We start from the raw sequence: 61995 nt of genomic DNA on the forward strand, positions 1-61995 counted from the left end.
AGTCTGTATCCATTCCTTTCTGGTGGGAGGGTCAGATTGGCACCACTTCCTAGTTATTACCTTTTTGGCAGCCACCAACAGAATTTTAAACAAATAACAGTCATTATTAAGAACAACATTCTCCAAAAGGCCAAGATATAAAACCAGACCAGTCTTAGGTATTGTGTAGCCTAATATTATTACAATCTCTTTGTGTATTTCGTTCCAGAACTGTGTCATTCTAGGACAAAGCCAAATTACCTTTTAATTCTGTTGATATTCAGATTCTTAACTTTGAAGGTTTAATCTCTTAAATGTAAAATGTACATTTTATTTGTACAGTTTTGACTTACTTACTGCTCCGCGCTTGTTTTTCTTTCAGCAAATTGTAAACAATTAATCCAGTTAATGATTACTCCATTACCAAATTTGTTTTGACAATCATCTTAGTAATCACTAAATCCCAATTAATCGGCATTATCTGCAATTATTCTGGATTATTTGTAAATAATCCAATTAATTGTTTTATCCCTTTACGTTTTTTTCCACAGTTTTAACTTAATTATTGTTCTGCACATATTGTTTTAATTAGTTAGTTTGGGCAATTATATTAATAATCAATTAATCGTGATTAATCATATTAACATTGAATGTTTTTCTGCTGTCCAAAGTCGCCCTGACCTCAGCTGAACTCGGTGGCAGTTCCTGCTTCATCACCTGCAGAAGGGAGAGTTTTCCTCCAATCCATGCTAAAACTAATTAAAGTTCAGGCTGAGGAGGAGGAGGGAGGCTGAGACAACGAGGCAGAGTGAGTGATGTTGGGACGGCAGAGATTAACGAGTAAAGGCAGAGCTCTGTCTCTCAGCCGCTAATCCCTACAGTCACAGATACGCGGTACGCAGGGGTCTTTGTCGGTTAAAGACTACCTTCAGATCTACCCCGCTGTACCCCGACTCGTCTCGCTCCCCGAATCAGGGATAAACATGGGGGAGAAACTCAATTTTGCAGGCAAGATGAAAGGCGGTGGAGGGTTGAAAGCAGCAGCGATGGCTGCCGCAACGCCAGACGAATAAAAGCGAAAGCAGCGCAGCAGCCGCACGGAGAGCTGCTATTTTTGACGCTCTTTAAATGTCAGGAAGGGCCTTCCACAAAATTTGTTTTGCACCTTGTTAAAAAGTTACACTAGGAGAAGTTGGAAAATTCAAATCACTTATTCAAAGAGCAGAAATTTCTGTGACGTTCATGGTCACACTTTTTTTTCAGCTTGTTTACGAAGCTTTGTCATTTCTGTCAAAAAGGGGAAAAACATCTTTAAAATAGGGTTTAATTTAGTTTTTATTTCCATTTTTCATTCCAAGTGATAATAAGCTGCCTACCTGATGTCTACAGGAGTGTTCACACCTTTCAGAGCAGATGATCAGAGCTGCAGTTTGTAACATCTACAAAAATATTTTTATTTATATTTATTAAAACTGTCACCATGTCAGTATAACACCAGAAAGATAATCTATGAAAAAAGCTACTGGCAAACTCAAACCGCTTCTGGTCAACAACAACCAATCAGAGCCAGGAGGCGGGTCTTACTGCTGTCAATCAACCTTATGTACGCACTGCTAAATGTGCTAAAAGCAGAAAAACAACTTACAGTTCCAGCAGAGCGGCTTATCCGGTGGCTATGCTAACTGGTTGAAGCTTCAGCTGGAGCGATTCTGGGATGTTTCTGTTCTTCTCCTGTTAAAACGAGAAGAGGTTTTCAGCGCTGACAGTGACCGGCCAGTTATTTCCATCCAGACTGAATTTATTCCAGGAAGCTTCATGCAGCCTGCCAGTTTCCTGCTCAGATCCTGTCAAAGTTTGAATTGGTTCTGTTAAGTCGTATCAGGATGACGCGTCTCTCTGGTGACACAGCATTTATCTGATTGGAGTGGAAAGTTCTGCAGGCTGAGCCGCATCAGGAGCCAACAGCATCTTTTCAGCTTCACTGGGTTTCATTTTTAATTTATGTTTCACATCTGTCAGGAATCTATGCTACAAGTCTGTAGCTAAAGGCCTGCTACCTCTTCAATCTCCCATGGCAACCAATCAGAGAAGTCGTAACGATTTCTCAAACACGCCGCAAAGATGTTCAATTTTTAAAACTCACAAATTTCCAAGATATTTCTATAACATTTCTGATGTTAGTCAAAAATTTCCAAGTTTCCTCCTTTTTTCTTTACCTACAATAGAGCTAATATGGGAGCGCAGTGGTTTAATGTTTGCTAATTTAACAGTAAAATTTTAACATTTCTCAGTTTAATATGATCAACTTTTCAAAATCAGACATTTCAATTTTATTCTAGAAAATTTCTGAGATTCACCTAAAAATTTTTGTGTTTTTTGTGAAATTTTAAACTCTTGGAGCTCAGACATTTTCAGGGATTTTTTTGTTTTTTAGAAAATTTCTGAGTTTATTGGTGAAAAGTCTACCATAACTCTAATACACTGTTGTAGTCGTTTTATGTTGAAGGTAAAAATTTTTAATTTATGAGTTTAATATTTTCAACTTTTGAAACTCACAAATTTCCAAGTTTTTCTACCATATTTCTGAGATTAATCTAAAAAAATTCAGGGTTAATTTTTCTGAAAACTTTATAGTTTTCTTTATGGAAAATTTCTGAGATTAACCTAAAAATTTCAGATTTTTACTCTTGTAAATTTTCAACTTTTGGAGCTCAATTTTTTTTTTCTAGAAAATTTCTAGGATTAATCTTAAAATTTCTGAGTTTTTTAGCAGGAATTTCTCCCTCCTTTTCCTTGTTTTCTGTCTGCTATGGCCCCAAAATGGCCCAATTAATTTCCAAAATTGATTGGGAACAATCATTTTCTAGCTTTAAACAAAACTAATTGCATTTTTAAATTGACCAAATCTCTTAGTTTCAATATATTTATATTAAATTCTCAGCTCTCAGAAACAACAAATGATTGATCCGTCTTGTTTAGAAGTCCAGTACTTTTTGTTTAGTGTATTTTATGCTACATGAATAAATTCTGAGAAGTTTTTACAGGTTTTAGATTTAAAAGCTGTAAAAATGTTTGAGAGCAGCTGGTCTCAGCAGACGGCCGAGAAAACCAACAATTTGCTCAGAAATGACTGGAGAACGTTTTAATTAAAAAGTAAAAACTCTGAGCCTGTCCGGCTGAGAAGCAGAGACGTGACAGACACTCGCTCTGTTGGTCACAAACAGAGCGAGGTTATCAATATTAGAATTATTGACATGAAACTAATTGCTGTTTTACTGAAGTTAGTTTCCTCTTATTTCAAATGTCCTTAGATATTTACACTAAGATCTGGACAAAGATACTTGGCAAGACTTTGTGTTTTTGCAGTGTATGCAGTTGATGAGGCGACTGCACTGAGAATTTAAAATTCCTGGTTTTCCACTTGGAAAACATTTGTAAGGTGAAGTTTTGCATCTTTTTGAATCTTGTTTCTATGAATTCTCATTTCCAGTTGGAGGTTTGGAACATTTTCCAGCTGGGTGAAAACATTTCTCTCACTGAATGGTGCAGATGGAAAAACTCCATCAGGTTCTGGTGAAACTACAGAAACTCTGTCTGGAACAGATATAAACATCCCCTAATAGTGAGCTCAAACTGAAACACGTCGTCCTGCTCAGGGCACTGGAAAATGTCAAGAGGTCTCCAAAGCTGCATTTTTATTCAGAAACATCGATAAATTTAAATCTGGAGCAGTTTCGGTTGCAACCAGCAGGCGGACATGGCCGTCCCCAGAGCATTAAGGTAAAACTGTGTCTAAAAATCAGAATTACATTCTGGAAGTTTTTAAATGGCTCAAAACATTAATTTATTGTCAAAGTTATTGGTGATTTTTTTAAGCGCCTGGCTGGTTTTAGATGCAATAAAAACCAATAAATGGAAGCAGAAAAACTTACAAAACGTAAAACCTGAACAATAAATCCCCTTTAAAACCACAAACAAACACTGAAGTGGGATTCAACAGAGCGGGAACAGCGTGTCAAGCTTCATAACGTAATCTGTACACTAAACAAGAATCAGTCACAGAGAATGCCAGAGACGACACTGCGAATGTTCCTCCGACCGCCGCGCAGCATTTGAGGTTAGCGGCCGCTTTTTCGCTTAAAGCAGAATGTCACTTGCAGCCCTGAGGCTGAGGTGGCATTTTAAACCATGACCTTCTCCAATCTGCCGGTCAAGTGGCCAGAATCCGTCACTCTCTTTGAGCCGCCCGCCTGGCAGGAGGCACCAGGCCGCAATAGAGGAAGGTCAGCGTGAAAAACTCAGGCAAGAGAAAGGAAAATGGCTAAATGCAAATCCAAATGTCAGAACTTTTTCCTCAACATTCAACTATTTTATGTTTCAGTTACAAATTAAAACGTCTCCATGTAAACCAGTAAACATGCTAACGATTATTCAGGAGATTAATCCAATCAGTTAATCAGATGATATTTAAGCTTTTTTATTACATTATTAAAAATTCATTAAAAGTCTCTGATTTTAAAGTCTGAACAGATGAACTAATGGGATCATTTTAATGTTCAACACTTTATTTGAAGCTTTAAGACTGACATGACGCCGTCAGGAACATGAAGGAATCTTCATGAATGTTTAGTACTGTTAAATAATGACTTTTAATTTAAGTCTAAGTGAAATTTTGCATAAAAGTGTCATTATTTACCAAATGACACTTCATGACAGTAATAAACATTCATGAAGACTCGTTCATGTTACCGACGGCGACATGTCAGTCATGGCTCACCTCTTCAACTGAAGAGTTACCAAAATGTTTAGAATAAACCGAAATATTTGAATGAAAACAAATCTCTATTGCTGTTGCTCAACATCATATTAGTAGTTTTTAACGGCCGCTGATGAAAACAAAGAAACGATCTGCGATTGGTGGATTCATAGAGCGGGAGGTTTCCACAAACAGACCGAGAGGAAACAAATTCAATCGCTTCTGTTTCCCACGAAGCCTCTGCTGCTCTGCGAGCCTCGGATCAAATCCAAAGATAAACACAACAACACTTATTAGATCCCTCTTTCATTTCATGACACTCGTAGAAACCCCTGGGGTTTTTTACTCTGATCTCTCCGGTTGTGTGACAGCAGGGATTAGAGTCAGAGCAACCAGAACCGACCCGCTGCACCGTCTGCCAGGGTTGGTGCTAACGCTGCTAAACATTCACTTTAAATACAATTCATTTAAACCATTCAAACCAAACTAATCCACATCATGTGCAGAAATGTCTGCAACAATTCAATCAAATTATATCTAAAACATTTCAGTTTACAAGTCAAAAATGATCAACTTCTGAAAATTTACAGTTTGAAAAGTTAAAATTTTTAACATTTCAAACTGATTTCTAAAATTTCTGACATCAATCTCAAAATTTCTGATTTATTTTGAGCAAATTTCTGACTTGCTTCTGAAATTTCTGATTGTATTTTCTAGAATATTTCTGAAATATTTTGGCAGAAATCCACTCCTCCGTTTCATATTTCTTTCTATCTACAATGGCAGAATATTTGTTGCTGTTTACATTTTTCTCTTTAATGTCTTAAATTTTTTTATTTTTTTTAAGTTGCAGAATAACTAGATTTTGTCTTCACTTTTCCTTTAGTGTTTGCATATTATTCTGAAGGGTGGATGTTTTTATAACCCATGCATATTAAGATCTGTTCCTAATAATGAAACCAGACAAACAAGCTCATAGTGTCAAAACCACAATAGGAGACTATCGCAGACAGATTCCTGTGTTTTTATTTAAAGTGACTCCAAATGGCGTGAGTAAAAAAACAAAGAGTTCAGTCCAGTATTTGTGCATTCAAAGCTTGTTTCTGTGTATTCCCTGTTGGCTGCTTGTTAACAAAACATGGCAGACAGAATCAGTTCAGACAATCTGAAACTGAAGCATTTTTCTTCCCAAGACAACTGATCCATTATGACACTCTCGTGAAACCCTGGGGATGCTGAACGCCTGCATTCAGCGGACAGCAGGGATTAGAGTCAGGTAGCTCACCATCACTATCAACACTTAACGGTGATTAACGGCTGTAATTCCTCATTAGGGCTACGCAGGTTAAGACTGACAGCCTACTTGACAGTCTCTCTTGATACCAGCAGCCCTGTAAACGGCTGCTGGTATCAATTACCCGAGAGTTGTGGACGTGAATTCAATCAAAGGGCTTATATCTAAAACATTTCAGAGTCGGCAAGTAACGGAGGAGAATGATCAACTTTGAGAATACAGTTTCAGAAAAGTTAACATCTTTTGATGGAAACTGTGTCAAAAGAAAACTGACATCAAAATAAAATATGATTAAAAAAAATTCAGTTATAATTCACTTTCTTTTCTTTACTGTCTTTTTACTTCCACAGTCAGGAATTGCTATTTTAAGAAACTTTTCAATAAAATAAGATGATGAAAAGATAACTTTCATTAAAAAATGCCTTTAAGTACTTTGTTACAAAAATAAATTAACTACTAGCTCATATTAGCCACGTGAATCTGTTAGCTAGCTAATATGTTTTTTAAAAGCAAAATTCAACATCATTCCTAACTGTAATGGCTGCAGATGTTGTTATAGAAATGATTATAACATATTTAAAAAGATTTTGGCTTTGACACAGTTTGACAATGTTTAAATTAGCACCCTAAATTTAGCTGAATCTTTCAACAGACATTTTGTTGTTTAGCTAAGCTAATATCAGCTGGTTAGCTAGTCAGGCTAGCTGCTCTGGTAGAGCTTTCAATCAGCTGTTTAACAGATAAAACTTAAAACTCAGTAAGTTAAAACACTTAAAACTGATGGAGCCACTCTTTTATTTAGCCAAATTTATCTTTTTTGTAAGTAAAGGAAATGTGCACAGCAACAGGTGGGGGAGGTGTGGTGTGAAGTTATTTTATTCTCTGTACAAAAAATAAACTTTTAGTGGTTTTCAGTTCATTTCCACCTTAATACTGGTAAGCAGTCCTCCTGTAGAGTGGGTTTAGGATCTTCAATCTTAGTTATTTAATGGTTTTCTTGGCCTTTGTAGGTCTGGATTGTTGTTTCCTGTTCCTTGTGGCCGTTCGTTTGCTCTGTTTTGAGTCAAGTAGCATTTAGGCTAGGTATCTTAGCACATATTTTGATGTGCCCTGTGAAATTTTCCACAAACAACCTAGTGTCAGAAACATTATTTATTATTATTAAAGGAAAACTGTCATGAATATAAATATGTCTTTTTCCCTGACGTTCTGCCATAGAAACAGATCTACTTTAATAACAAACAGTGGCATGTCAGGATCCTTTAGTTATTCTGTATTTTGAGGATCTGTTAAAGTTCAACATGACAACCGTCTAATAATCAGTGGCTCTGAATGACAGATCGTTTCTATCGGGATGGTAAAAACCTACAGAAGCTACTTCACTAATGAGAGATTTGTCTTTTTAAATATTGATCATTTCCTAAAGATCTGCAAACTGTGACTGCACGTGCAAACCGTAAAGTTTGAAGTAAACCTGGTCTGAGTGCAGCTTCACAGGTGGCAGAGGAGGATTTTTCTTTCCCTGCAGCTTTAACAGCTTTCACAGATGATCTTTTATAGCTGCTACACTGTTTATGCTGTCAACGTAGCTGTCATGTTTGAGGGAAGCAGCTGCTGGCACTTCCTCCACTGTGGGGATAATGGCTGGAAGTTGAGATGACAGTAGAAAAGTTTCAGTCTACATCTTTTCTCTCACTTCCTTCTTTTTCTTTTTTTATTTGGTGCCTTTGACATTTAAGTCAACTAATTTAAGCTGGAGGTGAAATCAGATCTAATCTGTAATCATTTATATTCCTGGAGAGCTTATTAAATTCATAACTAGTGATGAGTAAAAACACTTTGTCTGTTCCGGTTTTTCAGCTCCAGTTCATTACGATTAAAGGTCACCTATTATGTACAAAACACGTTCATTAAATTTTTAACACAAACTCACTGTTAAATATTAATACCTTACCTGTTTTATGACCTTGTCACTTTAAATCCACATAAGGTGCTGCTGGCCACGCCCCCCATCTCAACATTTACACTAGAACATGAAAATGGCTACAAACTCATTTGCATTTACTTAACGGTTCATCTTTGAAAAGCAACAGTGGAGCCTCCTGTGTAACCAACAAGAAAGCAGCAAGTCGTCCTGGATGGTAAGTTAACAATAAAACACTTCCAGCAGCCATTGTACAGAGCAAACAGCAGTAAAACCAGCTGGTCGAACATACTGGAACGCAGCTTGGGTTGCTAGGTAACGGGTAGGGCTCCAATGGGGTTGCTAGGTAACAGTGGAATGTGACAATAAATTCCAAATGTTTTTGAAGCGGCTCATTTTCCACACATTAAAAGGTTTTAACCTATTACCAAAAATCAGCTGGGTGTTTTCTTATGGGCTTGATTTGTATTTAAAAGGAGTAGAAAAAAAAATGTAAGTATAAAAACCTAAAAACATGAATTTTGCATAACAGGTCCTTTAATAATCAGAGGAAAGCTCTTGTAGTCCTCAAGGCAGTGAGAGGAAACTACACTGTTCATCTATATGTCCACAGTCAGTCAGTACATTCATCCATTCAGTCAGCAAAAACAATGGGGTGAAAATAGAAACTGTTTTTAAAAAACACACAGAAAAGGCTGAAAAACATTTTTTTCCCCACATATTTTCATTTTATAGTGGATAAAGACTAAATCAGTGAAGTGTTTGTGAACTGAGGAGCTTTTTCTCAGCTAAATTAAGGTCACTGACATCACGGGACTCTGGTGCATTTAAATGTTATGTGACTCTGTCCAAATGCATAACTAATAAATGTCAAAACCTCTCTTGAAAGTCCAATTAGTGTTAGAGTGTTTCTGCAAATATCAGGTCACTGCAATTAAAGGGTAAGTTGCCACAGGGTTTTTTTTACTGCATGACAAAAGTTCATAGCATTAAAATACAACTAAAACAAATAACAACAAAAAATATCTGAGAACTGCTTATGGACCATTTAGCTGTTCATACACAGTCTGTGCAAATGTTCACTGATAGTTTAACTTTCCAAATATTGCACTAATGGAGGGCCTTTGGGCTTGGTTACTACTCTTCTAAGTTAAGCTTTAATAATAGCTATTATGAATATGTATGAAGTGAGGCTTCCCATTCCTAAATAAATCACAACAGTACTGGATTGGGTAAGCAGAATTTGTCTCTCACTCAGAGAGAACAAAAATGTTTCAGTTAAACATAAAGTTGGAATGCAGTTACTGCCACAAGTCTTCTTTAGTACACAGGACACATTCCCTAATTTGAGATTCCACATAGTAAAAAGTTATTTTATTCTCTAACTACCTCAGAAACGGAGTTGCAAAGTGAGCAGCAGCAGCAATGATGATGGCTCCACTCAATAACTAATCTAGATCATTTACAGACCAGTAAAAATGTTTGGGAAAACACAAGAGAGCAGACACGTCTGTTCAGGACAGACGGTTCTGCCTGCTGAAAAAGTCACTGAACATTTGGTCCGAACTCTGCATTAAACAGAGACACTGCAGGGCTTCTTCACAGCATCAGCATCAGGTTCATTCAGGATCTTCTGAACCAGGAAACAAAAGGTTGTCAGGCCTCCTATGGACAGCTGGTCAGCTGAGAAAATCTAAACCTGGTTTCTGTTGTTTTGGGAACCAATGTTCCCAAAACGTGATGAAGCAGCTGATGAAAGAAACATTGGTTTCATTTCCAGCTGCTGTGGTTCACTGAGTCAAACCAGTCAAACCCTTGGAGCGACCTGTTCCCCTCCTGGCCTGTGGGGGCGCTGCAACAAGAACCACTGAAGGAAATGACCAAAACTCTGAAACAGACACTGAGCGCAACTTCCTTCTTTACAATATGGAAACAAAAATGGAGGCATCTGATTTTAGTGGTTGTAGGATTTATTTTTTATCTTTAGCTAAAGACCACGAGTCATTTCTATCACTATCACTATGACTTTGGTTGTATTTACCCAGAATGCCTTGCTCTGCAGTTCACTACCTGCTTTTGGAGCGGTCTCTGGTCCACTTTACGTATATATTTGCACTAGAAACTGGACCAAAAATGCTTGGTAAGATTTTGTTTTTGTTTTTACCAAAGCAAACCGAATCTACCAGAATGACGCCCTCATGTGTTGGGTAAAAGAACTAATAACAACCCAAACCAGAACAGATAACCAAATTCAACATTTTACTACTTCACTCAGGTTTGTGCAAAACAACAACAGCCGCCAATCAGAGGAGCCTCAACACTTTTTCTCCATGTCAACACGTCTCTCCTCCTGTTCTGCAGACTCTGACACCAGCAAAGCCCTGGGTAGCCGGGTTTCTGCCAAGCATGCAACATGACTGTCACTTTCACAATGCAGCTTGACACGGTAGTCCCACCGCCGCGCTGCAATTTGTGTGATAAAAGCTGCCGGCTCAGACAGGAGAAGGGCCACACAAGCAGCAGAATAAATGATGTTTATTCCGCTTTTATTTCCTGCTCATAACTTTGGAAAATATGGCTTATAGCAGCTGATAAAGTGGGAGACCGTTTCTAGCTTCCCGTTCTGAAATGAAGGAGAACTTTTGGATCCAATGGGCCACGGTTTCAGTCCGACTCCAGCGGGGGTATTTAAAGGATGTTTTCATTGGGACTAATTCTGCTATTTTTAATTAGTTTTTAGAGTGTGTTTGCCAGTGTTTATTAGTTATAGTAGTAGTTTTAGTTCCTTTCGTTAATTTTTAGGTGCAGAATCCAAAAAAGTCTAAGTATTGTGTTGTAACTGGATAATTGATACTCAACAGAAAATAAAAAATATATAAAATTATTACTGAAAAACTGACTGGTGTTTTCTCCAAACATTTTCTGATATTCAAAAAATTAAATATTTAAAAACCAAAAATCTGATTAATCAGTAAAAATCAACTTGGTATCAATATTTCTACTGCTTGCTTTCTGCAGAGAGGCGTTGCAACGTGACATCACACACGCTAGAGGCTAAAGAACTACTGACTATCCCAGCATTGGGTTTAGCTGTCAACGTAAAGCGCTACATCTTAAATGCAAGCGTGATAAATGAAAGAAAAAAGGGACGCATCACTTTGCGATATGGTCAAAAGGTTTTATATTTCAGGTTAGTGAAAAGTTTTAATAAAAAATTGTGAGGGAGAGGGAAGTAGGTCTGTTATGCTAGCTTGACTATGACAACTTTAACATGTAGATGTGCTGCAGAATTAGGTGTGTTTCAGTTCAGTAAACATAAAAAACTGCGACCCACACACCAACTCTGATGGATCATCAGAAGAGTTTAAATTAGCTGAATTAGCTAATCAACCACCGCTGTGTTCAGAAGATTATTAATAATCACAAACTAAACATCAAGTCTGAAAACATAAAGCTGTAACTGAATGTTCTGTTCTTTGTGTGGGAAAGTTTTGAGTAGTTTTTGGTGTCGAATCCTGATACACTAGTGGAGCCGTTGTCAGTCAGTTGCTATGGCAACTGGTCTGTTTGTAGCGTAGCCGACACAGAGCATGAAAAATAAACGATACAAGAGGTTTTTTAATGGTTTTTCTGCGTTATTTTTCCATCCCCTGTGGTGCACTGTGCTAAATTAATAAAATAAATATCTCCAGATTTCATTTTGCTAACAGATGGCAAGCAAAAGAATAGTCCTTTTGCCCTCCACCAAAATTTCCAGATGTAAACAATACTATACAACACATCTACAGTTTGTCATTACGGGGACAAACATGTTAACCATGAGGGATGAAACAACAAATAAATTTACGATCCATCGGTAAATATGCGAACATGAGCCGTCTCCTGACAGAAGTTCTGACAACATGCAATTCAAGACTTTATCTCCGAAGCCATCAGTCACAGGAGAGTCACCTTCAGTCGGTCTCACACACACACACAGACACACACTCACACAGGCTGACATACATTTGATAAGATCTGATTAGCTTAAAAGAGCCACCTCTTTGCCTGTAATTAATTCATCAGAAAGAGGAGAGGAGGTTTTCACTTTAAAGCCACATCTTCTGCCCCATTTAACCGGATAATAGCAGAGATTTTATGATGTTTTCATTAAAGGGCGACCTTGCCTTTCAAGGTGTTGGCAGCGTTTTCACGGAGACAGCTACTGAGCAAATGAAGGGTGGTGTCAACTTTATTTTGATGGAGCTGCTGGCTCAGAAAATTTAGTGTCGCCTCAGTTCATGAAGCCAAAGTTGGAGCAAAAACTGAATATAACGCGGAGCGTCTTCCAGGCACCAGCCACCAACATACCAGAGGAAAAATGCAAAATGTCGCTCAGCAATCATAGGAAGGAGTCGATTGCTGTAATCTTCATGTACAGGTGTAGAGCAGGACCCAAGAAAGAGGAAAATAAACAGTTTTACTTCAAAAAATTTCACTGCAGCAGGATAAATCCAAAATAAGTCATAAAAGAGCCAAAGGGAACCAGGCTGGTGTGAACAGGATCTGACCAACTAATACTTAGAAACAGGATTGATAACTACACACGGAACCAGGAAGCAGAATATGAAACCATATGATATACCAAAATAAAGCTGCACACAAAAACAAAATCCCAATGATTACAACAGTAATACCAAGACAAATCAATTCACTGATAGATAAGAATAATATAAACAACGTCAACGTCCAAAACAAGAAGAAAAACTTGTTAATATTTGAAAGTTTCTTATTAATATGAGATGCAAAACTCATTAAAACGTGAATATTTTTTAAAACGAGAAGTTTTAACAAAAAACTTTCTTGTCATAGCGAGATGCGGAGGAGGACGTTTTTCCTTTATCCCATCTTGAGGATTTCTACAAAACAAAGAGCATAATCTCACGCAGGTAACTAACTGCCTTTAACGCCAAAAACTTCCTGAAATATCTTAGATATTTAGAGCATCTTCAGTCAGAGGCTTCTTCAGCTGTAGTGCAGTACAGACTGCTACAGAAGATCTTTCCTCACAATCTTCCAAAACTCTTTGAAGAATCTAAATTAATGAGTTACAACAACATTTAATTTCCCTTTGGGATAAATAAAGTATTTTTCAATTGAAGCTATGGATTTTAAAGTGACTTTCTAAGGTCACTTTGTTTGCACCATTTTTAACTCTTGACAAAAACAGTAAGCAGCTTGTGAAATGATCGGATCCTCTGCAGCTTGGTTTGGCTCCTCTGCTCTCCGCCGCCTCATGAAGTTAGCCGAACAGACAGCGTCTTTCCACTTGACTGGAATGTGGCCAGTTGGAGAGGGCCAAGTCATCCATGGTGAGAAAAGTCAGAAACTGACTTCAGAGCTGCCAAGTAGGTCTGTGGCTCCGGCTCCCAGCATCTCTGCGACCGTTTCTGCTGCTTTGACAGCGCCGGGAAGGCCCGTCCGAGGAAATGCGAGCGAGTGGAGCAGAACCTCTTGAGGAAACAGATGCTCAGAGTCGCGGCTAAGCTAAGTTGTTACAAAAAGCCTAAGTGGAATTAACAGCTAATTTTTTATTTATTTTTACACAAGCTGCTGCCGTTAACGCCCGACACCTTTCTGTTATTTTATTATACTTATAATAAAAAAACATGTATTTAGTGCTCAACTTCCCTGAGCCAACACATCAAACTGTCATCCCTTTAAAATATATCACCATTTAATGCATTAAAAACATTTTTTTACCATTCTTATTTTAATCACGCTTGAATAGCTGTACATTTAAACTTTATACATAAGAAGGTTTCATCATTACATTTCATTTTCTTACGTTTTTAAAACAAACAAATGCTTACTTCAACCGTTGGCTCCAGAGGAGATCCGACCTGCTAGCGTTAGCGAGCTGGTTTCCACGGCAACCGTTGGTGGGGCGCCGGCTAGCCCCCAGCTGGTCTCCCTGGCAACCGTAACCGTCGCGGAAGGAAAGTAAAGTTGAGGAGGATTATTACAAAATATGGCCGAAAAAGAAAGAAAACCTAATTTTCACGGTGAATAGGAAGATTTCTTCTCGTTATTTACCATCGTGAAAGACTCCTACGTGCTTCTCATTTGTGAGGCGACGGTACTGTGGAGAGATGTGTCACACAAGCTACTATGCTAATGTTAACAACCAGGCAGCCACTACTAACGGAATGACCCGGAAATTAAAGGCAAGTTTGCGCAAACAGCAGTCTTTCTTTTCTTTCTTTTTTTTTACAATTTCAGTCAAAGTTAAAGTAAAACGCTGAAAGTTGATTTCTTTATGTTACATTATGTATTATCTTTGCAATAGGGTTTGTATGGGTGCCTAAAATCCATGAAAATTATTACATTTTCAAAAGTCAATGTTTGGAAATGATTTCTGTATAAAGTCCTTTAAAATGCTTGATATCCAATCTGTAATAGTCCTGTAATAAAATGCAATGTAATGTTTAATTAAAATCCTAAATATGAAAAGCGTATTTCCTTTTGGAAATGAATAAAAAGATATACACATTTTTTCTCACCGTCTGGAAATCAAACCAAATTCTTCTTGTTCTTGGTCAGTTAGAATTACCAAAATTATTTCCATCTTTGGTTACTGCCAGAAAAATTAGCAAAAACATTTTTTTAGCATCTTTTTTATAACTTTCTCAGACCAGCCAAATGTATATGGTGTGTTTAAGAAAGATACTTCAAAACACATTGTTGTTATATTTTAGTTCACCTTCTACCTGCTATAAAATGTCTAAAAAACTATAACAAAAATATTAACAGTAATAAAGTATATAGAACAGTGAATTTAAACTGTCTTTTTTTGTTTATTTGATTGCTTCATGTCCAAAATGGTGTTCAGAAAATGTGAAAACTCACCTTAAAAGTGGTTGAATTTTGCTCTGGGATAAATGTACAAATGCTGTATGGAGGAACTTTTCTGCCATATTCCAACAGCACACATTTTCAGTCTGTGTGACCAGAGAGAAGTCTGAGCGCGAGGAGAAGTTTTGAGTAAAAGCATTAAAAGTTTATAGAAGAAAGACATGAAGTCCTGCTTTCAAAATAAAAATGTGCGCTCTTGGATTATGGCAGAAAAAGTTCTCCATAACGCTGTTGTAAACATGGTGCAACATAGAGCACCATCTGTTAAAAATCGTTATAGTGGAAATGTTGAGATTGATATAAAATGCTGCATATTAACAATTATGTTTCCTACTTCTTAAATCAATGAATTATTATTTATTATGATAAACCTGGTAGGTCTTTGCATTAATCGGTACCCAGGAAGTACCTCCGTGTCGACTCCTGATCCGTCCACCTCCATCAGCCACGTGTCTCCCAACGTGTCTCCAGAGTTACTCTGTCAGGCTGTTTGTCCCAGCCGTCCACCTGAATGTCACCTGGAGATCGATTGACGAACACGCTGGGCTGTGTCATGCGCGCCGACAGGAATATCGTCTAATGCTGGACTGTATATCCCAAAGACCTGTCACCATGTTGTCTGTCCACACCGTTTGGAAAAAATGGCTGACTTTGCTGAAGAGTGAGATGTGACAGGTTGAAAAACTATTATTATGTCTCCAGTGCAGTTCTGAGATATTTTGTAAAGTTATTCATATGATTTTATACCATAAGAGTTGACAGTAAAAAAGTTTAGAAATAATTTCCTCAGGAAATTGGAACCCATACATCAGGAATCAGCTAATAAGCCTTTTCCAGGATTAACTGAGCTAAATGTAATGCTAATATTTGTAGTCTGTACTTTAAGACATTTTAGGCACTTCTTCATTTTAGTGAATAAGTAGTTTGATAGCGTTTCTGTGCGTCAGTTGTGTATTAAATAACTGTGATTCTTTCTCCCGTATTTTAAGGGTGTAACAGAAACACTTTATCAAGCAGTTGTGTGTGTATTTATACAGATGAATGCAATGATTTACAGCCTGAAATGACATTTGAATTTAAAATATGGATTCATTCAAGGATGCATAAAAAGAACATATTCTAAATGCAGTGAGGAAATAAATTATGCATCTATGCAAAACACTGAACATCTTAAAGAATAAACTGCAATAAAAGACAGGGCTTAGACTCTGAGAGACTCTTACTGGAATCCTCAGCCTCAGATGTATTAAAAGAGAAAAAAATCTGTTTTGTATTTGACACATCTCCAATAGCACGCTGAGAAATGCCAAGTGCCAGAGGCAGTGGAAACTTTACCGACAAACTTTCTCCAAGTAGCAATCTCTGTCTGTTTTGACCCATTGTGTCCTCGGGGACTCGACTCCGTCTCCTGCTGTTCCTGCTCGGCCTTTCAGCTCGCAAGAATAAGCAGGCCACTGCGCTGCTGCTGCCACTTAGATCAATGCCGCCTTTGCAAGATGCTCCGCCACAGAGATCACCAAAGAGCGCTGGTGTTGTGACACAATTCGCACTCTGCAGGAAAGTGGGACGTTTTCTGCAGACCCATCACATGTAGAGCTCAATTGGTGCTTTTGTGTCCACTTTGCTGTTCTGACTGCAAAGCCTGAGTTATTTATTCTGTTGATCCTCATTTTGACGTCATTTGCGCTCCTATTGCCCGTAAAACTGCACCAATTGGAATTCCAAAAATAAATTGCTTTAATGGACATATTCCAGTTTTAAAAAATATTTTTGTGACAGGATGATATGGTTTTTCACCCGTATGAAAATTGGTGTATTGTGTGTAGCAAAAACGCGCCGTAGGTACTGACCTCCACATGTGACGTGCAACTGGCTTTCATGGCACAATTCATCAAAACTTGAGTTTGTTGGAAATCTGTAAAATCTCCCACTAGTTTCCCCATAACGGTGCATATATACACAGCCGCTCCCAAATATAAGACCCTGACAACAAGTCAATAAGACGCCTGCATCTCCTCTGACTGGCTGAATAATTCATATATCTCATGTAACTTTACATCTGGCTCTGCTGTGACTTTTGATGACTTATTTAATGGACAAACAGCATTTGCCAAATTGTTTTTTGTTTCTGATAAAATGTGCACGACGATAAAACTCTCATTCCAAAGATGGTGCCAAACTCAACAAACAAAATAAACATTAGTTTTGCTAACGGTAAAGCGCTAATGCCGACAATGGAGGAAACTGAACTTCTGTGAAGCTAAACAGACTTCGCCCCCTTCAAAATAAGAGCTTGAATATAAAGGTCAAGCTATGCGAATAATTCTTAAGTCAAAAAAAAAAAAAAAAAAAAAAAAACTTATCTGGAAAAATGTTATGTATGGGAACCTAGGATAATGCAGCTAACGCTAGCTGTGCTAAATTCAAACTTAGCTAAATAATGCCAAACAAAACATTGTCCACCACTGGAGAATTTGCAAATCATCAGAAATTAACTTCTCATGTGACGTCACATCCAAGAAATTTGTAACCGACAGCCATCTTGTTCATATCCGTCATGACAATTGCTTTGGAGTTGCCATGACAACAATCACACGTGTCAATGCCAACAGATGATATGTATTTCTGTATTGCTTTGGACACGAGTGTAAACATACTTTGTTTTTGTTGGTCTGGAGGCCATGGTTCATCGATGCTTTGTGCTGCGCTTGCCTACCAAGATGGCGGGTTCAAACGGAAACAGAGTATTTCTGAGAAAAATCATGAAACAAGTTGCAATAAACTAACTTACAGTGATTTTCTTTGCATTGTAAGTTACTTCTGAGCAGATCTTTTTCAAAGTTTACCCGAAGTGTGATTCAGCTTGAAACTCGCTACAGTATTTCATTTTCTCTCCAGCAGTTTGTTTCACTCAGATCTGTGAATCTTCTGCCCACCAGGTCATTTATCAAAGGTCAAATAGCTTTCAGACTGGAACTCTCTTGAACAATTATCTCCTCGGATTGGAGCACTCGTCCTCCCTGACATGTCGGTTTTGAGATGCAAGCGGCCGTGAAGGACATCAATTTTCCAACATGGCTTCTGGAAGGTGAGATATGCCAGATTATGTGGAGAACGATTGATTTTCTGGACAGCCGCCCAGGTGCAAATCTTTCCAGGAGACTAAGACAGTCGTGAAGTGACAGAGTGAAGTAAAAATACACGTGAATGGGGAAGTTTTAAGGTGAAGCAACACTTGCATCTCTGACTTTACACAAAGAAACTCTTTCTGCGGATCATTGATTAAGGAAAAGGTTGGCGATACAAAAATAGACAGAGGAAATATGAGAGAATATACAAACAACAAGCAATAAGTTGGGACAGATACCACACAGAAGGAAGAAAAGAGACAATAGAAAGTGTGAAAGTAGCAGAGAGGTTCTGCTGGAGCAGCTCGTTACTGCTGAGCCAACTCTTGCTCTCTTGTCATCTCCGAGAGCTAATTGGCACCTCCAGTGTGAAAACTCAAGCCTGTGTACTCATCGTCACAGTCATCCTGCAGAAAAACACACACACACATGCCTTCATACACACATAGGAAACTTTAAATGGGGAGAAAAACAGTCTTAACACTTTATAGGAGCCCTTAACAAAACAAACTTTAGCTAGCTGTGATGCCGTAAAGATGACTGCTGACACGGCGGCGGCGGCAGGATAATGCAGAGCTGCTTTAATTGTCTCAGCATTAAATGGCCACAAATACTGAACTACAGCAGGAATGACTTTTTACATTTAACAGTTTCGTTTACATTCTGCTTTTATCCACATTTTCCAACTGTTTCTTTTATCCTTCTCATTCATAAAATCAGGTTCCTTTGATCGCTCAATAAACTAGAAGAGAATCTGACCAAAAATGTTGATAATATTGATACCAAGTCGGTTTTTCACTGGAAATCTCCAAATACATTTACAGTTAACTAAATTAATAAATGGGAAACAAACTGCTGGGTTTTTTTATTCCGGTTGAAAGATTTTCTCCATTTATTCCTACTAATAAAAGGAAATAAATCATATATTCATATTTTAAGACAGGGATTAAGAAGTGAGCAGATTGATCCAAATTATTGATTCTAATACCATCAATCTGAGACCCACAGACTGACGTTTTAAGTTTCAGATTCACTCTTATCTTATTTATGTATTGTAGTTACTGAACTTTACTGCCAAATGAATTTGCTTTGATTTTTGATTTGCTCTCAAATGATATATTTTACTTTAGAAAACACAAATTTGTTTTTGTTTATCATGCAGGGTTTTTTTAAGTATTTAACAGACATCAATGAACTTTATCTTACAGTGTTAGTGCCACACTAAGAAAAATAAAACAATACAATTCTAAAAAAGTCACAAAATTACAAGAATAAAGTTGAAATAATATGAGAATATTTGTTTTACAAAAATAAAGTCAATATTTTATAGTCATAATATTACAAGCAAAAAATAATATTACGAATTTGTTCTCGTAATTTTATTTTATTTTTTTGTATTTTCTTATTGTGACCCTAAAACTCATAAAATAAATTCAGTTTAACATGAATAAGAAGCTGAATTCATGTAAAATGTGGAATGACAGCAGCAGAAAAACATTCACCGCTGAAGGCTCATCTCTGGACGCTCAGAATAATCTTCAAATGGCTGCTTCCCCGCTGAGGCCATTTCTGGAGATGAAATGTTCTGATGAAGATCTGCTTCAGCCCTTCGGTCGGCGAACAGGACGAGAAAAAGTCCAGAAGAAAATGGATCCCAGCATTTTAGGAACCAGGAGTTTTGTTCTTTTAACAGCTGCACTTACTGGTAGCGTCACCATGGATTTACCTGAAGCAAAGTCTGACTGAAAAATGAGCGCTAGCACACACACACACACACACACACACACACACGGCTGAGTTCAACATCTTTCTTATAAAATGTGGCTGTCAGCGCTGAAGCCGCAGCGCTGCCTCTGTCATGTTCCCTTACTGTCACCATTGGGCCTCCAACGCTCACTCTGCTCTGCTGGTACAGAAACTTATACATTTGTGAAAACAGCTTGTTAGTGCGATCTGTATCTGCAGGAAAAACTTTAGAAAACAAGCATTCATGCTGTTTTTAAGCATTTGTTAATTTATTTTCATAACAACATTCCCCAACAATTTCCCAACCAGGAGATCTAATTTAAAAATCTAATTTATATCCAGGGATAAATTTACTTACTTTAACTTTTCAGCAACCCTTTTTATTCGGCAAGCATGTGGTGACAGTGGACAGGAAGAACTCCCTTATAACGGGAAGGAACCTCCTCCAGAACCAAAAGATATTATGTAAAATCTATTTTTTTTAGCTTTACATCATGTTATAATTCTATACCCCCATCTAAAACACCTGGAGTGTTGCCCTGAATATTTCATGGCTGTTTGATAAATCCTTTAATCTCCATGACAACCATTCAGATGCGAGAAATGCCTACCTGCACCATATTGAGATGACCTCCAGGAGGCAGAGCTTCCAGGAAGTCATGTTTTAAAGACACGAAGGCCCAATTTCAAGACGTTAAATCGGGAAGTAAAATTTCTTTTAAGTCATATTAAATATATGTAGCATTTTATAACTACTCAAGGTAACAGTTACTTGATTGTGCTATAAAATGGTACATAATACTACCATTTTACAGGAAGGTAAAGCAGACAAAACACAAAACAAACTGCTTAGAACCTTGGTGGCATTTTGACCATGATGTGGTTATAAAACTCCTACATTAGAAGCTTTCAGGGGCTTTTTACATAATCAAGGTCTTACAAAAACATTTTATCCAGAGTGATGCACAAACACGAATCCATGAATTTGTTACTGGACGTTTGTTATTCTTACCCATGAAGAAGTTTAAAAAAGTCAGTTAAAAGCTGTAAATCAGGGGTGTCAAAGTCCAGTCCTCCAGTTGCTGTCCTGCAATTTTTAGATGAGCCTCTGCTGCACCACCTGAACAGAATAATCAGGTCATTAAGGTTCTGGAGAACTGATCCACACCAGGAGGAGGTCATTAAACCGTTTCATTCCAGTGTTTTGTACCTGTGGCTCATCTGAAACCTGCAGGACAGCGACTGGAGGACTGGAGTTTGACACCTGTGCTGTAAACGTTTCAAAAAAAGCTGCCGTCCTAATGAGACTTTAGAGGAGAGATTATAAGAAGCTGTTCACATCAGCACTTTAACGGCTTTAATCCAACTCCAGTCCGTCTGTCTGGAAAGTCTACCTTTTGGTTTATTTTTCTTGAAGAAGGAGGTTGCCCTCAGGAGAGGTTTTCATGTCGTTTCCTCACCTGCGGCGCCCCCACAGGTGAGGAGGGGAACAGGTTGCTCAAAGGGTTTGTTGGTTTGACTCAGAGCAGAGAAAATGCAACAAATGTTGCAGTTTTGATCCCAAATCTAACAGAGCCAGCTGGACTGTCGGGTGTAAAACACCCTGAATCTTTTAAAGTGTTTATAGCCAGGACTGAGATGTTATAATTGTAAAAGAATGCCTGTAGGCGCATCAATACTATGTTTTTTTGTATTTACGCCCCCAACTCTGAACATTAATACTGGTCTTAAAAGACAAATATATAATTTTGTTTTTCTCCTTTTATTGGCAATAAGCAAAGAAAATGGTTATATGAATAATTTTCAACTTGAATAAATTTCCAAGGAGAATGTGTTTGTTTATCTAACTGAAATACAAAAAGAACAATTAGAGAAAATCATTTGTTACTGAGTTTTAATGGAGCTGCACTCTTTCCTGTAAATCTGGGATCCTGATGTGAAACAACCAAAAAAAAAAAAACAATGAAAGCATCTCTTTCTGTTTGTATTTTTGAGGATTTTCTACTGAGGAGTATTTCAGACACCTGTTTATTTGCTGTCAATCATAGAAGAGGAGAAAATAGTTATAATGCGTCTCCTTTAAAGCACGCATACCTTGAACCTTTTTTATGTTTTGTTTCCATTGGAAACAAAAACCAATTGTTTTGCTTTCAATTGTTTTTTAGAAGAACTGCATGTATTGGAATATTAGTCTCTGGGGTAATAATGAGGAAATGAAAATAGCTAAATAAACACCACAAATGGTTTGGCTTCCTGCTTTTTATAACCTTCTGTTTAGTTTTATTCAAGACAAACTAATCCTATCAGTCATTTTGTAATCAGGTGAGCAATTAATCACATTTCCTTTGAGGTGAATTTTTAAGGATAGTAACATTTAAATTCAAATTCTTCCTGTTTTGTGAGTTTAAAGTGTCTTTTATTCATTTATTTTTTTGCCAGTTTCTCACAGAGTCCTTTCTCAAACTGGATTTTCGACCTTTTCATGCCGAGGACTTTCACATCGGCTGGAGTGAGACTTCCATTACCAACCGCGGCGCCACCTGCTGCTCCCACAATCTCTGTAATCCAAAGATGCCAGATGCTGACGCCTCAATCACATTCACTGGCTGCCTCAGAAAATTTACCCACCATCCAACCACAGCGCTGCTCAAAGACCCGCATTACCCCGAAGTGGTGAGGTGGACCGTTTGCTCACAGCGACGGTGACTCGCCTGTAGCTGACATGGATGATAAAAAATACATCATGTGGTTCAGGATGGATGGATGTAATGCATGTACTGCATTACATCCATCACTTCCAGGCAGTAAAGAGTTAAAGGTGTTATAGGTCAGGATCTATGGGCGATACGAAACATGTTCGCCACATTCTTAGATGAGGCAGATTAGGTCTTGTCACTTTAAATCCAAATAAGCTGCTGCTGGCCACGCCCCCCAACTCAACTTTTACACTCGGATGTGAAAATGACTGAAAACGGATACAAAAATAAACAACCCTACATCTTTGAAAGCAAAAGTTGAGCCTCCTGTGCAGCCAACAGGAACGCAGCAACTGGTTCCTGGATGGTAAAGACAACAATGAAACACTTGTCTTTTTCAGCAGCCATTGTACAGGCAGACAACGGTAAAACCAACTGACCAAATGTTCTGGAGATTAGCTTGGGTTGCTAGGTAACGGGGTAAAACTCTTTTTAAGAGTAGGTCTCAAGTATTTATGGATAAATTTCCCACAAACTAAACAGTGAATAGGTGGAGGGTGCTGGAAAAAAAGACCTGCATTAAAAACATGCATTAATTTAACCAACTACTTCCTGTAGTTCTTATCCAGATCCTGTATTAAAAGCACTTCAGTTGCTTAATAACTGCTGCCGTAAAAACATGATTGCTTTAAGCTCCACTAATTTTTAATGCGTTCTCCTAAAGGTGTGAAATCAGCAGCGCTGCATTATCTTTATAATGAATGTTTCACAGCTCTGAACTCTGATCAGACACTGAGAAATGAATCATCACTGATATTACATGTTCCTTTAGGAAACGTATTCTCAGGATCTTAATTATTCAACACCTCTAATGTAAATGGCTGATAAATTATACCATGACTAATTTATTATTATTGTACTATTAGAGTGAAATTAAATATGTGTGTATAATTTCCAAAGCAGGTTCTATTTTAAGTTCGAGCTCTAAAAAAGGTGAAATTTCACCATAAAACATGTTGAGAGGAAATGAAACCTGTCATTTTTTTTAGCCCACATGGCCATAAAAGCAGGCAGAAAAAGGATCAATGATTCTAAATTTGACACATTGGACTTTCAAAGCACCCTTGTTTACTTTGAAGCCAACTCCTTTCGTTTAACCCTCCTGTCAGTCACGTTTTCACTCCTGGACCGGCACAAAACGAAAAGAAAACCGACTCTCCCACAGGAATGAGGCCTGTAATAGCATATTGATCAAAAATGAATCCAGTGCACAAATGAGAACATGGCAAAGCACAAATATTACAAACTACCTGGGCCTGGCTAAACGAAGGCTGGGTCGATGCAGGATTAATTGTGTTCGTCTCAGATCACAGCTGAATAACAGCGGCCCCTGTGTTTGTGTTACAGCAGAACAAATCTGCTGAACAATATGATTTATTTCACTCTCTGTGAGAAAAACATTGTTGTCTCTGGAAACTTTAAATGTTGAAAAAGTTTTGTTTGGACATAAGGACGATCTAGAGCAGGGCTGTCAAACTCCAGTCCTCCAGTCGCTGTCCTGCAGGTTTTAGATGAGCCACAGGTACAAAACACTGGAATGAAACGGTTTAATTACTTCCTCCTTGTGTAGATCAGTTCTCCAGAACCTTAATGACCTGATTATTCTGTTCAGGTGGTGCAGAACCTCTCAGGTCTTCTGGTTCTGCTCTGCTTCAGAACCAGAACCAAACATGGGGAAGCATTACAGATCTGGGACTAACTTCCAGACAACTGCTAAACAGCCGAAACACTGAGTTACCCACCTGGTTAGAGTTGCTTTTGAACCATCCAAATGGAACATTAATCAATATATTTGATCATTTTGATAATGTAATGATTGTTACATTTTGTCTCAATTGGTGACTGTATGAGGTTTTTATGACTTTATTTTTGTATTTCTATGATGTAAAACACTTTGAACTGCTGCTGAAAGGTGTCATAAAGTAATTAATTGATTGATTGATTGCTAATCGATGGCAGCTCTAAACAGGTGGGTCCCAGAAAACCTCAGAACAGTCGAAACACTGCGTTACGCACTTTATTAGATCTGCTTTTGAACCATAATTAATGGAATATTAACCAATATATTTGACGTATTTTGATGATTACATTGAAAAAATTCAATGTTTGTTTCTGGTTTTCACAACTGACACCATTAAATATGACAAATTAATTTTTTTCAAAGCATTGTTTTTTAAAAAAACCTAACTTGACCGCCACTGATTATAAGTAGACAAATAAATGGCAGGTTTTTGCTAAAATTTCAGACTTTTCCATCATAAATGGTAAATCTAGGTGGTGCTGCAAACTGCTGAACATAATTATTATAATAAAACTTTAAACATTTATAATGTAAAGTACGAGTCGACAATTGGACTTAAAATATTTCAGTAGTTTGTGGTAAAATTGTGATCATGTTAAAAGTGATGTTTCGGTTCACACAGTTCTTCTTTTGTGCTGGTGTTCCTTCATCTTTACCTGTCATGGAGAAACTGTCTGATGTGGCAAAAGGAATAATTATTGTAATGCACCTTTTCTCCTGATATGAATAGTTTTTAAAAAGTTACTATTTGTACTTTTATTTATAACTTATTTTTTATGTAACTGTGGGTCAGCAATAATAATCGCACAAAAACAAATACTGCTGTTGGAAAACATTCCCATTTAAAAATTGCATACAGTAAGTGTATTTAATCATATTTTCTAATTTACTGATATCTACTGACAGAGTATAGGATAGTTAAACTAACAACATTAATCAATACGATAGTCAGTCTGTTTCATTTTACAGTTGCTGGGTTTGAGGATAAAACAGCTCTTAAAAGGAAAAACTTGTTTAAACATCTCTGTTTTTCCAGGACTTTGTCCAAATTCTGTAAAACTGAAGATACATTTCAACCCTTTTGCAAAGCTTTATTTTAGAGCGTTTTAATCTGTTTGAGTCTCGGGGGAAATTAAGCTCTCATCCCTCTCCGTCCTTCATCGTCAGAGTGATGTTTTTGTTCAGAGTGACTGGATTTTCTCACTCTTCTCCCTTTGGTGTGAACTCCATGAAACAACGGTCTGGGACTGTAGTCGGTTTTTGATCGATCACGTTTTTAAAATGATCCAACGCTGAATGTTACAGACCTGCTAGTTTGATCATCTGCTATAGCGGAAACGTCTTCAGGCACAGAATAACAGCAATCATGGCTGGGACGTTGTCTCAAACCACATTACAGAGACGGCATGTTCAATCACAGCTATGTAAACGTACAGTGACAGACATTCAGAGGATTACGTGTTCACATCTCCCCAAATGAATCAAACTTTCTAGCCCAACAACTGCAGTTTGATTAAACAGGACTGGTGTGTTAATGATGCCTCCTCAGAGTTGCTAATTTTCATGCATTTATTTCAAAAGTGGAATAAAACCTGAAGCTAATTCACATTTGCATGAACAGAACATGCTTCAGCCATTTGCCCTTTTAGCTTCCAGCAGCCGCTAACCAAACAGAAGGTATGAGTGAAGTAAACAGAATCAACACGACAACAAAAAGACCAAACCAGACCTGGAGACACAAACAGAATGTGTCAGCCATACAAATACCCCCGAAGGCAAACATCTCCCCCCAAACCACGACATGCTTACATTGGCATGGCAATTATTTAGGTGTGAGACCAAGGAGTGATTGAGGTGAATGTAAAGACGGTGGAGTGTGTTTGTTTTCGCTGCCCAGAGGCCCGTGTGCAGTCATGAGTGGCACAGATGGTTGTTTTAGCAGCAGGTGAGGGAACTTCAAACAAAGCGGGGTGAGAGCAGCTTTGGGTGTAGATGTTTAAAACATCAGCTCCTGCCAGGAGGCAACCAGGTCATTTCACATGCATTCATTATTGATTCTCTTTGCCGGCGACTTTTAAGGAGAGCGGGATCCAGAAGCGCTCAGGTCCGCACAGCGTCTCCGAGACGACACGACATAAACGCTTTAATTAAAAGACACTCTGCTGCTTCCCAGATGAACTGCTCCATGTCTGGTTCTGGTTCTGGTTCTGATGTAAAGCAGAACCAGAACCAGAACCAGAACCAGAAGACCGGAGAGGTCTGGAAGACTGATACAGTTTTATTTTTACTTGTCAAATAAACAAACCAAACACACAATGCTTTAATAAAATAAGCAAAGCATATTTCTGTAGACAAGCACATAATTATAGATTAAAAACCAAAAGTCTTGTAGGTTTATGAGATTTTTAAAAAAGAGCAAAAAAAAACACCTACAATTTTTAGATTTTGTTTTCTTGCCTTGAACATTATATATTTATTTTGACAATATTTTTTGAAGTCTGCATTTCAAATTAAAGCCATTGTTTGTGGTTCATATTGCTAAAAAATCTAATTAATTATTTTTTACATTTTCAATTGTAAGATTCTAATCGTTTGCATCTTTTAAAAGGGAAATTGCCTCCTATCATTGTTTTTGATTTAAACGTTTGTTGTTGGTTGCAGGGATACAGAACAGAGTTATTTCTTCTGCTCATATGAGTTATGATGTTATTGATGAAGCACAACACAGACAGGAAGAAAATCTCAAAATGACTTCTTGAAAATCTGAGAAAAAACATTATTAAAACATTAGTCACCTTAAATGGCTGTCAGGACTTTCTTCCTGACTTGAAAGGAGACTTTGGGAAAAGGATGGCAGAGCCGCCAGATAAATTGGGGTAAAGGTGAGCGCCCTGGGGGTCACAGAGGGCTAAAAAAAAAAAAAGAAACGAGCAGCAGCAGAATGACAATCAGTCTGTGGGAAGGAAAACTGTTCTGCACCACATTACTGCTCACCGTCTGACAAACTAACAGCTATTTAAGATGGAAAACAGATTAAATCATTAAAAGTATATATAGTATATGCAAGAAACTAGCGTCTTGTACGGAATGCCTGGAATGCCAAAACATGACCCAAAAAAATGTGGATATATCTTTAAACGAAACAGGCGTCTCAGTGTTGCCAGTGTAACAGTTATGGGCTAGGCAGCTAACTGCGGCTACCAAAGCAGCATCAGAAGAGTGTTCTTTTAGGAGCCCGAGGTGTGGAGAAAACAGGAGGCAGTGTTTTTAGTTTTGGTGAATATATATTAAGTGATTTGAATAAAACAACAATTACAACAACACAATGAGACAAGACAATTGACCCAGAAGAAATTAATTGCAAAATCATTAAGTTCAGAGTTCTTTTCCTTAGCTCGCCATCTTCAAATCCTGATGAGGATCTGATCCAACCGGAAAAAAAAAACCCGACCTAAAAGGTCAGAAAATCCATTAAGCATTTTATCAAAATAACAATTATGTACAAACATAATACAAAAAAAAATAATTAAATTTAAGCATTTAGTTTGTGCAAATTAAACGTAACAATTAGATTTCTAATAATTAGGCAAACATTTCAATAATTAGGTTAAATTAACCATAATTTAAATAAAGTAAAACAAAAAATATCAATCATAATTCAAGTTAATCAATTCAAAGTTAAAGTCAAAGTCAAAGTCAAAGTCAAAGTCAAAGTCAAAGTTAAAGTTAAAGTTAAAGTTAAAGTTAAAGTGCACTTCCAAAATATCAATCAAGGAAAATAATAAATTACTTCTCAAATACTCAAGCAGAGTGAGGGAAAGAAAAAAAAATAAGTAAATACCTAAGTTTATTGCGCAATATCATATTTAAGTGTAGCTACATTCTGTTCTGATAAATTTTATTTTAAACTTCATTGCCTCAGCATCAATATAAATGTGTCAGAACATACACAAAATTCAGCAACAGATTACCTTATCAAGAGAGTGGGCACGCCCAGCCACAATCAGCTGTGCCAGAACCCCGGTGACATCCAGGTAACAACGCCAATAATTCTAATAAAACAACGCTCCAATGAGCAATCAAACCAAAGTTTCACATGTAAAAGCAACACTGCTTTCAGATAATAAACTCACCAGGCAATCAAATCAGTGGGCTTAAAGATTTTGATGACTCCGTGAAGAAGACGCCAACAACAAGCCACAGCCACAGTGGAAACAGGTGAGGATCTTTAAACTGCGCGCTGGAGGCGTGGCTTTAAATAAGCTAGCGGAGTTTGGGGCAAACAGGAAGTGGGCCCGCAAAAATAAAAGTCCATTACTAATTGCAGGTTACAGGTTCCCCCCCTAAACTCATGTGCGGCCTCGTACATGCAACCGGCTGGTGACACACCACACTGTCACATGATGTAGAGGTCACAGAGGTCTCATCCAGTTCCAGAGCAGATGTAAAGACTGTACTGAGTCCTTGAAACAGGGTTTGGATGCTCTGCAGAAGTGGATGCCCAAGTGTTGAATACTGCAGACGAGTTGGTGGGTGACGTGTTCTGGTAGAGCGTCTGGCAGATGGTTCAGGATCTGGGCTGGAGAGTTTTACAGCAGAAGAATCACTTAACATGCTGGATTGTCCTGGATAGGATGCAGATTCTGGGTGAGGAGAGACAGGTCCTGATTGAGAGGAGGAGTTGTCCCCAAGAGGCTCTGAGTCAGCAGAATCTGTTTCATCTTCAGCCGTTCGTTCCAGGTCGAGTTCAGCAATAGGTTCAGGTCCAGACTCCACTTCCGTTTCCTCACCAACCTTCTCTTCTAAAGAGCTCTGGGGATGCTGGCCAGGCAATCCACAGGTATAGGAGCGATGGTAGATGCAGGAGCAGGTAAGTCAACCTCAGTTGTAACTCTGGTGACATAGGAGCTGGAGTAATCAGATAAATCAGGTAAGAACAGTTCTTCATTTTCAGGGTCTAAAAGATCTACATTTTCTGAAGTCACGGGTGCAATCGCTGTTTTCTTCCTCTGTTCTGGTTTAGAGGCTGGGGACAGGTAGCCACAAGGCAACAGCAGATCACGGTGGAGAGTCCTGATGGGACGATCTTTGCCTTCTGGTTTAACGGTGTATACTGGAAGAGTGCCGGCTTTCTTCTGAATAATATACACGTCTGATTCCCACCGGTCTGCGAGCTTGTGCTTGCCTCGTAGTTTGATCGCTTCTAACCAGAACTCTATCTCCAACTGAGAGTTCTGCAGCTGTGACTTGCTTGTCAAATCTGAGTTTGTTCTTCCACATGACTTTCTCAGAGTTTTCAGTTGCAATTTTATAACTTTCTTTGAGGTGTGACTTGAGCTTTTCAACATACTGTGAATGAGATGTAGATGGCTTTTCAGACACAGGCAGTCCAAAAGCTAAGTCAACAGGAAGGCGGGTTGCCGACCAAACATCAGTTCATATGGGGAGTATCCAGTGACATCATTTCGGGTACAGTTGTAAGCGTGTACCAATGGCTTCACAAAATCTTTCCAGTGAATTTTATCTTCTTCTTGCAGAGTACCCAACATGTTTAAAAGGGTTCGGTTGAATCGCTCCACAGGATTTCCACGGGGATGATAAGGTGTGGTCCTAATCTTTTTGATTCCTGTGATCTGACAGAGCTCTTTGATTGTGTGTGATTCAAAATCAGTCCCTTGGTCACTATGGAGACGCTCTGGCATTCCATAATGGACAAGAAAATTCTCCCATAACACTTTTGCTACAGTTTTAGCTCTTTGGTTTGGGGTTGGCACTGCAACAGCATATTTTGTGAAATGATCGGTTATCACTAGAATATTTTTGTGTTGCTCCGGTCTGGTTCTATTGAAAGAAAGTCCATGCAGACAAGTTCTAGTGGTCTTGAAGTTTTAATATTAACAAGTGGTGCAGCTTTCTCAGGTTGTGCTTTTCTTCGAATGCATCTTTCACAGTTCTTGAGTTTGCTACAAACATCACTTGCCATTCGTGGCCAGAAGAACCGTGATCTGATGAGGTCCAGAGTTCTTTCTGTGCCCAAATGGCCCATCTGGTCATGCAGCTGGTTGAGGACCTCAGCCCGCCATTCCTCTGGAAGTACAAGTTGGTAAGTAAGCTCACCTCCAATATTCCTTCTCCTGACGAGAACATTATTATGGAGCTCCAAGCGTGTAAGCTCGCAGAAGTAGTGGCAGATCGGGAGCTGTTCCTCAGAAATGGCGGTGGGTTTTCCCTCGCTTCCATTTGAGCGATGATGTGCTGAATGACTGGATCGGCTCTTTGTTTATCAGCAATTTCACCTTCAGAGAAAGATGGCACAACAAGTGAAGAGAACTGTACATCATTAACAAAACTGTCTGGTAAACTGTCAGTGTTAATGGAGAGGGTTTGCACAAGAGCAACAACCTGGTCCAGGTTGGGTGAGCTGTACACCAGTTGTCTGTCACATATTGCTTGGACTGAGTGCTGGTCAATGGAAATACAGGATGGATGTTCCAGATGTTGTTCAGTAAACTTCAATATTCTTTCTTTCTCCTTAACGGATAAAGGATCAGCCACCTGTTCAGCATGAGGTTGAGACAGACCATCAGCATCTGCATTTAACCTGCCAGCCCGATAAATGATCTTAAAAGTAAAAGTTGAAAGAGCAGAAAGCCATCTATAGCTTGTAGCATCCAATTTAGCAGAAGTTAGCAGATATGTCAATGGGTTGCTATCGGTAACCACAGTGAAATCAGATCCATACAGGTAGTCATAGAATTTTTCCGTCACTGCCCATTTGAGGGCTAAAAACTCAAGTTTATGGGCAGGATATCGACTTTCACTGCGGGACAGACCTCTGCTAGCATATGCAATCACCCTGTTCCGCCCATCATGTTCTTGGTACAAGACTGCACCAAGGCCAGTAGAGCTAGCATCTGTGTGTAATATGTAGGGTTTACCTGGGTCTGCAAATGCAAGAACTGGTGCTGTACTAAGCTTCTGGATTACTTCTTCAAAGGCCTGCTGGCAAGCAGTTGTCCAACGAGAAGCAAATGGTTCTTTGGGGTCAAGGTAATGTTGCGACTTCATCTGTTTTGAATTTTTCCGACAGGGTGGATATCCAGCTGTTAACTCGTTGAGAGGTTTGACCACTGATGAGAACCCTTCCACAAACCGGCGATAATACCCTGCGAAACCAAGGAATGATCTGAGCTCTTTTAAATTCTGAGGAACTGGCCAAGATGTTAATGTGGAAATCTTGTCTGGATCCGTCTCCACTCCGTCCTTGAAACTACATGTCCAAGGTAGCGAACAGATGTCTGAAAGAAAACACACTTTTCAACTGACAGCTTCAATCCAAATTCTCTCAAGCGTTGAAGAACTTTCTTCAACCGGAATTCGTGCTCCTCTAGAGTTGGTGCAAACACTATTAAATCGTCAATGAAAACAAGCACTTCTTTTAAATTCATGTCTCCCATGCACCGCTCCATGAGGCGTTGAAAGGTGCTAGGAGCATTGGTTACACCTTGAGGCATGCGGTTAAATTCATAAAATCCAAGTGGACAGACAAATGCAGTTTTATTTTTGTCTGATTCATTCATCTCAATTTGGTAGTAACCAGATTTTAAATCCAAAGTGGAGAACCATGTTGAGCCAGACAGTGCTGAAAATGTGTCCTCCAGCTTTGGCAAAGCATATGCATCCCTGATGGTCTGTGCATTCAACTTCCTGTAATCAATACAGAGCCGCACAGCACCATTTTTCTTCCGCACTACAACTATGGGGGAAGCAAAAGGTGAGTTGGATTCACGTATAACACCAGACTGCAACAGTTCTTGAATGTGTTTACGTACAGCATCCACATCTAGGGGGTGAATGGGTCTTGGTCGCTGTTTAAAAGCAGTGGGATCCGACAGCTTGATCTCATGCTTGACCTTATCTGTACGACCAAAATCAAGATCATGCTTTGAAAAAACATCTGACATACTGTCGAGCATGATTGTTATACGTTGCTTCCATTCAGTTGAGAGCGGAGAGTCTCCAAAATTGTAGTTCAACTTAGTTGGATTTAGCTCTGAACTATGGGAAGGTTGATGCACACTCTGTTCTTTATAAAGTATGGTTTGGATTGTACTGACTTCAGCGATGGCGGCTCTAGCTGGTATCACAATGTCATGGTCAGATTCATTAGTGATCACCACTGGCAGAGAAGCAGGCTGTACAGGAGGTAAATCAAAAAGGCTAGACTTTACCATTAAACCACCAGGTAGAGAAAAGGAGGTTGGATGCTGAATAATTACTTCTTTTTCACCTTGCAGTAATGGGCATATAAGAAGAGCATCCAACACAGCAGTTCTCTGAGCAGGAACAACCTGGGGGATAGATGACTGCATTTTTAGAATGCCATGATAGTCATCAGTTGTTAGTTTGTGCCTTATCTCCAAAATTTTATGCACTGCTCTATATCCAAAAGGCACAGGATGGAACTCAGACTGTGACTGACAGCACTGGTTATACACAACATCCAAAGTGTTGGTGCCAATCAGAACAGGGGGTTGAGATGATCGCAGGTCTGGAACAACCAAGGCCAAGGTGTTTATGTCCATCTCTTCTCCTGTGAACTCAGAGGGAAATGTCAAACAGAGTTCCACATATCCAATATAAGGCACCCTCTGACCATTTGCACCTTCTACCTCCAAAAGATCATTTATGGGTTTTATTTTATGATCCGATAGATGGGTGTTATAGAAGGAATGTGAAATTGTGGTGACTTGGGAACCTGTGTCTAAGAGGCAATGAAAATTGATCCCTTTAATCTTCACCTCGCCAGTACTCCTTGTGCCCACTAACCCTTTAGGTAATGGAAAATAAGAAGATGAGTCTTGAATGGGGGGACATTCATTGGTTGCAGCTCCCACTTGTCCCTCAGTAAGAACTGCTTCTAGTTTGATGATTTACTTTTCTCCCAGGACTGCTGTTTGTGTTTAAGCTGGCGACGTTTTTCTTCAACCAAGCTGGAATTTGGCTGACTGGAACAGTTGGGAGCAATGTGACCATCCTGTCCACACTTAAAGCAGAACCAGGGCTTTGGCCTACTACTAGTTTGGCCAGATTTTAGTTTCTGTTTTTTCAGCTGATTTTCTGGTTTAACAGAATTAGAGTCCTTAGACAGCAAAGCTGACATTTGACTCTGCAGCTTCAGCATTTGCTTTCTCAAGTCTTCAATAGCACCCGAGTCTGATGGATGGCCACATGAACATGCACTAGTAGTGTGAGCTTGTACATTGACACGATGCTTGACTGATGGAATATGTTTTTTCATTAGCATCTCTTTTGCCAACTGCCTATCTTCTTCTGTTCTAAGTGTTAATAAAAGCTCTGAGAAGGGAGGTGGTTGATCTTTTTTCTTTTCTAGTCGCAGTTTGTTTATCATACTATTATCCCAGCAACCTCTACAAAATTGTTTTAACAAATATTTGTCCATTTCAGTGGCTGGAATCCCACCACGCTTCACCACTGTGCTGAGAGCCAATTGGAGTCTCTGCAGATAAGAAGAAGGTCGTTCTCCATGGTCCTGAAGTGTGTTTAAAAATTTTGCAAACAATTCTTCTCCATCCTCAACAGTAGCATATGCAGAATCGAGTACCTGCAAAAATGTGGCAGGCAGGGCATCAGGCCCCAAACCCTTCACTAGGTCAGCAGCTGGAGGGAGTAAACCTTCCAAAATGCCTTGTAACATGTAAGGGTGCAAGACTTGGATCTGCATTTAAAAGTTCTATTTGAGACCTCCAGGATTCATAATCTGCCTCATGCTGAGGTTTTGGAAGTCTTCCTGAAAAGGTACGTAGTCTGAATGAAGACAGAGGTTGAAGATTTACATCATCTCTGCGCACAATGTGTTCCACAACAACCCTTTGGACCTCAGAAGGATTCAGATCATTCCCCGAAAGGAAAATTCTCGGCCCCACATTTGTAGTTGGATTTGGTTGAGTTTGTGGTCCTTGCTGGTAGGTGGTGGACTGATCTGATTGATTTGAGGGAAGAGTAGGTGGCGGAGTCTGACTAGACTCTCTTTCAGTGTTAAGTACTTCAACAATATCCTCCTCCTCATCATCCCCTTCATCATCTTTATCAGGCTTCCCTCCACTAGCTGCTATTCCTAAATGAGCACTTATTTGTTCAAAAACTCCTTTCAAAACATCATCAAATGATTGTCCACTCTGCTGGGAAATACGTTTCAGTTCATGAAGGTAATCGGGAGGTAAGGTTGTGTCCACTGTGGCTGTGGCAGGGCACTCTCTTGAAAGTAATTTAACAACAAATATAACATCTTCTGTAACCTGAGATGGATAAACGTATGGCAAAAGCGATTTTAGCTTTTCCAAATCTGCAGAATTACTGAATTCAACGGCCAGGTTTTTATAAAATGGATTCTCACGTGCAGTAACAGTAAAAACCTTAATTCCACCATAACCACGTAAATAATTGATGATCTCATCATCTGCTTGAGTGTTCGTTACACCACTAATGATGACAGAATTTGCAACATTGATACCAATTTGGTCAAAGAAATCCATATTTCAATACAAACCACAAAACACATCCACCAAAACATTCACAGTATCAGGCTCCTGGCTAGCTCGCCAACAATGTAACAGTTATGGGCTAGGCAGCTAACTGCTACCAAAGCAGCATCAGAAGAGTGTTCTTTTAGGAGCCCGAGGTGTGGAGAAAACAGGAGGCAGTGTTTTTAGTTTTGGTGAATATATATTAAGTGATTTGAATAAAACAACAATTACAACAACACAATGAGACAAGACAATTGACCCAGAATAAATTAATTGCAAAATCATTAAGTTCAGAGTTCTTTTCCTTAGCTCGCCATCTTCAAATCCTGATGAGGATCTGATCCAACCGGAAAAAAAAAACCCGACCTAAAAGGTCAGAAAATCCATTAAGCATTTTATCAAAATAACAATTATGTACAAACATAATACAAAAAAAAAAATAATTCAATTTAAACATTTAGTTTGTGCAAATTAAACGTAACAATTAGATTTCTAATAATTAGACAAACATTTCAATAATTAGGTTAAATTAACCATAATTTAAATAAAGTAAAACAAAAAATATCAATCATAATTCAAGTTAATCAATTCAAAGTTAAAGTCAAAGTCAAAGTCAAAGTCAAAGTCAAAGTCAAAGTTAAAGTCAAAGTTAAAGTTAAAGTTAAAGTGCACTTCCAAAATATCAATCAAGGAAAATAATAAATTACTTCTCAAATACTCAAGCAGAGTGAGGGAAAGAAAAAAAAATAAGTAAATACCTAAGTTTATTGCGCAATATCATATTTAAGTGTAGCTACATTCTGTTCTGATAAATTTTATTTTAAACTTCATTGCCTCAGCATCAATATAAATGTGTCAGAACATACACAAAATTCAGCAACAGATTACCTTATCAAGAGAGTGGGCACGCCCAGCCACAATCAGCTGTGCCAGAACCCCGGTGACATCCAGGTAACAACGCCAATAATTCTAATACAACAACGCTCCAATGAGCAATCAAACCAAAGTTTCACATGTAAAAGCAACACTGCTTTCAGATAATAAACTCACCAGGCAATCAAATCAGTGGGCTTAAAGATTTTGATGACTCCGTGAAGAAGACGCCAACAACAAGCCACAACCACAGTGGAAACAGGTGAGGATCTTTAAACTGCGCGCTGGAGGCGTGGCTTTAAATAAGCTAGCGGAGTTTGGGGCAAACAGGAAGTGGGCCCGCAAAAATAAAAGTCCATTACTAATTGCAGGTTACACCAGATTGGATATGTTTACCTCCAGTTGGGCTTCTTCTGAACCCGGAACGAATTTGAACTTAAAGTTTTATCACTCTTTCTTGTCTCTCTTGTAAAACTGTTACTCCCACTTTTCTGTTTGTTTTCTTGTAAAATGTGCACAATAAATGTTCTTAAAGATATGCCATAGAATGGTACATTACATGTATTACGGTAATCATTTATAGTATAATTTAATCAAAAATAGGGCTTAAAATGACTGTTTTTTATTTTTTCTAAGTATTTTCATTCAGATTTTGACTCTTGTTGACATTATTTTAATCGTTCAGATCTTCATTAACCAGTTATCTACTCTTATTGAGTTATCTCCAATAATATTGAATGAAATTATAATAAGTCCCTGCTGTTATGGAGGAGATATCTTCCATCCTGACCCGGTATCAGTGACTGGGATTAATTCCCTCATCACTTCATTAGAGAGAACTGCCACTCTGAGGAATTGGGAGAAAGTGGGTTGATTGACTGATTCTCTGGGGAAATATTCCAGAATCAGCCCAAAGCTGCAGGTACAAACCGTTTTACATAAAAACCTGGCAGAAATTAGACAAAAATAAAGTTTTCAAAGGTTGGAGCTGGAGTTAGAATATCTGGCACTAATATTTCTGGCATCAACACGAATATAACACTGGGAAGGCAGAAGCACAGAGCAGAGATTATAGATTCATAGATTATTTGACTAGATGTTGCACCAAGCAGCAGAGATTTGTCAAACGCTGGCAGGGAGAATCACTGAGGTTTAAAGTCACAATCCACATAAACTCGGCTTCATCCATTCAACGCGTCAGGAATATTGGTTTATTTTTTAAAGGAATGTTTTCCACCCCATCAGTTCAGGCCCAACATGCTTGAGCTTTGGTCTGTTCATTTCACCAGAAAAGGGTTTAATAACTGTTATTAACACCAAGTTTTGATGTCTGAAGAACGCCCAGACAATTATTCTCCTGTGAATATTCTGTCTGACCAACTGAATTAGAACAAATTCATGGAGTCATTCTACAAACTTCACCCAACTCTGTTATTTTTTACCTTTAATGAAGATTTTTACCGTCTACAAACCTCCGTCTGGGTTTGTGTCTGAAAGCAGGAAGGGGACTGTGTCCTTCGCTTTGATCGGGTCGACACTTTAAATATAATTTATTTATGTCTGTATTAGTTTTGTCCAGGTTTTTACTCCTTTGCTTTATTTGTTTTGCTTAGCTTGTTTAGTACTGAAGCAGAGAAAATACACTGTTTCACAACAGTTTTCCCAAAATAACAAGTTAATTTCCCGAGAGTTTTCTCAAAGTTAACTTTCTGATTGTTTTCTTGAGGTTAAGCTAATCTCGAGACAATAAACTATCAAAGTTTGTTTTCTCCAGATCATCTCGAGAAAACCATCAGGAGAATTACACGCTGAAAACATCCGTAGTTTTTTTTTTTTTTTTCAGCATTGTGTTTTGTTTTTTTTCTTGACTTTTGTATGGAAAGGTTAACAATAGCCATAATAAATCATCAACAAACGATCCACTGTGTGTTTGGAAACCCTGATAAAAGTCTCTCCAGCGTCCCTCAACAGGAACAAAGCCTCATGATGAATCAGATCCAGGTTTTGGATCCGAGCTCTTTCCTTTTGATAAGATCTGAACCGCCAGCAGGACAGAGGGAGCCGAACGCGAGACAGGAAGGTGACTCCAGGCATGAAGGTCTGTGGTTAATGAGGTGAAAGAACCTGTCAGGCTGGTCCATTCCTCTGTCTGCTCTACAGGACGGCTCCGCGCTCCGCCATCATCCGCGCCATCAACACGTCCAGGGAGGCGCAGGCAGGAACCCGACAGGCCGAGGAGCCCCGCCGTTTTAATGGCCATCACCTGTTCAGAGCCGACATGTCGCACCTTCCATCCTGGAACCGTCACCAGAACCGGAGGCCCGGCCGCTTTGTTGGTTTTGATAGACGGATATTTTTTGATGTCTTGTGCAATTTATGATGTAGTTCCAAATGTGTTGCTGGAAATCTCCAAACGGATTGTGAATGTGAGGTTTAAATGACGGACAGTTAGATTTAGTTATATAACAGACACTGGCATGAAAAAAACGCTTCATCTAAACGATGGGCGACTTACTGACTGTATCCTGCAGGTGTCAATGAAATTAACAATGCTTTATACAGAAAAACAGCAAGAAAAGCTCCAATTTGTTTGGTTGTTGTCAAACATTAGGACAACCTTGGTCAAAGCCACTGCTGTGACGCAACACTGCAGTTTTCTGAGAAACTATGAGCCACAGTTTTCATTACCTCTGAGCCATCAGAATTAACAGAAAGAAATGATTCAAAACATCAGTCTGAAGCAAAAACATTAAATCCTTATAATGTTTTTCACTTTAATGTGATTACTTAAATCAATCACCTGATGCATTCAGAATGTTTCTATCTCAGATTCTGAGTTTTAAATTCAGTTTTAAATTTCAGGTGATATAAGCAGTACATCGTTTAAATCTAGCCTGTCAATCTTGGTTCAGCCAGGCTAATTGACAACATCAGAGGCTGCTTCATTTGAATTAGGAAGCAAAGTTTGGGCTGATTGCTGTCTCAAGCAGACGGTGGCTGAAACCTGCGGTAGGTCAAGGGGAGGACATGTTTCCGAAAGAAAATAGAAAAACTTATTCAGCTGATAACACAAGCCAAATTTCAATTTTCAAAAGCCAACACGGCCCCCCCGTAAAGTCAATAACTTATGTCTGGTTGTTTTACATAACTAATCGAGCAGAGTTGAAGGGAGTCATTGGATGTTAAAACCTCATTATCCTGCCTGGCGACCTTGGCACCTGAGCTGAATGAGGAAGAACTGCCTCCTAAAGCCTCCGGAGACGCAGAGCTGTAGACGATGTTCAGAGGCTGTCAGAACGCCGCAACCACTGCGACCCGGCTCGACGCATCGCAGGCGGGATACAACCCGGCCCGACGCAACCCGGCCATGCGGCCCGTCTTTATCTTTGAGGGGAACGAAGCAGCTGCGTGTTCCATGAAAAGCGTCTAGATGACGACAACCATAAAACGAAAAGTTCTGCTGCAAACATTTCCTACAATTTTAGTTTGTGCTATTTATTTAAAATATTCATCGCTAATGAAAACATAGACAAGCATGCAAACATTAAACAAAACTTCCTTGATCATAAATTGCCCAATTGTGATAATTGACAATGTTGTTGTTGTTGAGTCCATCTATAATAATATACAGATAATAGTGCATTTCGCTCAAAGACCAATAAATGTTCATTTATTTTCCCCAGCAAAACGTAGAAAAATGTTCTTAGTAATTTTCCCAAGAAATACCAACTGCTGTGTTCGCAATTGTATAAAAACACCCCAAAGAATAATTGAGGTCTAATGCATGTTAGATTTCAATCTAATGAATATTTATTAAAACTGGAGTCACAAACTCACTGAGGGTTTTTCTGTTGAAGCAAACATTCAGGTATCGTTAGCTGTTAGCTGAGCTGTTAGCGTGGATTAAATAAACCCCGGAACATTTTTTCAGTGTTTTTTCATGTTGTGTAACTTGGCCCTCCTTGATTTCCACTTGGTTTGCTGTTAACATCTCAGAGACATGATGGCACATAACTCAGCAGCGATACGATCTGGTGTTGGCTGCTGTGAAGGGCAGATATGCTAATATATTGCATGATTTATTGTAGTAAAGCCGAGTTCAGACATAAAAAGGTGAGATTAGTTTTATACTCAGCACGGTGTTACCGTCATGCTTCTGGTTTTTACATCGCATGCTCAAAGCTTTGCTACATTTCCAGCCATCATTCATCTGAATTGATTTCTGGATCCTTCCTGAAGTCTAAATGACAAAGTGTCTGTTTTAGATGAAGAACTGGTGAGTAGCATGACCTAAATAAGTATGAAATAAACTCTGTTCTGGTCTTTTCAGCTGTTTGTCATCGACTTCATGAAACTAATTAGGAAAGGTAAAAACTGAGAGGGATTTTAAAATACTGCAACATAGAAACAAAATAATATTTAATAAGATTTTAACATGAATGTCTCACCAAAATCTCACAACACAATCCAACTTTTATCTCTTAAAATTTTATTCCATTTATTATGTGTCAATATTAGTGGGACCTGATAGTAAGATGAAGGAGAGGCCAGCCATAAAACGAACCAAATAAACAAAAAGATTGATTATAAATATCAACATAACGTCTCAAAATCCTGACATTATTCTCTTAATTAATTTTAAACCTTAATTATCTTCCATACTCTACTGTTTATTACATTTTGCTTTTATTTTGTTTGCTGTAAAATGTTAATAATACATACACTTCTAAAAGTAAAGCAACATGGGAATTTGACATTAATATTTTGAAATTTTATGCTTTATATACGTTTTTACGTGTGGCGCTGCTCATCCTCTTCCTCGACTCGCCGTTACGCTCTGCTACCGCTACAGCTTCTCACCATCAGCAGAATGCTAATGCTAATTAGCATAGGCACTGACGACGGCAGACAAAAAACTTTCCAGTTACAGTAAGTTGTTTCTCCGCCATTAGTACATTTAGCATCAACTACCTGAGATTGATTGACAGCGATAAGACCCGCCCCCTGGCTCTGATTGGTTGGTTTTGGTTAATTTCTCTGCACGGAAATAATAGCTCAGGGAGGAGATCGATAAACGCTCATAATAAACTGGAACAACATGGTGAGTTTTGTGGAAGAACATTCTTTAGAAAGGTTACGTATCGCAGCTTTAATGGAAACACGTCAATTTTCAAAAAACTTTTGTTTTGTTGCTCGGATGAAATGGGTTTTTTGAGCCGTGTCAAGTTTGGTTTATTTTACAACACTGCAATGAAAACCCTTTTTTGCATTACGAGTCACATGATCAATAACAGGATGTTACTACTGGCAGAAACCACAAAGAAGAAGACCACAGGAAGTGGTAGGAGGATGATGTTTTTTAATGACTGCATGAACAAACTTATTCATGTTTGATTTAATTGGATTTCTCATTTAATGGAAACACGCCACTTGCGTGTTTCCATTTATCGACATTAGAAAGCACATTTGTAGCTGGTGTGAAGGTAAACCCGGCCCAGCAGACTTGCTCTCAGCAGATCTGCCATTAAATGTTAAATGTAAACAAAGTGCGGCTCTCTGTCAGCCAGCTAGTCCGGCTCTGGGGACGTGACTCCATGTCCCTGCAGAGACTCGTTTGAGGCTCTTTCATCAAGACATCATGGAGGTTTGGATTGTAAAAAGATGAATTTGTATTTATGAAAACATTCCCTTTCAGGTCAGCAAATTAGCCGGCGCTGCTTTTGGATCAGCTCAAAGAGAATGTGTCAGTGTGCTGTGGAAACGGTTCATGGTTCCCTGGCAGAGAGCAGCAGCGGGGCGCTCTGCCCATGCTGCCCATGCTTTTGACTCTGATCGGCGCCAGGGCAGATAGTGCTGCCGAGCCCACAGGATTTGCTCTGTGTGGTTAAACCGCCAACATCCACACAGATAATTCCCAGTGACCATTCTGACATGGACGCTCCCCCACAGCCCAGCATGTGGCAGCATTCTCATCAACAGAGTGGCGTCCCGCTGCACCAACTCAGCCATTATCTCATGGGGAAATCATTAGAAATACCTTCCTCAAGGAGCAGAAAATTATTTCCTTAACAATACTGAAGAGATAAGAGCGTGAAGGGAGAAAACGCAGCCAGTACCCCGAGCTCTCCACTGGAAGATAATGACTGAGAAGCTCATCAGTTCTGCTACATCCATATCTGTCCTGCCAGACTGCCAGATAACTGTGTTTCTTAACAAATCCCCAGTGCCATGTGTTGCACTCTAAACCCTCCCTTTGCGCTGTTCGGTTTGCTCCTGCCTTGGCTAAATTTAATTCTCAAGCTGGAGTTTTGACTGGGTCTTCTCTGGCTTCATGTCGCAGCTCAGACTGTGTGACATGGAAATTAATCAAAAAATAAATAAACTAAATAACTGCAGTTCACCAGGCCAGTAACCTGTTCATTCATCCAGCCACTGGGGGCGCTGTTATAAAACTGATTTGTATTTTTAGGTCTCAATACTTGATATGTAGCAGTGACTTGTTAATTTTACTGCTATAAACTGTTTTTACGTCTCATTTTGTCTGTTGCCACTTCTGCATCAAAGCTACATAGTGAAGTTTTGTGGTTTAGATCAAGTTTATTGTTTGGGTTGTTCATTCATCAGAAGCAGGTTTACCCCACAACATCAACAGAAACAGCAAAAACCCCAAGATACTGGCAACATAACTTGTTGACTGTTTCCTAGTCTGATGCATCTTCCTGCCATTTGAAAAAATAATTAATTTAGTTTTAGAAATAATTAAAACCATTTTTAAGTCTATAAGATGTTGTTCCACATCATTAAAAATGATCTGCAGATTTTCTGCCAAGGTGGAGCCGCAACAGTAAATGACTGTATCATCAGCATAGAGATTAAATTTAGCATCAGGTTCTACCCAGTGCATCCTCATAAATACTGAACTAAATGGGCTCAAAACTGAGCCCTGAGGGACGCCAGAATACATATTTATCATTGTAGAAAATCTACCATTGAAACTGCATTCTTTGAGAAATAATTAGTAAACCAGTCAACTTCTTGGTTTGATAAACCAACATTCAACGCAGAATGATCCACAGTATCAAAGCCATGAAACATGGAAATGGAAATAATTAATTTGTCTCAACCAACATCTGTCATAATCTTGAATCCCAAATCACAACAAAACAAGCAGTAATCCTCTATTTATACATATCAGAGTGTTTAAACAACACTTACATTTCCAGTTGCTTCTCTTTACCCATAAATTGGTAGTTTATGATGTAAATCTGTAATAAATGTGATTTATGCTTGTGGGGCTCGGCAGTATGGATGTGAAGTTTACCACAATGTTGAATGAAACAACAAAAGAGACGAGGAACTACTTATTACTTCTTTTTTAGGTAACTGCATGACAAAGCGATTATAGCCCCACAAAATCAAATCATGCTGTTGAGAAACATTCATATTAGCTCTGCGCCACATAAAGAAGGGTGAATTTTATGCACACAGGAACTGCATTCAGTTCAAAACTATCTTAAATTGTTTAACAAATGGCAGAGAAAATGGTGAAAATAATCTCACTATTAATTTGTAATCATCAAAATTCCTATTACAATTTATCACAATAAATAAGAAAACACTAATTACCCACCACTAAATGCTTCTTATTTGTATGATATTTGATATTTATGTAATATCTAGCATTGTGAATTATTTAGTGTATTGTGTAATCTATCCAGCAGCAACTGATGGAGGAAAACCCATTCAGTGTCATCTTCGACATTTCTCACTCAGATCTCTGCTGCTCATAAGGTTCCTTCAGAGCACTAAAAGATTGTCAGTTCAAAGTCTGAAAGTGCAGAAAAACCCGACTTTCCTTTTGAAAGAATGAAGCAGCAGCTTGTTGAGGTCGCGCTGCTGATCAAAGACTTACAGGTGAGACAAATCAGAAAAGTGTCTGGACTCTGGATGCTGTAAAGTGAAGTTTCCTTTCCGTTTGGGCTGCATCTCTTTGTTCCCGTGACTCCGAGTTCATCTCTGTAGGGCTGAATTTGTCAGCCGGTGACCGCCGTCACCCCGGTTTGTGCGGCTCTTAGTGCCTCGGCGCTGTCGGGTCAGCCGAGCCAGGAGCTCTCACAGAATCACAAACTAATTGCTTTATCTCAGCCTTTTGTCTAAAGGGTCAGAAATCGAGTTTGCTCGTCGGGCCGAGAGAGGGAATTATATATCGAAAGGGATAGGGGAAGAAAAATTCAATTTGCGCACAAGCCTTGTCAGAAGCGCTTACTCGGGTGGCTGTTAGGTGTCCAGATTAGAGGAGGGAGAGAAAGGGAGATAACGGCATTACAACACGAACAAACACGCTGTTGTCCAAAGGGCTATAGGCGACGAGACTAATCTAATGCTTGACACAGACGAGTCCCAGACAGAAATTGATGTTAACAGCAGTCTATTCACCTGCCACCAAGTCACCGAGTCGCTCGCCCCAGCCTGCGTGCAGGATCTAAACCCTACGGCCTAGTGAGACAAAAGAATAGAAAAACCACTTTAATCTGGATCTGTCTGCAGCAAACACATCCAAACAGCTTTATGAATGAATTACAAACATTTTGGACATTTTTGTAATTCTCTGCTGCTTCTAAAAACAGAAAAAGTGCTAAAATAAACCAGCCAGCTGTTTTTTGGCAATAAGTTAATGATTTTTGGTGTCTGGAAAATCAGACGTTTCAAAAACCTACTGAATGTAAAATCTAGGTCTGTTGCAATAAATCAATAAATCAAATGATAAATTAAAACAAGCTCAGTAACTTCCATTTGCATTATTTATCATTTTTCTCTCTTTCTACTAAAAATGATAAAAGTCTGCAGTCTGGTGTTTTGGTCTCAACTATCCGTTTTGTTCAAGGACAATTTTGTCTCCATAATCTGTTTTATTTGTTGTTTCTGTTTTGTTTATTTATTTTGGATATTTAAAATACCATTCAGTTCCAGCGTAAAATGTTCATGAGAATTTAAAATGTATTGATCTTTTGGAACATGTTCTGCATTATTACCATTATATTATTTGAAAAAGGTCTCAAAACAATATTATCACTTATCGCAATAATTTCTGGAACAATTTATCACAAATCAGCAGGAAGGCAAAGTTCTGCCCGTTACCTAGCAACCCCAGTGGAGCGCTGGTCGTTACTTAGCAACCTACGCAAATTTTCAGCACGTTTGTCAGCTGGTTTTAGCTACTATGCTTTATGCGCTGTACAACGTATTGATTGTGCAGGAGGCTCCACTTCTGCTTTTCAAAAATCTACAGTTGTATAACTGCTCATCTGCTTGCAGCCATTTTAACGTGCGAGTTTAGACGAAGAGTTGGGGAGCACGGCCAGCAGCAGAGGCTTTAAAACAGCTCATTGTTTTAAAGCAATGAGCTTTAAAACAACAAAGGCTGATTATTTGCAGAAGAATGTCATGAACATGTTTTGTTTAACCTGTCGACCTTTTCTAACCTGTTCAAGGACTCATATTGTAATAGTTCACTTTTAAAACTCCACACACACAAAGTCCCAGGAGGCTGGGTGGATAGAAAATGCAACTTGTCCCCTAGTTTGTAGTAATTTTTCATATTTGAGCCAAAGACATCAGACATGCTGCCTACTCGATAATTAATAAACCCCAAAGACTGTTCTTGGAGGATGAAGCAGCGTAACCACGCCGTGTTCCCACTGGATTCTTGTTAGGGAACAATGACATGAAACTCTGCCTTCACACATGCTTACTTTACCAGAAACACACAGTTATTCAGGAAACAGGGAAATCTCAGCCAAGAAACAAAGCAGAGGAAAAACAGAGAAGGAACCAGGAAATACAGAAAATATTCAGGAGTTGAGAAGTAATTTATATCACGTGAGCTTTTCTGGGAATGATGGATTCGGCACCCTACACAATAGTTGGGACAAAGTGTAGCTAATTTCTGTGGAACAAAGTAAACTGAAGCATTTTGTTAATTTTTACTTGGCTTTTTGTAGAAACCTTGAATTAATAATTCATAATTTGTTGTTTAATGTGTCACATAAAGATCCATCTTTGTGTTTATCTTCCTACGTATCCAGTGAGGAGGATTGTAACAGAGGTAAAAACAATGCAAACAAACAATAAAATACTAAATGATTAAAAAATTACGTTCCTCCAAGTCCAGGAATATCAATTCTTCTGGTAATCTGCAGGTTGAGCATCTGGAGCAGGATTCAGCAACTCCAGTTCTCCAGCACCACTTTCCTCAACTAAACATACATAGTTCCTACAAATCTGAACCGGACGTGATCCGCGCCATCTTGGTAGGCAAGCGCAAATCATAGACGACCCCTGGCATCCAGACCAACACAAAGAAACTCTGTGGGCGCTCTTGACCAATGTCTTGGAGGAAGATACATGAACAAAATGGCTGCTGTCGAGATGGTATGAGATGGAGAGGGAAAACATGTCAGACGATGTGGACAAGCTGCCTCTGATCTACTATGACATAATTAACTACTTAGTGAACATGAAAAGTGCATACAAATTCACAGACGTGTAAAATTACTGTTCAACGGTTTAAGGACGAATGAACTGTGTGAATATCGCGGTTCATAACATAGTGAATATCATCACCAGACTAGCAACAAACACTTTGGCAACACGTCAGTCTTAGCTAGCAAATAAAAGCAACATTAGCTAATGTAATACTGCTAATTCAGCAGTAAGTACTGCAGTAAATATCACTGATATTTATCACAGAGGTGGGAAGAAAACTCGTAGCTGAAATGAACTTATATTACTTATATCGTTTATAAGTTAGATAGGAACCATGTGAGAGCTAGTTCTAAGCTTGTGGCTTGTTTATTGTTGTCATAGCAACTCCATAGCAACTGCCATGACAATTAGTTATAGTACCTACCAAGATGGCTGTTCCCAGTATTGGATGCATCCATCCACATATGCTTATTAAATGTATGCACTAATAAATCTAAACTGTTTGTTGCTTCACTCGATGTTTGGAGATGTAAGGATGATTTAGACCAGGAGTCTCAAACTCCAGGCCTCCAGTCGCTGTCCTGCAGGTTTTAGAACGGGTACAAAACACTGGAATGAAATGGTTTAATTACCTCCTCCTGGTGTAGATCAGTTCTCCAGAGCCTTAATGATTTAATTATTAGATTCAGGTGGTGCAGCAGAGACTCATCTGAAGGTTGCAGGACAGCGGCCCTCCAGGACTGGAGTTTGACACCCCTGGTTTAGTCAAGCAGCGTCATCGGCACCTTTTCCTCGCAGTGACGTGTTTATTTAGAGCGAGGCCGAGGCGACAGACAGGACAACGGCTTTCAGCTTCCACAGCTTGTCCAAAAACCTGCTATTTCTGTGTAAATTACCACATCAAAGACCAGAGCAGCCCCAGGATTTCTGAAAATGAAACAACTTTGGAACCACAGGCAGATTTTCTCAACCAGCTGCTGACCAATCTGAATTAGATTCAGGGTTTCTTTGCGACTCTGGCTGAGCTGTACAGAAAGAAATCTCCAGTGTTGTGGTCTTCTGATCCGACCTTTGTGGTATATAGGTCATTTCTCTTTAATAAGCACATAACTGTTTGCTGGAGATTGGCCAAAAGGCCCCCGACCGTCTCAGGAAATGAGAAAAAAATCCTCTGATCTTATGGCCTGATTGAATTATTTGAGAAGACTTCTCAACAGTATGAGTGGAAAACAGGGGAAATCCTTCTGTCATAATTCAATAGACTCAACATTCCTACCTTGGATAAAGACGGATGCAGAAAAATATTCTCTGAAACAAAAATGTATCAAGCCTAGCTGCAGGGATGGGAGTATTATTCCATCCTGGGACGAGTTGAGGTGATTAAAATCAGGGATTACCATTAAATCTGAATTATTTTATAAAATTTAAAACACTGGCTCCTGATATTTCTGCTAATATTTAAGATGTGTTGTTTTAGGACACTGTATATATTGTTTTGATGATAGTGGTTTAGAAATACAACACCTATGCAGACTCTATCCTACCTGGTAAACATGTAAAAAGCCTTAAAGCCTTTTCATGTCACTTTTCAATAGTGTCTGAATTGTTTTGATTTCACATTGACTCCCATTTATGCTGTTAGCTCCACTAATGGTTAGTTCTATTTAATGCTGTTAGCTTTGCTAACTGTGCTAGCTGCAGCTAATGCAGTTAGCTCCTTGTAATTGTGTTATCACCAGACAATATTGTTAGCTCTGGCTAATTGTGTTAGTTCTAGCCGATGCTGACAGGTGCTGCTCATGGTGTTAGCGCTAAGCTAATAGAGAAGACATCTTGTATTTAACGGTACTTAAAAACTTTGGAGCAGTTTGCCTCAGTCCAAATGTTTTCTTAGCCTCCATGACCTTGAAGTCTTGGTCATTGACAACAAAATAATATCGTTTAGCGTCTTTGTGCTACATTTTCGGTCAATAAAAAGTTCATTTTTCAGTTTTATGTCATTCTTATTTCTTTCATTTTCTCTTCCAGGAAAGGAAAGATTAACTTTGCAATCTACAAAGTTAAAATACATTTACAAATAAATATACTTCAAATTAAACGCCAAAAGGAGAATGAATGCATATTTTCACTCGAGTACCACAAAAATCTGTCTGGTCCTCTTTAGCCAAGTTACCTTCTTCTCTGCCTGATGAATATTTAAAATGAGAATTACTGTGGATCATGTTGATATGCCCGTACCATGAATAATGAAGCAGTTTATTCCAGCAGCATTTCATCTGACACATATTAGTTTTGCTGGGATCCTTTGGAACTATGGTATATCTTTCAAACTTACCAGAAGCTTGAAACTCCCGTGTTAAAAGGTAGAAGGGGGCACTCACTTTACCCTGAGGTAAAAACAGAATACAATGATGTAAGCTCCTTATATCAAATTGATATTTGATTAAAAAAATGTTTACATGTATAAAATAGGGCCAGTGTAAATACAGTGATGCCCCAGTGTTTACAGGAGCTCACAAAAAACTAAAATTAACTGCATATTTTGTTAGAGTATATATTAATGAAAAGAGTTACCAGTTTGATACACATTTCTGAAATAAATTTACTCAATTTACCTTTATTCATAGTACTGATTAATGATATCCATCTATGTAAAAACACAGCATGTTAGTTATTCATCACAATAAATAATCAATTTTTTTTACAATAAGGTAGGAAACAGATAAATATCAATATGCAACACTATTATTTTTTTATCAATCTCTGCAAGTGTTTACATTTGTAAATGATCACCTTTTCTAGCTAACGATTTTTAACAGATTGTTCACAACGTTGAACCATGTTTGCAAAGATGTATGTTACAATAATGTTACATGCAGAAATCAACTTACATATTTTTACTAAACTCGTAAAGACAGACTGCTGTTGGCTTAAACTTGCCTTTAACTCCTGGGTTTTTCCAGCTTGCGCTGCCTGCTGGGTGGTTAGCATTAGCATGGTAGCCTAGCCTGTAAGCCTCTCCAAGTGCGTCCTTTATTATCGCCACAGTCGTCAAATACAACCCACGCAGAAATTTTTCACAGTGGTATAATAAAAAAAAGAGGGGTCGGCGGACTCTTACTTCCCATTCACCAGGAAGCTGAAAGGCTTTCTTTACGGTCTCTGCCATGTTTTCCAGGCTAAATAATCTGATCAGCTTCGGTCTGGCTTCGCGCCAACTTTGGTTGCCTTTGATACCAGTTAACTAGCCGCCCTCCCCCACCTCCACCAACGGTTGCCATGGAAACCAGAAAGCGATATCCGGTTTTTGAGGCAACCATTGGTAGAGGCCAGCGTTTATTTATTTAATTTTTTTCCTCTAATAAATTTACTCTAATGCTACACAATCAATTTCAAATGCCACTCATTCAAGTGTAATTAAAATAATAATAATAATAATAATAATAATAATAATAATAATAATAATAATAATAATAATAATAATAATAATAATAATAATAATAATAATAATAATAATAAAAATAGTAAATTTCTGCCAAAAACTCAAATTTTGAGATAAATCTCAGGAAATTCCTTGGTTTTTCAAGAAAATTTCTGGGTTTTAAAGGTTGAAAAGTTGCAAGAAAAAACTCAAATGTTGAGATCAATCTCAGAAATTTTTGAAAAAAAAAAAAACATGCAAATTTTCAAGGTTTTTTAAGATTTTTTTTGTGTGTGTTTTCTAGCAAGTTTGCAGCTTTCTCTAGAAATTTTCTGAGATTAAAATACAAATTCCTAATTTTTTTTTACAATTAGCGCCAAATGTTCCATGTCAAATAACACAATTTCATAGTTATAGTTTTTCCAATAAATAAGACACACGATTAAAATCACATGAGTGAGTTTGTTCACATGATAAGTCATTAAAAACACACTACACCATCATCCTCTAACTACTTCCTGTTGTTTTCTTCTTCATGGTTTCAGCCAGTAATAACATCCAGTTGTTGATCACGTGACTCATGTGATGAGAAAATAGTGTTTCCATTGTAGTTTTGCGAAATAAACAAAAATAAAAAATAAAAAATCCACCTCATCTGCGTTTCCATTAAGCAAAATTATTTTTGAGACGTCAAATTGGGCAATTATATGGTCAATGGAAACAAAGCTTATGAAAGGCTAAGTAAGCCAAAATACTGCTGTCTGTTTCTGACTGTGTCCCTTTAAGGAGTCTGGTTATTAAAATTATTTCTGCTCCCTTCTTGTCAGAATCAGTTGATTCCTATGAGAGCAGGACTGTTGGCAAGAGAGGAAGAAAAAAGGCAATTACCATCTGAGTCAAGAGAGGATGATGCTCATGGCAGTGATGATCTATGGCAGCTAGAAAAAGCAGGGCAGAAGGCAGGAGCAGTGATTGGAGAGAGGAATATACTAAGGGAGCTGGAGAGGCAAAGGGACAGAGCCTAAGATGAGCCGCCTGATACAAGTCAAAGACAGAAAAAGAGTCCAAATGTCTGCAGAGCCGAGGAGAAACTGGAAACTGAGAGTCTGTTTACCTGATCTGAGGGGGAACACTGGGCATTTTTACACAATTTATGTTTGCAAACGTGAAATATTAAGTCATCTATTTAATGTCAGCCAGTAATTTTCTAAGTTTAGAGCAGAATGTCACATCTGAAGCAGGTACTTATAATTTACGGCGCCTGCAGCGGCCACAAGGTGGCAGTGTGGAGTGGTTAAAAACCATAATGTGTAAAATGATTATTGAAACTCATTTTATATACATTTATAATTCATAGAGTGAAATATATTCATATTAAAAACAATATGGTTGCCATAAACAAAACACAGAAGGATTTGTATGATTCAACAGCATGTTCTCATTTTACTCTAGAACCGCTGTTCCTCATTTGTTCCTCTTCTAGACTTTCATTCATAACTTTTACTTTTGGATAATTATTCCCTCTGGTTTTAGATTAAATGCTGCTGGAGTCATTTTTGCTCTAATTCTTTTACGTTTTGACAACTATAACTTGTAAACATGTCAACAATGTGGTTTAGTTTAAGTAATACCTGAACTTTGACCCCAGACTTCAGAAGAGGTGAAAAAAGAGGCTTCATGGATGCAGAGCTGAAAGAGAAGAAGGACGTTTGAATCATTTCTTCCATCCGTCGTACAACGGGCAAAAAGAGACGTTAGGAAAACGAAATGGATCAACTTCAACCCCGAAAAGAGAACGCAGTAAGATTCTTACATTCATCAGGGCGTTCAGTAGAACATCATATCCCCTACTCCAACATCCCTCTGCCTGACTTTGGCCAAACGGCCAGACAGATTTAAAGACAAGCGGCAAAAGCAAATGAGGTGGATTAGCAGAGTTTGCTAACTGACGGTGTCGTCCAGGACGTGTTTGTTTAAACAAACCTGCTGCTCAGATATTGAGCTGCTAGCATGTTGACAGCCAGTTTCTTTAGTCAGAGGCACAGAGTTGGTGTAACACTGACTGCTACTGGATTGGGATTAATCAGGTGTTTTTGAATTAAATCGAAGTGAATCAAATTTGATGTCATTTACCAAATAAATGTCAAATTTATTTGGTAAATTAATTTACCATGTTTAACCAAGAGCATAGGGGATCTACCTACGTACCAGATTTCAGTTTCTATGGAGGCCAAATGTTTCAGTTTAACCAAGATGTTACCATAAATGCCAAATGTTTGTTTCACCAAGACGTTACCATGGATACCGAATACGTTTGTGTTTAACTGAGGTACAGTAGAGAAAGTGAATGGGGTTTAAACTCAGCAAACCAGTTCACAGAATGAGATCTAATTTAAGCTTTAATGTTTGGAAATGAAAGAGAAAGCTTGTGGAAGTGGCAGAATGGTGGCGTTTCTAAAGCGTTTTGTAATTTTAACAGAAACACGGGGATCAGAGCTGCTCAATGGGGGAATTAGCAGCAGAGCAGTCGGAGAACAAGTGTAATTAAAACTTTGCTTTGTTTTGTTTGGTAATCTTTATGTCCACCATCCATCTGAGCTGCACACACAGCAGATCTGCTCACTGCAAATCCTCACTCTGCATATTTGTTTCTGGGATTGTTCTGCATTGTGTTTCAGATCCGGTCCAAACTGAAGCTAACGTCGGCTTCACAGCGACTTGCTCCAGAGGTTAACGCTCCTGTGAATTTCCATCAGTTAATCATCACTGCAGGGCTCCTTCTTCTGCTTTTCTTTCAAATTCAATTCTAATCTTCTTCAAAAAATCACCTCCAACCCTGACTTACAGCGGAGCATGAAAATATTCACTTTGTACTAAATGCTTTTTTTAACGCTGGGATTTTTACACTCCTGAAGGGAGATGGGAAATTACGATAGCTGCGGTTTATCTGAGGGGAAATAATTAAATGCCAGATATCAACGAATGGGTAAAATCTATGAATTTCCACTCGTGGAGGCGATTTTACAGTAATATGTTATTAATTTTAAGTGAGCATCCATTTTATAACCAGCTGTTTTTGGGACTTCCTGCTGCGTTTAAATGAAAATCGTTCTCTGAAGCATAACTTTAGAAAAAATGTGTTTTTGACTGAAGAAGGAATTATCATACATTAACTGAATGAATCTCTTTGTATTTCCATTTCATTAAGACTGATGTCCATTCCTATGGAAGCATTTAACTGCCAAACTTTCTCGTTCTAACATTTTAAAAACTTTTAAAGACAGCAACATTTTATCTGTCATTGAAAACTCATTGAAACAGCAAGTCACTTCTGTTTTAGAAAATAATTTTAACAAAACTTAAATGGGATTTATTTTTAAAGATAACAAATCACTTTAACTCTTAACAAGATATAAAATGTTGTCTAACATGATGAGAAAAGTTTTCATTTTCTCAACGTTAAGCATTTTAAGCTCTCACTTTAATGAGAAACTCATTTTAACCAAAATGTTGTCATTTTAACTGAAACCATAATTTTAACCAAAAACTAATTTCAATGAGAATAGCTGTTGGATGTTGGCAGCAAAATGCTTCCGTACATTTCACATCCATAATGAAACCACTTTGAACCCAGGCATCACTGTGTTTCAGTTTATTTCTCATGTTAATTCAGTATTTATTAGGATTATTACTGTGGTTCTGTGTCAAATCAAAGTAACTCGGCCCGTGTGGTTCCATCTGCCTCACCCTGAGACCAACACAACGTCACATTCATTAAAAAATAAAGAATAAATAAATCACTCCAACAGGGTTTTAAAGCTCTATAAGTTTGTAGAAATTTATTTCAATTTTTATGCTTCATTTAGCAAACAGAGCTGTTGTTATTTACGATATTAAGTACTGTTATTCTTTTTTAATATGACTGATAATTGTTGCATTATGTAGATTAGAATGAAATGCCTGCAAATAACTAACTGATGCAAGCTCTCATCAAGCACTGAGGCGTGCAAATAAGCAATTTAAATGCCCAGTAAAAAACCGTCAGTGTGTAGAATGAGAGGAAACCAGATAGTTTTCATTTTAACAGCAAGCTGTCATCTGCAGTTTGGAGGAAAGATTAAAATTATAATCATGTTTGTCGTTGGAGTGAAATGGCCTCACAGAACTGAAGCTAAGATTTTCTGATCTTTTCAAACTTGTAAATTGTTCCATCTTGACAGAAAAAAGAAACTGAATTATCAAGATTACAGTTTTAATTTTCATCTCAGTTTTTCTCTAAATGAATTAAACGTAATGACAGCAGCAATGTGAATGTTTTACCGAGTTTGTTCTGCAGCGTCAGAAAGCATCAGGTTTGATCTAAATCTGGATTATAAATGAAAACAGTGCTGTGAGGAGAATAATAACTTCATATATTAACATTAATTTGTATTTTCTTCTGCATTCTGCACTGGAACTTGTCATATTTTTACATTAATTGAATTTGTAATTTTTTTAGTGCTTGAAGCCTCCATAGTTATTGAGACAATTTATCCAGAGAAACTTTCTGCTTTCTTCAGATTCTTAATAATTTGGTTTATGACATAAATCCAAGCAGTGAAGTCTGTTCTGATTTTACAGTGTTTAATATTCATGATTTTCACGACCTTTCCTTCTCATAAACCTCGTTTCCTTTTCTCAAAAGTAATAACACGTTACCTTTTTGACTCTTCACTTCGACTCAGACAACCAACCAGGATAAATCAAGAGTTTTTAAAGCTTCACTGCATTTAGCTGCATATAAAATCCTCTGATTTTAACTAAATAATGATAAAACATGCAATTATAAGAATTTAAAATGTCTTTGTTCCAACTTTAACCACTGAATTCCCACGCTTCATGAACAAAGAATAGTTTCTCCCTCTAGCTTCGACTGGAATCACTCTACACACAGGATCCATGCTACTTTATGAGTCACAAGATATCATGCAGAGAACATTATTCAAAGAAAAAGAGAAATAAAACCCATAGAACCAGAGTTGGTAAATATTAAGGTAACGCCTCCCAAACAGGATCCACTTCGCCGCTGCTGCTGCTCCCATGGTAACCTCATTACACAAAACAGAATAAATTGCATATAAAAATAGTCCCAAATTATAAACAACCAAACTAAAGTGGTGACAATCATAAGCCATCTGATTGGACGCTGGAGAAGACTAATGTTGTGTTGAAGTTGTGCTAACAGCAGTTAGCCTAATGCTAAACATGTAGCAGCTAGCTAGTCCCATGAATGACCTACTGGGAGGCTGAACGACCTTTAGGTTAAATAAAATCAATAACAGATTTAAAATCAATAAATATGTTTGTGGTGGAGCTCCTGTGTCTTTTCAATAATTTAGTAGCAAAAATGGCTTTTGAATTAAAAAATGTTGCTTTTAGTTTCCTACAAAAATGTGATTAATTACAGAATGTGAAATTAACTGGATTAAATTTTAATCCCATCACTGGTTTCTATATGAAATGTGGACAGACTGAAGCAGATGTTCATTTGAGATTTGGTCTGTTATAAATGTTATTTCTCATTTCAAAATGTTACATCCTTTAAACTGTTCTTGGTTTTATTGATGTCACGGCTTTTCTTATTTTCAGGGTTTTTTATTGGTTATTATTTGGAAAGAGAAAACTATTATCGGTTTAAGTAAATAAATTATGGAGCATCTCTGAAAATAACTGCACAGATGCGTTTAAATAATCTGTTGTCTCGTTTCCACTGAGCTTTTCTGTCAGTGAGATAATTTAGAGGAAAAAGTTAAACTTAACTGCGGTGAGGATCCAAGAGTGATGCTTCACAGACAATCCTCAGGGATTACGCAACGGCATTTATTGACAAAGACGGAAAGAAAAGAGAGAGAAGAAAATCTTCTCTGGGTGATTTACTTTGGAAAATAAACTGAAAATGAACTGAGGCTCCATCCACCTGCTCATCTTGGATGGAAAAGGCTGCCATGCTTGTCTTGTGATGAAATACCAATTATGTCCCAGCCTACAGTTTAATTACAAATCACAGCTTGCACAGTGCTGTCACTTAAATTAGATTTGCTCTAGCAGGGCAGTGGAAATGCAGATCTCATTTTGTCAGGATCTTGTCAAATCTCCAGAGGTAAATATCACACCTGAAAGACTGTTTGACAGTTTTTGTGCTCAGATTGTGAGAGACTCTGCAGTGAAACATGGAAGATTTCATCCTGGAGGAACAAGATCAAACTTTTAAAATTAGTTTAGACATATGTTGCACTTAAAGGAAGCCGAAAACCTTCACCTAACAGTGAAATAAAATGCTAAGATTGATTGCGCAATTTTAAATTATTAATCAGTTTTAGGCCTGGACCAAAACAGAGTCTGTTCAGTTGGAAAGCCTCTTTTCATCACCCTAATGTTTTAATTTCTCCATATATTCTCTTTTAGATCCAGTAAATGAGTCGTGACTTTTGTTCCTATGAGGTATAAAAGGAATCGCTCTCCAGCCACCTGCTGGTTTTATGTTAGCTTAGCTTTCCTGGTTGTTGGTTTTCTGTACAACATGTAAAAGAAATGTACACAGATCTGACGAAACCCTGAGTCCTCCTCGACTGAACTGTAAAAAATGAGACGTATACAGGAAGGAAGCAGACAGCCCAGGACGTCGCTGTCGGTTTCCAGCATATTTCTGTTTCCTGCATGTTCTCATGTCGGTTCACAGGCGTCATCAGGTTCGCTCACTCCTCCGGATCGCTGTGTTCCAGGCGTTAGAGTCTCTACTTCTATCAATGTTCACATTTTCAATGCAGTTCAGGGAAAATCAAGGGAATAAATTCTGAACAGGAGAAGGTGTTTCAGCAGAACTGAGTGTCTTATATTAGGGCTGCAACTCAAGATTATTTTAATAAGCAATTATTCCGACGATTAATCGATTATTCCGATGATTAATCGATCATTCTGACAATTAATCGATCATTCCGATGATTAATCGATCATTCCGATGATTAATCGATCATTCTGACAATTAATCGATCATTCCGACGATTAATCGATCATTCCGACGATTAATCGATCATGCCGACGATTAATCGATTATTCTGACGATTAATCGATCATTCTGACAATTAATCGATCATTCCGACGATTAATCGATCATTCTGATGATTAATCGATCATTCTGACAATTAATCGATCATTCTGATGAAAGAATTGGTTTGATTTTTCATTTCATCACCTGAACCTTTTTATGTAATCATATTAACACATTAAAAGATGCAAATTGATGAATCAATTCTTTTATTAAGTAAGAAATAAACATTTTAAATGTAATAACTGCCTTTCTTTAGTGAATTTGAACCAGGTGAGTCTAAAATTATCAAATATATCTGAAATGCAAAATGTGTGTATTTTGAGCAGTTTTTAATTGCTGCTCTGAATATGTTGATGTTTTCAGCAAATTGACTTTTTTGAGTTTGTGTTCTGCAGTTAACAATTACTAATTGTTAACTGCAATTAACAATTGTTGAATACTTCAATAATTAATATTAATCCGATTAATCGTTTCAGATTCTAGTTTAGGGCAAAACAAAGCAAATCTTGTTCAGAAGAAAGTATTTATCATTTATCATTTATCTGTTATGGCTGCAGCGAATGATTAGTTTAATAATCAAGTATTCTAACAATTAATCAGTTTTTCACTTAAACCGTTTTCATACAATATTTTAAATTAAAAGAAGCAAATAAACAAAAAAATGTAATTCCTTTTTTAAATAAGAAATAAACATTTTTTGCCTAAACCAGTTAGTAGTAGCCTATTTGAGGAGTACAAATTTAAGCAAATGGCCATTTTTGACTCTGTATGCTCCAGTTAACGATTAATCGATTCCCAAATTAGTTGACTATTATTTCATCATTTGATTCAATCCGATTAATGGTTTCAGACGTAGATGGGTTCATTATTTTCTGTAATTCCTTTAATATGTTGAAATTCAGACCATAAATCTGGAGTTCCTTGTCATGATCAAGGTTGCGATGTCCTCGATTTGAGTCCATAATTCATTGGAATATAAACTCATTTTAACTGTGCTGCAGCTCCACCTGACTGGTTTTATTACAGGACTTTCAGGAGTTTTACTCATTTTATTGACCTTCACATTTGCTCAGTTTAGCTACGTACACGTAGCAGCCATGAAAAGCCTCTTCATGCATGAACTTAGCGGAATGGAAAATGGGCCGGCGCTGCTGGTCAGTCGCTTTGACCCGTCTGGCCAATTAATCTGGATCAGGACAGAAACCCGAGGCGCCGTGGCTGCAGGGAAGACGTCCTCTCTCTTCCTCCAGCTGGCTCACGCTGTCTGCTCATCCACTGTCCAAGCCGGTCAATCTGCCTGCAGGCGGCCCGGCTTCCCTCCCTGTTTTGTTTGGACCAAAGAAGAAGAATTTTACCTGCTGGATGTTTGCAGCCGGGTTGGCAGGTTCTTCTGTTCTGCTGGCAGCGGCGAGGCTCAGGAACCGCTGGACAGATTGCTTTAAATCTTTGATCCATGGTTCCAGGCGGTGGGGAGACGCTGTTCCCTGTGGACAGAAGTTGGTCCATGAAGTAAATGTTCACAGCAGGCACTTCCTGTAGACAAGCCAACAGAAACTTACTTTCTACTGTTTTTCTCACCAGTTCTCCTGATTTATGGTGGAAACAAAATGCATCTAATTCTGATTTCGTCTCTTTTTTTAGCAAAGTGCCTCAGGACAACATTTGTTGCGAATTAGTGCGATATAAATAAACTGAATTGTTTCTAACTTCCTCCTTGAATGCCTTTGCTGCAGCGCAAACACCTGTTTACAATTTCACTTTTTTTTCCCCTCCAGGGGGTCTTTTGTGGCTCTAGTGTCCCTTATCTGACAGCAGGCTGACAGGAAGGGGGGAGAGAGAGGGAGGAAGACATGCGGCAAATGTCATCAGGTCCGGGAATCGAACCCGCGACGGCCGCGTCGAGGACTCAAGGCCTCTAAATGTGGGTCGCATCCCCTACACCACCAGCACACCCACAATTTCACATTTAATCTGAGCTTTTTCACGTGTTTTCAGCTGTAACATCACTAATACTTATTATTAGTGATGCTATTAATATGTGCCCTCTTCTACACTAACACCCCAAAAAAAACATTTTTAAAATAATGAATTAATAGAACATTTAAAAAAACACTTTTTAGTCAAATTAATTAAGTTTTTGGTTCTTATAATAAAAGGAATCAAAATGATTTTATTTAAATACGTTTAAGGTCAGCTTGTGTTTGCAGCTTCTCTTCTAAACTTTTATTTAACTAATTCTGGATATTAAATCAGATTTTTTTTTTTTACAACTAAATAAGTTTATTAGATGGTTTTGCCAGGATACTTTCTCTGAATTACGTCTCAACTTTCTGAATTTGCTTCAGGGAGAAATTCATCCAACAATTATTAGAAAATCTCCCAAAGTGGCGCTGATTCCTGCTCTGCATTTGAAGTTCTGACACCAAGAGAACGAAAAGGTCTGCAATCAATAATCAATGGCTGCTTTCCTAAATAACTCACGAGTGTTCAGCTCCACGCTGAGAGCCGTGTTCTCACTCAGAATAAATCAGTTCCTGATGACAGAAGGAGACGAAGGTTTTAATCTGTTTTACGTTCTGGTGGCTCAGGACAGACTCACTTCCTGTCTGCCGTTTAAAGACACGGAAACGTTTTTAATGTCACTCTAATGACGACACCAAATGTACTTGATGGCTGTGGAAGAAATGGAGTCTGCAAAGTAAATTTGTTGGTCTATTTTCTCTCTTCAGTATTTTCCTTTATTCTACTAATAATTGACAGTCATGTGAAGCTGCGTATGGAGAAACCGCCGCAGGATGAAACTTTCTTCGACATCTTCTCTTTCCCTCTCACCACCAACCGAACGTTAGCGATTTCTCCCACAGGCAGTTTCACTGCACAGAGTAAAAGTGTAAATATGTTTTATTTCATGTGAAACCGACGGAGCTCCCATGGTTTAACCAACATATAACAGGTTTATTTTGGTTTGACAATTTGGATAAAAACAAACCGTGACCTGACTGAAGAGGAATTTCAAATGAAAAATTAACTTATTAATGCAACTCAGTTTATGCATAAAGCTCCGATTCCCAACATGTCGTAAAAAAATCCAACCATGGATCCAGTGGTCAAACAGCTGCTGGGTTTCCATTGCAAATGATCATAATCTTTGTTGATGTTCTGCTACTTCCACTGAATTATTGCTATTTGCAACCCAATATGATAAATCAATCAATCGATTAATCAGATTAATCGATTAATAGTTATAGTAATCGACAGACTAATCAATAACTAAAATAATTGTTAATTGCAACTTCATCCAATTAATTGATTAATTGTTCAAAAAATCTATAGAAAAATCTGAACTAAAATAATTATCAGTTGCAGCCCAATTGGATTAATCATCAGAATAATCGCTAGAATAAAGTTAGGATAACTGATGGGGTGATCGACAGTTTCATCCCTATTGAATCAATCGATTAATCATCAGAATAATCTATAAACAATCGTTGGCGCCTGGTTGAAGCTTTGTGCAGAAACACAGTTCAGATCTTTTTCCTTTAAGTCTTGAGTAAACTGCTGTCCTCCTCACACACATTTCAGTTCAGCTTTTTGTTTTTCTATTTCAAATCCTCTTTTCCAACCTGTAAACAAAGGAAGCATCAGTTCTGTTGGTGCCGCGGTGGGTCTTTTACTGCAGGAACCCGGAGTCGGTGTCTCTGTGGAACCTTGTAGCCAGTGAGTAATGAGAACAAGGTGAGGGGCTCTGGAGTGTAATTATTTTCATTTGGGAGACGGTGGGGGTCTGCTCTACATTTGTCTCAGCTGTTCGTGACAGTTCACTATCTCCCAGTTACGGTAATGAGCACCCGGCCCTCATTATGTGTTGGGAATGGCACCTCTGCAAAAAGAAGGCTAAAAATAAGTGTTAACTTTCAAGGTCCACACAGGATGAAAAGCAGGAAGGGAAGCAGCGGCTGAGAGAGGCTGTTGTTTTTGAAAAGTGTGGAGCGGTCAGGAGGAAGCTGAAGTTTCTGTCAGGAGGAATTTAATGATACATAAAACCAACACACCTCAGACAGCACCAGCTTTTATCCAAACATATGAATATATATGAAACATATACCTGCCAACACAACCACAAGTAAAGTGGAGTGGCTTTTCACAAGGTGAAGCCTTTGGGCTGTTTTGTCCTCTGTCACTTCGCATATTTTCAGAGCAGCAAGCTTCATTGCATCGACCTAAAATTGTAATATGCTACATAGCTCAAAATGAAAGGGAACTTCAGGGGGTTCTGACCTGGAAAGACGTATTCTGTCATCTGTCAGTGGACTGACCTTGGTTAACGGCAAATTACTGCTGCCGACATGTTCCTCAATAAAACCCGACACAAGGAAATATTTCTCCTCTCAACATTTAGAGTCGCAAAACTTTATTCTGTTTGGGATTGTAGTTCACAATAATAATATCCGTCTCTGTGTCTGAGGAATATATATAACGTTACCTATGAGTTAAACAAAACATCTTCATCACACTTTTTGCACAAAAATCCTTCAGAGAAGATGAGATTTCCTTTCAGAATGAGCTTTAATGCAGCCACCTCAACATTTACAATCCCACCTGAGAATGGATGCAAACAGATGAGCATATGTATGGCTTTACATCTTTGAAAAGCAGAAGTGGAGCCTCCTGCGCAACCAATGAGAATGCGGCCAGTGGTTTCTGGACGGTAAGTCAACAACAAAACACTTGTCTTTTCCAGCAGCCATTGTACAGCGGCAATAAAAGCAGGTGACCAAACGAGTTGGAACTCAGCTGGGGTTGCTAGGTAACGGGCGGAACCCTCCCGGGGGTTGCTAGGTAACGGGCGGAATGTGACTCAACAATTGGGAGGTTTTTGAAAAGGTTCATTTTCCAAACAATAATAAATATTAACTTATTGCCAAAAATATTTCTGGACTGTTTTTCGAGGCAGAAGAAACACAAACAGAAAAACCCCCCCAAAAAACGCACTTTCACCAAAACAATGACAAAATCCTGAACGGATTGATCAACGTTAAAAAGATATTCAGAATTATTTCATATTAAGAAAAACTCATCGAATGCAGGGACAGATATTTATGAATATTTTAACAGTTTGTTAATATGTTTACTCTGGCAAATACAAATGTGTTTGCTGCCCGAATGGAAAACTTTTCCCATCTTACTGTGGACACACAGACACACACGCACACGCCGACACAGACGCACACACCGACACACACACCTACACACAATGCTGTGTAAAGTAGTGGAGGGACTGGAGAGAGACAGGCAGCCTTCAGG

At 38.3% G+C, this 61995-nt stretch overlaps 2 long non-coding RNA genes across 2 annotated transcripts; both read right to left on the reverse strand.

The window, feature by feature from the left end:
• Window positions 1-594: 594 nt before the first annotated feature.
• Window positions 595-14149, reverse strand: LOC122840257. Its single transcript, XR_006372198.1, has 5 exons — window positions 14029-14149; window positions 13806-13906; window positions 1625-1710; window positions 1356-1418; window positions 595-1266 (listed from the first exon to the last, which is right to left on the reverse strand). It is a non-coding gene; the product is annotated as an uncharacterized LOC122840257 (long non-coding RNA).
• Window positions 14150-27636: 13487 nt separating this feature from the next.
• Window positions 27637-29048, reverse strand: LOC122840258. The gene is made up of 3 exons (XR_006372199.1): window positions 28412-29048; window positions 28250-28330; window positions 27637-27729 (listed from the first exon to the last, which is right to left on the reverse strand). It is a non-coding gene; the product is annotated as an uncharacterized LOC122840258 (long non-coding RNA).
• Window positions 29049-61995: the final 32947 nt, after the last annotated feature.

The sequence above is a fragment of the Gambusia affinis genome, linkage group LG11 (genome assembly GCF_019740435.1).
Source record: "Gambusia affinis linkage group LG11, SWU_Gaff_1.0, whole genome shotgun sequence".
Classification (NCBI taxonomy): Eukaryota; Metazoa; Chordata; class Actinopteri; order Cyprinodontiformes; family Poeciliidae; genus Gambusia; species Gambusia affinis.